Source organism: Miscanthus floridulus, chromosome 12 (genome assembly GCF_019320115.1).
Source record: "Miscanthus floridulus cultivar M001 chromosome 12, ASM1932011v1, whole genome shotgun sequence".
NCBI lineage: Eukaryota > Viridiplantae > Streptophyta > Magnoliopsida > Poales > Poaceae > Miscanthus > Miscanthus floridulus.
This window is the reverse complement of record NC_089591.1, coordinates 17,435,080-17,507,168: the sequence shown is the minus strand read 5'-3', so window position 1 is coordinate 17,507,168 and position 72,089 is coordinate 17,435,080. Positions and strand designations below refer to the sequence as shown.

General features: G+C 41.4%; 1 protein-coding gene and 1 non-coding gene across 2 annotated transcripts; one reads left to right on the top strand and one right to left on the bottom strand.

Moving 5' to 3' along the window:
• Positions 1-30,358: 30,358 nt before the first annotated feature.
• LOC136495591 (uncharacterized) lies at positions 30,359-31,258 on the bottom strand. Its single transcript, XM_066491481.1, has one exon. It carries the CDS (start codon positions 31,256-31,258, stop codon positions 30,359-30,361), a length of 900 nt encoding a protein of 299 aa, XP_066347578.1.
• Positions 31,259-43,925: 12,667 nt separating this feature from the next.
• Positions 43,926-44,035, top strand: LOC136498794 (small nucleolar RNA R71). The gene has a single exon (XR_010769792.1). It is a non-coding gene; the product is annotated as a small nucleolar RNA R71 (small nucleolar RNA).
• The last annotated feature ends 28,054 nt before the right edge of the window (positions 44,036-72,089 follow it).

Genomic DNA, 72,089 nt, shown 5'->3' with positions numbered 1-72,089 from the left:
AGAAAGCGAGAGCATACTTGCAATGTATATATTGTAAAGTCAAACAACGGATCCTAAAGAGAGTTGAATCATACAATCAAATCAAGATGTGCATGTGTGTGAATATATATATGGTGGCTAACCTAATTCTACTTTGCTCCTTGAAAACTTATCTCTCTTTTGAAACTTAGAAAATATTTTTACAAGAAAACATGGGCTATATTATTCATCTCTTTCTCTTTTTTAGGCGGGCATCTGATTACCCATTGTTTTAGATATCTCGGACACTTGTCCATTTTTTCTCAACTTTTTTCAACTATTTTTTTCTTCTTCTATTTTTTATGAATAACTTTTGCATAGCCCATGCCTCTTCTTTGCAACAAAACTTTTGAGAGATAGTAACAAGAACTTGGAGCATTTATTTGGTGGATGAAAAATCTATCAAGCATGTTTTTGGTGTTTACTCCCAGTGTAGGAATAAAACATTTTTGGGTGGATCTAAATGTAATGGACATGTTTTTGTGCCTACCCCCAGTGTAGGAAGTAGTGCATATGTGGGTGGTGTGTACTGTGATCTTGATTTTAAGAGCATGACAAACCTCTCATAAGGGTCAACAAAGCTTGACAAAACTCAATGCAAAAGCAAGCATCATATATATGGAAGATTTCCTAGCCTAAATAACATGTATGGCTCTAGTAGGAATTCAAGCTTTGTCATACTATGAACTCATCATATAGCATTTTTGTGTTTTTCAGAAGATAAATCTCCAGAATTTTAGTGTCACTTGTAACAAATAACAACAACTTCAGACCTTCTTATATCATATCTATCAATTACCTAGACTTAGATCAAGCATATGCTACCCACGAGTTTTCAAGTTCAGTGTAAATCCTTATAGTCAAAACAATCTTATCCAAAACTCGAAGAAAATTCTAGACTGAAAAACTAGGTACTTGAAAGCAATTACAACTAGAGCAACTATTAATCATTTCCATTAGAGATTATGTAGAGAGTCCCTATTTATTTATTTAGCTCTTAAAGAAATTAAAGCAAACCAGACACACTCTTTTTATATTGTTTTCATTTTTAGTTCATGCATTATAACTATATATATTCTATAAAGATAACTTTTTATTTTGTTTTTAGTTATTCATCTATTTTCTAATATATATATATATAAAGCAAACTAAGAATAATAAAAGGAAAAAAATACTTATCTAGATACACGGAGGATGCCTTCTCCCCCAAGATGGTTGTTGTCGTGGTTGCTCAACGAGGTGGCCGAATGTGGAGGTGCTGGAACAGAGCCTCCCAATTTTGATTTTGCTGTTGCTGTTGTTAGTTGGAGGCTGGCCATCTCGTGTCCCATGCTTACCTACCATTGCGTATGATTATGTAAACATACCTTGTATGATAGCATTTGTCTCTTCAATGGTTGCAAGTCTATTATCGAAGCTAGTGGTAGGCTACCTGAGAGTCAATGATACCCTCAGCCAAAGAAAGACATGCGTCCTCCTTGATGCCCACTCGGTTTGCTCTTGAAGATGAGGATTCTTATGGTGGCGCTTCCATTGGTGGAGTTTCCAATGGTGGTGCCACCTTCTTCTATCAAACTCATCTTGATTTTGAGTTTGATATTGGTTTGATAGGTGCTTCCTTTCTTGACTTGTTCCTATTCATTGTTTAGTGTTTCGAAGTCAACCATCAATAGTAGAAACTGGCGACATCTTGTGTGCATCATAATTGCCGGTTCAAAACTTTCACTTGTAGAATTTGGGGGATCAACTCCCCCACACTTTGCTCGAAGTGTGTTCTGCTCATAAAGACAAGGTAGAGATCAAGTGCATGGGCTCTGTTGGTGGGAAAAGACCAATAGAACCAAAACCTTATTTATTATTCTCTAGCCTTAGGCACATTGAATCATGATAAGATTGATGTTGTGTGCATTGTTCATTTATAGCATGGGTGATAAGATCAAGAGGATGAGCATGAATGTAGCATTTTGGACTATGAAAAATAGAATGGAGTTGCTTAACCTATGGAAGGATTGTCATCTTTATATAATGTATCAAACTTTTCATGACTATGACTATCATCTTCCAAAGATAAGATATGCAACATTTTAGCTCATTTGGTTAAGACTAAGATCAAGAAAGTGGTGCTATGAACAAACTTAAGGAATAAGACATGTTGAGTTAATCAGGTTGGATCAAGCAAAGTTGCAACTTGAACATGTTTGTGTCTTCATTTATGTGCATACGAAGATCAAGAGGAAAATGATGACCACTTACCTTAAAATGTTACCTTCATCATTGGAGCGTGATGACACCATATGATGAAGGGTAGATGACTTTCGGTGGTCCTTTCCTGTCCTTGCATCTTGAGTTGTTCATGAGCATCTTGTCTCATATGTTGCACTCCTTTCTCACTCTTCCATCATGCCATCTTTTGTTCTTTCTTGGCATTTTGATTAGACCTTCTGCTCCTCTCATTATTTCTTCTCTACAAGGGATTAGTAGACAACACATACCCAAAGGAGTATACAAATGATTCAAAGTAAGGATAGTGTTGCCATGGAGTTAAAGGTCAATCTATATCCTATGTTTTAAATAATATGCCTTTATTATTCACCACTACTTCAAACTTTCAACAAGGTTTAGGCAAAGATGTGCAAAATTGTTTTGAAGAATACCTCAAACCTTGATTTGTTTCTACGAATGATCTCCTAACATTCCCAATAAAATTTGAATATTTTCCTTGCAAGGGTTAGTGTTGACATTTCTTAGCATAACTCTTTACTAAGTTGTCATCCCTAGCATGATGCCAGAAATGCGTGGTTGGTAATTATTAATGACACTTGTAAACTCAGAGAAAATTATATATGTTAAAGTAAAGTATCCACAAGCGCACAAATAATATACCATTGTAGCATTTCATCCCGGGAGTATACCGAGTATCGTTATTTATATTTTATCCATAGGAGGAGCTATGGGATTGTTGGCAAAGAGATATTGACAAATATATATACTTATGATAAAACCACTCTCATGCTATGGCAGGGGTAAGTCAAATGATAAATAAATGATAAGTATGAAGCATTGATAATAATTTCAGAGATAGAAATAGAAACTCATAAAATGTAGTATGGCTAGGCAGGAGATTCGGTAAGAGCAAAAGATTCCTAAGTCATTCCTTATTTACTAAGTCTTTTGTACACCCAAGTATATACACTCTCATCTATAGCATAATTAACTTTGAATCTATGCATAAGGAAAATTACTAAGGAAGATCAAGAACAGAGCTTGTCTCCCTTCGCAACCGTGTTCTACTTGCTCTACAAATGGTGAGTGGACTATAAAGGACTCAATGGGAGTGTCACATCCACGATCTACCACATGACCTAGAGTGCAGAATGCAATCCACATGTAAACAATATCTAAGCACTGATGCTTACATAATGTCGACCACTTAACCCACGGGCGTCTTGGGCTAAGCGCTTTGTGAACATATGCATAAACTCATTATCAATCACAACTATATCAAGTATATAACTAGAGCAAACTTGGAACATAATAAATAGCAACATGACCTTGAAGTAGCACAAAGTCATAAATAAAGAGATACAATGGCTATACCAGTCTTCAGACGGCAGATCCAGAATCCTGAACAATAACCCTGTTGACACCATTTTTTGCACGTGTCAAAATGATCAGAGTGGGCTAATCGGCAGAGGAAAGTTACTGTGTACGCTGACAGCCGATGAAAATCAGCTTGTAAAGATGGTTGCCGATGAATGGTGGTGATCGATAGAAAGGTTGATTTAGACTCGGGCGTTGCCGATAAGGTTGGAGATGTTATTGTCGATGCCGATGAAGGAAGGCTTGAAGACTACTGCTAATGAAACAGGAAGTATGCTGATGGAAAGGAGGTCGGTGAGATTTCCATCGTAATTGAGACGGGTAGGGAAATAGATAGGAGTTGATTTCCTTTTCTATATTTGTTAGAGTATGATTCATGTAAGAGTCACGTGTTTCCTTAGATATGGACTTGGTGTCCTAGTTGTGTTTGGTTATGTCTCTTTAGATCAGGGTATAAATATAGAGTGAGGGGCAATGTAATAAATATATATCAATCAATATCAAAACCAATTTTTACTACTATTTGCATCTACTTACTTTTCGGCGACTTCGTCAATTTGCATATTTTTCCTTTTTTATGAGTTCTCATTGATTCAATGAGTTGCATAGTTTCAGTGTGACCTTCGGCGATTCTCAAGTTCCGTGTGAGTACCTCTTGGCCGTGACTTCCGGGCGTATCGCTGTTGTCAGGACCAAAGCGCTCGTATCTTCATCCTTGTCGATTAACAGGTCAAATCGACTGGCACGCTTTGGATATCGATTCGGGTATTAGCCCTTTGTGTTTGCAGATCCACTTTTGCATCAACACATCTTTTGACACGCCTAGTGGGACCAATCAATCCGATCAATATGTTCAATTCCGAGATCGATTCGGGGAACATTATCACGGTATCAGAAGATCTTAAGGAAGAGCTGAGGCAGGCTATGGAAAAGGCTGTAGAAGAATATAGGCAGCTTTGTCTGAAATCATTTAGCCTGAACAAGAGTGGACAAGTCATCCAGAAGCAAGATTTGCCATTGCCTCGATAGGTTACCTTTGACTCCAATCCTGGTAAACTTCAAGAGATGGTTAATTCTACAGTAAATCATGCTTTGATTAGTCATTCCAATGTACTGTCCAATACTGTTCATAATGCTGTGGTTCGAACTCTCAAAGAAGGACAAGCGTCACCGCATTACGTTGGGCCTGCCTATCACCAACCAGAGCCGGCATCTGTCAATACTCCATCGGCTCCCTCGGTCGTTGTGGGTACAAAAGTTACTTCTCCTCCAGTGTTGGTAGGCTTACATAATATTCAATCTACACCGATACGATCAGATCCGGTGCTACCAGGAGGACGAGTTCAGCTTAATACAGATCTAGTGGCATCAGCTATGTCAGGCCCTGTGTCTCAGAATAGCCAGATTCCTACTAATTGGTGGGGATATGGTATGCCTCCGGAGTCATCTGCTTTCAATCCTGGGTTACCCCAAGTGTTTGATGCAGTAGGAAAAGCTCCTATATCATCGGCTGTTTCGCCGATGGCTCAAGTGCCTCAATATGCCACAGCAACTACTGTGCAACCAACTCCAGGAGGTTTCCAGATGCCTTTGGTTCAAACACCCGGTTCAAGTCCATCGGCAAGCTTACTGCCGATGCAGCAGAAAGCCCCTGTTATGAGTCAAACTGGGGTTCAGTTCATGCCTCAAGCTGGCTATAATTATCCAACAATGTCAGCAAATTACCAGCCATCGGTAAGTTTTGTACCGATGAGTTCTAATAATGGTTGGTCAGGATAGTTACCTGTTCAACATACAGTTCAGCAAAATCAGCAGGTTACAGGGATTCAACAAGGTCATATGCAAGCTGGTTTCCAGAATCAAGCATCGGCAGCTCAGCCGATGAATCCTTTCCAACAGGATAATGGACCACCAGTAACGGCAAATATGCCGATTGCTGGAGATCGTGGGCCACAAAGATATGTGGAAGGATATCAGTAGGCACCTCCCGTAGAAATTTAGCCAGTCCGTCAGCAGGAGGCTAATGCTTTTTGGGCCGATAAGATAGCAGAGATTATGAAGGATCAGTTCGGAATAAAACCCAAGGTCAATACTTATTCTTATCGGACTCCATACCCTCCTGCATATGATTTAATTCCTCTCCCAAATTGGTACAAGGTACCAGATTTCACTAAATTCTCTGGGCAAGATGATACATCAACAATGGAACATGTCAATCGCTTCATTATTCAATGTGGAGAGGCAGCTAGCAGAGATGAATTAAGAGTTTGATTATTTTCATCATCTTTGTCTGGATCGGCATTTACATGGTTTATTTCATTACCACCAAATTCTATTATTACTTGGGTTGATCTAGAAAAACAATTTCATAAGTATTTCTTTGCTGGAATCCATGAAAAGAAGCTTACCGATTTAGTAAAGTTGAGACAGCGTAATGATGAATCGGTGGAAAGCTTTGTGCAAAGGCTACGAGATGTAAAAAATAAGTGCTACAGTCTGGTGCTGGATGATCGGCAGCTTGCCGATCTGGCTTTCCAAGGGTTATTACCACATCTTAAAGACAGATATGCTTCTCAGGAGTTTGAAAGCCTCAGTCATCTTGTGCAAAGGATCTCTAATCAAGATACTAGGGTTTTTGAGCCTAAAAAGAATTGGAGTAAAAAAGTATCATTTGTTGAAGAAGTAGGAGATTCTGATTCTGATGAAGAACTAGTTATCGGCTTAGCTGAGTGGGTTAAGAATAAAAAGCCGATATCTTGTCCCTTTGGTCAGAAAGAACCAGAAAAGTTTACCTTTGATATCACCAAGGCAGACAAGATATTTGATCTTCTGTTTCAAGAGGGCCAGATTATGCTATCACCTAATCATGTGATCCCATCGGCAGAAGAGTTGAAGAAGATCTTGTACTGCAAATGGCACAATGCAACTTCACATAGTACAAATGAGTGCAAGGTGTTCAGGCAACAGTTACAATCGGCTATTGAATCTAGGAGAATTAAGTTTGGTACTTCCAAGGCCCAGAAGTCGATGAAAATTGATCAACACCCTTTTCCAGCAAATATGTTGGAGGCCAAAGGGAAGACCAAGGTATTGATGTCAGAAGCTGCTGAGAAGAACGCATCAGTAGATCCCTAACATCGGATAACTACCGATGATGCGAAAAGTAAGGGTTTGCTGGGAGAAAGCAGTAGTTCCAAAAACCCTCCTCGACCTGGCATTGTGATTACCCATCTAAGGCAGCAGGAGGATTGGCGTCAGCATAAGGACCGATATCGACAACAGCAAGAAGAGAGACGTCGGGAAGAATGGTATCGGCATAAAAATCATTGGAGGTGCCCATTTTTCATCCATTGCTGGGAAGAAGGTATTAAATTGCCAACTGTTGAAAATTGCCCTGAGTGCAATGGTTATTATGGGGTCAATCGGTCAGAAAGGAGGTTTCAACCTGGCAATCAGGGTTTATTTATCAATGAACCGATCAGAGGCAGAGCATCAGTGTATGATCGGCTGGGGGGCAGACTTAGTGTACATGAAAGGCTTGGTAAATGCGCTGGATATTTTCCAAGGAATCAAGAGGAGCTTGAGGAGATGGCAAACGCAAGAGTTCCCAATGAAGAAATATTCTGCAGGGACCCTAATATACGCCGTGTAGAATCAACTAGGACCTGTTATCAGCCGGTTTGGAAGACCAAGTTTCCTTGATGGTGCCCGGAGGGTCTGACAAAGACACAGAGAAGAAGGATGCAACGTGAGCATTAGGAGGACTTATACCGAGAGGAAAATTCCTCCAATGAGAGGTCCGGTCATCAGCAGTGGTAGGTAAAACACAAAAATAAGGGTCCATCGGCAGATGTTAATATGGTATTCATGTTGCCGATGGAGTTTTTGGCACTATCTGATAATGAGGATGAAGTTGTTCTCTCTGATCAAGTAGCTCAGTTGACACTAGATCCAATGATGGCTGTTTTTGAGAAACCTACTGATGATGAGAGACATCATCTTAAAGCTTTATTTGTGAAAGGCAGAGTTGATGGGCAGCCTGTATCTAAGATACTTATCGACGGAGGGGCTGCGATTAATATTATGCCTTATGTGATGTATCGGAAACTTGGTAAGGGAGATCAAGACTTGACCAAAACCGATATGATGCTGAAGGATTTTGAAGGCAATGTGTCACCGGCTAAAGGGACAGTATGCGTTGAATTGACCATTGGCAGCAAAACCTTGCCGACGACGTTCTTTGTTATTAATGACAAGGGTGCATATAATCTGCTTCTAGGGAGGGATTGGATTCATGCTAATTGTTGTGTTCCTTCTACAATGCATCAATGCCTTGTACAGTGGATTGGGGATAAGATTGAGGTTGTTCCTGGTGATTCTTCTTATATCATCGCATCGGCAGAATCAGATACTTATGAGCGAACTAAATGCATATCAGGAGAAGTGTGGGAAAAAGAGTTCCTTAGAGTTGCTGATTATGAAATTCCACCGATCCAAGCAGTCGGTTCTGAAGAAGAGTTTTAATGGATAGGTTTGCCGATGATGGAAAATTAGGTCAAGGGTTCACATCGGCAGATGATTTAGTAGAAGTAGATATTGGTGATGGCGATAGGCCAAGACCTACTTTTATTAGTGCTAAGTTAGATTCCAAGTGTAAGCAGCAAATGACTGATTTGTTAAAAGAGTATAAAGATTGTTTTGCTTGGGATTATACTGAGATGCCTGGATTAGACCGATCGATAGTTGAACATCGGTTACCTATCAAATCTGGATTTCGGCCACATCAGCAGCCAGCGCGCCGATGCAACCCTAATATACTTCCTGACATTAAGGCCGAAATAACTAAATTAATTGAGGCAAAGTTTATTCGGCAGTGTCGATATGCAGAGTGGATCTCTAATATGGTTCCTGTTTATAAGAAAAATGGAAAACTTTGTGTTTGTATTGATTTCAGGAATCTTAACAAGGCCACACCGATAGATGGCTATCTGATGCCGATTGCTGATTTGTTGATTGATGCTGCAGCCGGACATCAAATTATCAGCTTCATGGATGGTAATGCAGGTTACGATCAAATATTCATGGCTAAAGAAGATATTCCCAAGACTGCTTTCAGATGTCCAGGTCATGTAGGGTTGTTTGAATGGGTAGTCATGACGTTTGGTTTGAATCAAAGAGCTATGAACTTTATTTTTCATGAATACATCGGCACATTAGTGGAGATCTACATTGATGACGTAATGATTAAGTCTGGAGATATCACAAAACATCTAGCCGATTTACGAAAGATATTGGAGTGCACAAGGAAGCATGGATTGAAGATGAATCCTAATAAATGTGCATTTGGTGTATCGGTAGGTCAATTTTTGGGTTTTATGGTGCATCAGCGGGGCATTGAAATTAGTAGGAAGTCTATTGATGCAATTAACAAGGTGGTTGCTCCTGCCAATAAAACTGAATTGCAATCTTTGATCGGTAAGATTAATTTCATTAGAAGATTCATATCTAATCTGTTGGGAAGGATCAAGGCTTTCAGTCCGTTACTTAAATTGAAGGCCGATCGGGAATTTGTATGGGGAGCTAAGCAGCAGTTAGCCCTGGATGAAATTAAGAAATATTTAACAAATCCTCCAGTGCTAGTTCCACCTCAACACGGGAAACCTTTCAGGTTGTATTTGTCAACTGATGATACCGTTATCGGTTCAGCTCTTACTCAAAAATTTGAAGGGAAAGAACGTGTTATTTATTATTTAAGCAGAAGATTAGTGGATGCTGAGACAAGGTATTCGGCCATCGAAAAATTATGTCTATGTTTATACTTTTCTTGTGTCAAATTAAGACATTATTTGTTATCTGCCGAATGTACGGTCATATGCAAAGACGACGTAGTCAGGTATATGCTGTCGATGCCGATATTAAGTGGTAGAATCGGCAAGTGGATTTTAGCATTATCAGAATTTGAACTACGTTACGAATTGACTAAGGCAGTTAAGGGGCAGGTTATGGCTGATTTTGTCACTCAGCATTGTAATACAGTGGACTCTCTGGAGGTTGCTCCTTGGACACTTTTCTTCGATGGGTCCACATGTGGTGAAGGAGCAGGTATCGGCATTGTGTTGATTTCACCTCAAGGAAAGAAGTACGAGTTTTCATTGCCGATTGTTGCTACGTCGACAAACAATCAGGCTGAATACCAAGCCTTGATAAAAGGGTTAGAATTGCTGAAGGAGATACGTGCCGATGCTATTGAAATCTTTGGTGATTCTATGCTAGTTATAAATCAATTGGCTAGGATCTATGAATGCCGAAGTGAAGTTTTAATTTCATATTATGAAAGATGTTTGCAATTGTTGAAAGGGTTTAGAGATTTTCGTCTTGAACATATTTCTCGACTGCATAATGAAGAGGCTAATTGACTAGCTCAGCATGCTTTAGGGTATCAGACTATTCAGGAAGTGCTAACTTCGGCGGTCGATACCAATGACTAGAGAAAGGAGATTGTCGATTATTTAAAGGATCCGTATAAAAAGGTTGAAAGACGTATAAGGTTTCAAGCTACCAAGTATGTGCTCCTCGATGATGAATTATATTATCGAACTATAGATGGAGTTTTACTCAGATGTGTTAGCAGTGATGAATCGAAAAGCTTGATGGGTGAAATTCATGAAGGAGTGTGTGGAGCGCATCAATCGGCTTTCAAGATGAAGTGGATGATCAGAAGGAATGGATATTATTGGCCGACTATTCTTGAAGATTGTTTTAAGTATTTTAAAGGATGTCAGGGGTGTCAAAAGTTTGGTAATATTCAAAGAGCGCCTGCATCGGCTATGAACCCTATAATTAAACCTTGGCCGTTCCGGGGATGGGCTATTCGATCTCATCGGTCAGATTTATCCGCCATCGAGCAAAGGACATAAATTTATTCTGGTTGCTACTGATTATTTCACAAAATGGGTTGAGGCAATTCCTTTAAAAAAGGTGAACGTCGGCTAATATGATCGATTTTGTGAAGGAGCATATTGTTTACCGATTTGGTATTCCTCAAACTATCACTACCGATCAGGGTACTATGTTTACATCGGGAGAATTTGATGAGTTTGCTGTAGGTATGGGAATTAAAGTTTTAAATTCTTCTCCATATTATGCTCAAGCTAATGGTCAGGCTGAGGCTTCTAACAAAGGGATCATCAAACTCATTAAGCGCAAAATTAAAGAAAATCCTAAGAGGTGGCATACAGTATTAAATGAAGCCTTGTGGTCATATCAGGATGTCATGTCATGGTGCAACCAAAGTAACAGCCTTATCAGTTAGTATATGGACACGACGCAGTATTACCTTGGGAAATTAAAATTGGCTCTAGGCGAATACGTTCTCAAAATCAGCTGACAGCCGATGATTATGATACTCTTATGAAGGATGAGTTGGAAGATATGGTGGGTCATCGGTTAAGGGCTCTAGTTAGCATCGAAGAAAATAAGAAAAGAGTAGCTAGATGGTATGACAAGAAGGTGAAGGTAAAGGAGTTTGCCGATGGAGATCTGGTCTGGAAATTGATTTTACCGATTGGGACTAAAAGTTCAAAGTTTGGAAAGTGGTCTCCTAATTGGGAAGGTCCATATCGGATAAATCAGTCTGTTCCTGGTAACGCATATATTCTAGAAACCCTCGAAGGGGTCATGTTTCCCAGAGCATTAAATGGAAAATATTTAAAGAAATATTACCCTAGTATCTGGATGGATGCATAAAAGTATAAGTGCCGATAACAGTCCTATCAGCTAGAATTATACAAGGATGTCAATGTCTCGTAAAGTGCCGATGCAATAGACAAGATTTACAAGTTTAACAAGGATTAGATAGCCAATATCGCACGCAGGCGAATCTGGTCGGCTTCCTTCATTTCTTTGATGTCTTCATCGGCAAGCACCCTCCACAGGCTTGAGTTTTTTCTTCATGGCCAAGGCTTTGCGAGCCTGGGTGTCTCTTTCTTGCTGAAGGGCCTTGATGGCATTGGGTAGCTAGCTTTCTTCTTGTTGAGCATGAGTTAAGGCTTGCCTCGACTTCTTTCAATTCAGCCAATAGAGCCATCTTCTTTGCCGATAAATCTAAGATTTTCTGCTTAAGTTCAGCGCCCGAAGTCTGCAAGTTGCCGATGCCCTTGTGCTTCTCATCGGCAATTTGTTTTAATTGTAGCATCTCTTCTTTGAGTTGAGCCTGAGCTGCTCTATCGGCAATGCGTTGAGCAGCCCATTGATATTGCAGTTGGCGGCTTTCTAAATGGGCTGCTGGGAAGAGTACTTCTTCAACATCGGACAGGGACCTGGCCACGGATTGTTTTGAAAATTGCCTTTGCGAGGTCCGAGTCATCTACCTAGTTGGGCGGTATCCTGCTGTAACAAGTTCAGGAGAGCTTCCAACCCTGGACTTAGTTTCTGCCGATATTGTTCCTAGTGCAAGGGAAGAACTTGTTTCCTCTCCATCATCAGTCAGAAACGTCAATGGTAAAGGAAAATAGGCTGTTTGGGGAGTCTTATTCCTGAGGAAAAGAAAAAGAGGTTAGTTAAGGATAAGTATGAATATTATAAATCGACTAGGTCAATCGGCTTACCTGTTTCAAGGCAATTTCCTATACTTGGCTGGAGGAAGCAGCCTGGAGTATGCCGTGTGGAGAATCGGCTGAGCTTGCCGATGGGATATCCTCTGTGACCTCATCGGTGGTTGGCTCTTGGGGTATGATGACCGATGACATTGGGGCAGATGTGGGGATCGGCATGGACTTCTGTCGTTTTGGCTATGCCTCGGCATCTGTTAAGGCTTTGCGCTTTGCTTGGGCATCAGCAACGGTTGGCTAGGGGGCATCGGCACTTGTTGGTTGTGAAGCTTGGACATCTGGTACGCTTGCCGATGTACCCATTTGTTGCTGCAAAACAAGTGTAAGGTATGATATTTAACAGATAAAATGTGAAATCAAAGGGATACCTCTGAAGGTTTGTCAGAAGTAGTGGTGCTTGATATCAGAGGAATTGCCGATGACGATCCAGCAGCGGCTCTTACACCCTGATGATTAATGTTAATACAGTTTGTGATCGGCATGAGTAGAAATAAATAGGGTTGTTACCTTGAATGCCTTGACCAGGGTTGTAGCAGCAGCCAATGGAGTGGCCCTAGCTGTAGCCAATTTGGACTTGGAGGTGATGGTCTTGGCACGGGTCTTCTGGTGAGTCAAAGCAGCTAAGGTGGGGGCGTTGTAACTGATCGGTGATATCGGGGAGACAGGCCGAAGATCGAAGGGTTTTCCACTTTTGCTCATAGATGGTGCTGGGTTGTTAACCTGTCACGAGAAAATTAGTTACCGATATATGAAAGGAAAAAGCAGAAGGGAGTTAAAAGAAACTTACTGCGTCATCAGGGATGGCGTATTCAGGGTCGATCATGTGCCGATATGTGTGAGCAGATGTTGCAAACAGTTGTTCCCTCCACTCTCGCCACCATTGCTTATATGATTCGGTGATGAAAGATACTGGTGTCTAGATGGATAGATCGACATCTGTAGTATCGGCATCGGGGGAGAGTCGCACTACCCTGCTCCAATCTATTCCACAGGTGATTATTTCTCTGGGTTTGATCACATCGGCAAAACAAAGTTTGATTGGCAGTTGCCCAAAAGCCAATTGACGGGATACTGCCGATGGATTGTAAAACTCATACGTGATATTGGTGTTTTTCCCGCTACCGAATGTGTTTACTGGGATTGCCCTGGGAGTAATGATGGCCATCATGAGTTCATTATCCTGATTCAGAGTGTCATCGGCAAAGTTGAAAAGAAGGGGGAATCTGTTTTCTTCGTCAATATAAGGTACCCAGGCCCTATGATCACAAGAAAGACCATTGTAGAAGCTTTGGAAGAATCTGCCGATCTGGTCTTCATTGGCCTCTGTTCCAGGGAGGACAATTATGGCTTCACCAAAATTGAGGGGTGAGCGTGTTGCCGATTCCTCATCCCCAAGTACATGGTCTTCAGCAATTTCTCGTGGGAATTGTTGGGCAAAGAAGTCCCATTGCAAACGTTTGTGCATATGGGTATTCAGCCACATGTTGATAACCACCACAGGGCCTCCTAAGTTGCCGATGGGTTCGCCAAGCAAAAGTTTCTGAGACACTTGATGAAGAAGATGATAAGTGGAGCTCAGAAGGTATCGGCCAAGAGGGAACCTTACACCATTGGCCAAGAGTTCAGCAGCGGGGAGGAAGGCGTTGGTTGGTCCTACTGATCGACCACAGAAGATAAATTTTTCTAACCACATATTCAAGAATGTGGCATGTTCCCTCTGGTTAACTGTCCCGGTCTTCTGGCATTCTTGAATGTATCCTGTCCAACCGCCGATGTTGCGGGTATTCACCCTATATTCAGATTTTCTGCCATAGATGGAGCCTTCATCGGCAGTTGAAATATCCAAGCCAGTAAGCATGTAGACATCGGCAAGTGTGGGAGTAGGCTGGGCCATGTCCAAACATAAAAGTGTTTGTTGTGTCTGACCAGAAGTAGGCAGCTGCAATCATCATTGACTCATTCTTTTGCATATCGGCAATAGATAGCCTAATGCATTGGTCTAGCTTCCGTTCTGCCCAGTGTACTTGCATCGACCTATTAACCCTCAAGTACCAATCTTTCCACCCTTTGGTGGTTTTGGGCCAAGATCGGAATGTATCTTTCCATAAATTCAGAGAGAAATTTTGGGCTCTAAAGGGGATTCTAGTTAACCTCTGCATTAATCAGATCAGTTGGATCTGGGTTGCCCATTGGTCCTAGGCATTGGACATGCAGGCTGATCGGTTGGAATAACTAATTTGTTGCGCAGTTCCTAAGTTTAGAGGATCCGAAGAACAAAAGAAAAGAAAAATTACCAACTGTATGAACTCGCAAAGACCAGAGGAATCGAGGTAAAAGGTAACGGAAGTGGAACGAACCGCAGGGACGTCGAAGTTGATTGCCATTATCTTGAGGTAGATGGGGGCACGAGCCGGAGACTCGAGGTTGACGCTAGGAGAAGAGTTCTTGTTGGTTGAGGTCGCAGCAGTTGTTCGTCGGAGTCGCCGCCGGAAAGAGAAAATGTCAAAGATTGGAGTCTGAGGGTAGAAGACGAGCGTTCCGGAGAAATCTATTTATAAGCCGCTTGGAGTAGGGGTATTTTGGACTTATCTCTATGCCGCGCGCATGTAGGTCGAGGTGGTTCAGATGGATATGGTAACTGTTCGCACTGATAATCAGGGGATTGTATAGATGAGTTGATGGCAAGTAATCATGACTTGGAAGAGATATCGGTACAGGATATTTTAATTCTGAAAGTGGCGGCATTATTATGTTAGGATCTTGCCGATGGATTATTGTTTTGGTATCTTAACCATAATCAAGGCAAGAGTGGTTGACAATTGTGCGATATTTACTGAGGTGCGTGAATCAGGATTAGATTTGATTAGATTTGATAACAGATCAAGTTTTGGCTTGAAGGATGAGTTACGGTAATTGGGCGAAGGCAAACGTTATCTGGAGTAAATTTCGGAGCATTAATGGTTTTATACTCTGAAATTGGGGGGCATGTGTTGACACCATTTTTTGCACGTGTCAAAATGATCAGAGTGGGCTAATCGGCAGAGGAAAGTTACTGTATACACTGACAGCCGATGAAAATCAGCTTGTAAAGATGGTTGCCGATGAATGGTGGTGATCGATGGAGAGGTTGATTTAGACTCGGGCGTTGCCGATAAGGTTGGAGATGTTATTGTCGATGCCGATGAAGGAAGGCTTGAAGACTACTGCCGATGAAACAGGAAGTATGCCGATGGAAAGGAGGTCGGTGAGATTTCCATCGTAATTGAGACGGGACAGGGAAATAGATAGGAGTTGATTTCCTTTTCTATATTTGTTAGAGTATGATTCATGTAAGAGTCACATGTTTCCTTAGATATGGACTTGGTGTCCTAGTTGTGTTTGGTTATGTCTCTTTAGATCAGGGTATAAATATAGAGTGAGGGGCAATGTAATAAATATATATCAATCAATATCAAAACCAATTTTTACTACTATTTGCATCTACTTACTTTTCGGCGACTTCGTCAATTTGCATATTTTTCCTTTTTTACGAGTTCTCATTGTTTCAACGAGTTGCATAGCTTCAGTGCGACCTTCGGCGATTCTCGAGTTCCGTGTGAGTACCTCTTGGCCGTGACTTCCGGGCATATCGCTGTTGTCAGGACCAAAGTGCTCGTATCTTCATCCTTGTCGATTAACAGGTCAAATCGACTGGCACGCTTTGGATATCGATTCGGGTATTAGCCCTTTGTGTTTGCAGATCCACTTTTGCATCAACAAACCCACACTCTACTTGAACCTTGCTAGCTAACCTATGCTAGAAACTTGAAGAATTGTAGATCTATTCTCTTCTCTCTAGAAACCCTATTTTCTGGTGTGATCTTGACTTATGGCAGCGTGCTCTAGAGGGGGGGACAGGGGCTAGTTATATAGGATGGAGCATCAATCCTAAGTCCTTGGATCAAACCGACTTGAATAAACATCATAGATGCAATCCTTAAGAGGTGGAGAACCGACATAACAATGGGAGGCTAACAGGTGGGACCAAGGGGCGGACCGGCCTAGAGGTGGGACTGGCCGGACCCACCTGTCATCTTCTACAGATCTACTTCGGTGGCATGGCTTCTGGGGTCCTCTGGAACCTTCTGGAGTAGTTTTCGCTATGGTAAACACAATTTGATTTGATGTTTTGGTCCTCCTTGATGGTTTTCTGAATAACTCCTACAAAAAATACAGAATCACCAAAATTTGTGGAAATTGTTAGTTTAAACCCCTAAGTCTTTGTTGGGGATCATATTTATGCCCTTATATATGTTTTATTGATGGTTTATGATGGATGGTAACTACCATTAATAGTTAGTCCACATATACAACCAAAATCTATACAAGTATGTTTTGATTTAATAATTATGTTCGAATAATATTCCGAATCATGTTTACAATAGAACAAGTAAGTTTAAAAGACTAAAGAGATTCATTCAGGTAGAAACAAGAATATGTATGGTGAACCAAAGGAGTATGATTATTTAAATTTTAATTTGTGATTTAGCAGTTTAAGTATGGCATAAAGGTAGAGATAACCAAGACAAATTAGCAACATGTTATGAGATATTTTAAAGAACTCCATCCTCCTGACTTGAATTTTGCAGAGTGCAAAAGCAAGTTTGGATGATAGAACTCTCATATGAATGTGATTCAATGTTGCATCATGTTTGGTTGAACATACCTTATGTATTTATCCTTCCTTTTTTACTTAGATGATTAGTTATAGAACTATTTGAAGGAGGTGCGTCCGATTTAGTTATTGATGAGAGCTCATGGTCCATTGAGCAGGCATTTCCTTACATTAATCTTTGTCATTGCACCATATCTGATGAGGATATGGACAATTGCATGCTCTTCTTCCATCAACCTTTCTTGATTTTAGTTAAATCTTGGTTGACAAGTTGGGGTTTATTGGAGATGCAAACTCAAGTTCATCCTTGGTTGTCTTTGTCCTCTAATGGTGTGGTGGAGAGTTCTTCTTCTTTGTTTGTTAGTGATACGCCAACCATCTTGATAGTCGAGGAAGGAACCTCATTGGAATTTGCATGAAAGCTTCATCTCCGATGACTTAGGGATGTCTTCTCGTACCCATGGTTGTTCATGATTCCACGAGACACCATCGACAGACTGCCACTAATTGATGACATTTTGAAAACACAAGATTGCATGCCATGATGTAGTGGCATCTCGTTGTCTTGGTTCTTGTTGTCAATGTGTGAATCGGTGTCTCCAAAGATGAAGGGAGCAGACGTATTCTGGATAATACAAGGTGGGTTGCATCCTGCTTCTCATCAGCACCCAAGCTTTAGTCTTGGGAAAGTTTAATGCTAGGTTGTCTTTTGATGTTGCTCTTAGTTTGTCGATTTGTTCATCCACTTCCATAGCTGTATGGGTGGTTCAGTAGGTTCATACCAAACCTTGAACAGGCATAGCTTATATTCATTCTTCCTGCAAAATGTTAATGGACACATACCCGAGGGAATACAATGAATTTGAAACATGGGTTGTTGTCCATAACTTATGTAATTTTCCTCTATGCCAATGAAAGGATGGTTTTAGGATTACTTTAGCATAGATTTTGTTTATTAGCAAATTTTATGTGTTTGCTACATTCTACCATGGTTCAAGGAAAAGATAACCTGCAACAAAAGATAATCGAATAAACCTTGATACTCACAGTTCTTCCATCATGAAGAATGAGTTGGGTCTCCTTTGCGCATAGTTACTGGAGTTCATCACATGCCTTGATTCATCTTTGATGTGAATTCATCTCTTGACTTACCCAGATTGAATTTGAGAGTTTTCTACAGGGGTTAGTCCAACAAAATGTCCAGTGTCTACAAAAGCAACTTTTAGTCCAATAATAAAACTAGACTCCATGTCTTTTTTGATTAAGGAATGCATTTTAACCTAAGCACCACGCTTAATTTAAAAGCCAATGGAAGTATGTACAATACTTCCAAACCAAAGCATACTATGGAAGACAAAAGTAACATGAAAGCATTTTAGAGATTTACTCAAATAGAGATGAAAGAGCATGGTCATGGTGACTGATTTTTTTTAAGATAAAGGATGATGAGGACATGACCTCTATACATATGACCATGCTTGGAGAACCATATGGAGACCAAGGAGATCAGTGAGGGTGTCCTAAGCAAGAAGGAGGTCCGAGGCTAATTCGGTTCGAGTCCCCGAGGTGGAGGCCCAAAGCAACTCAAGTTCGAGTCTATCTCGGGTTCTAGGACCAATCTGCCTTAAACTGGTCACCCAGGATGCATCCAGACTCTGTTTTCGACGATCCACATACGGTTGGAAAGCTAATTTGATAAGGAAGCCAACCCAATTGGTCTCATGTCAAAAGCCCTTCGGAATCAACAGGAATCATCGAAACAAGTCAGCATCCAGAATCTGTCAGGGTGCTGTGACACCATCTTTTGGTCCGTTGGACCGTATATCATGTTTGGGCCTATTAGGGGGCGTGTCCAGGGGGAGTGACGCCCAAGACTCTATAAATACCAGCCGTCGCTCTCCTTAGGGTTTGGGTTTTGTTTAGTTCTTGATTTCCTTGTGAAACAGATATCGTTTTGCTGCAACTGTGCCGCCAAGGCCGCTTGCTGTGAACCAGGACCCCAGTTCTTGATCTTGTTCGCCTATGGCGATTAGTCCTTTCGAATAAAGACTTGAACTCTTTCTCATTATCATAAGCCTCATATTTATTTGCAATTTCAGATTGCGTTTATCTTATTCTTGCTTGTGTTCTCGATTCACTTGCAGGAAAGCCTTCTTGGTGAGGTCAATTGCGTTCGCATGGTTGATAACCAAAGGAGCAGTGGTGTAACGGTTGCGGGGGTCCGAATCAGTCTTGGTTCGAAACCTAGATCATGAACGTCAAGTCTCCACCAATTGACGCTATCATACCTTTTGGAAGATTGGGCCTAGTCTACATCAAAGGATGCAGGTGTCTTGGATATATGCGTGGAACTAGACATGTTGTGGATTTGATATGAGAGAATTCGAACTAAACAGAATGGATGCATGGATTATTCTAAGTAAACATGCAGTGGAGTGCAAAATGTTAAAAAGAAAACTACTCATTAAGTTTAAAGTCCATGAGCATGACTATCTCACCTTTCTTGATCATACTTACCATGACTCACATGATGGAACTTGTGAGTAGTGCGGCGTTTGTTTCCATCACTTGAGATGTGATTTCCATTCTTGTGACGTCAACCTTTTTTCTCCAATCTACACATGATTAGATTAATATATATATATATGTCTATACAAACCTATGAGATGGCAGGGTTCCAGTGTTGATGGATCTTTGAATGTTTAGGCACCCTGGGGTTCTTCAATGTTTCTTCTTTTCTTGTGGAAGCTTGCTGGAAGGTCGAAACGACATATGATGTCCTGTCTTATTCCATAATTCAATAGAACAAGGGTAATCCTACCGAAGCTAGTGGTATGTTAATGATCTAAATCTTTACATTAATTGTTTCTCCGGCAACAGCGCCAAAAATGCTTGTTGGTATTTATAAGTGCAAATAGAATATGAAGGATTCCGCAAGCGCATAGAATACCATTGTAGCATTTTACCATGAGTATTCCAGGTATCATTATTTATATTTTACCACAGGGAAACAATGGAGTAAAGATTTATTGGGTAACAAAGGAGTATCTATTAACATAACATAGCTAGAGCAAGGGGTAAAGGTAATGATATGAGTTAAGCATAATGACACTTAGGGGATAGATCACTAATATAATATAAACTAGTTAACTCAGGAGAACAAGGGGTGAGGTAGAAACTTATGATATCCTTATTACAGGATCAAAGTATATATATACCTAACTATAGCTAAGACTAACTCTACTCTTAAGCACTTTGAGATGCCGCTTACACAGTAGAGCATCCATAATAGATAACTCTACTGACGCGACTACAGTCCTATAATTTAAGAACCTATTTAATTCAGCGTGGACTACAACGGATAGACAGGACTGTCACCACCTACTGCTACCACACAACCAGAGAACAGGGTGTACTCACAGACAAAGCATTGTATAAGCACCATGCTTACACGAGGCTTGGCTACTTAGCCCAATCGATAAACTATAGCAGGCTAAGCACTCTATGAACCCGCACACAAAAGTAAAGATAAGCTTAACTAAGCAAGATACATATTAAAAGTAATCATAGCCATGTAGATAAGAATATGATGAATTGATAATAACTCTTACAAGATGTAGAAGTGAAGATATAAGGCTTTGCCAAGCCTCCAAGACTAGATCCGGAACTTGAGCATAAGCTCAACTCGACCCTCACTCCCGAGCTACTAATCTACTACATTAGAAAGTTCTAGACCTATTCCTCCTAGTGTGTCTTGATCCGAATTAGAGGTATGAATTTGGGTTTCAGGATGGCTCTAGCCGAATCGATGCGAAAAAAAACTAGGAGGGGAGCGAGGATACCTTGCTCTCGAAGATCTACGGATCAAATCAAAGTTTCCAAGGTGCAATATGCCGATTCATGAGGTAGGGCGAAGTGGGGAGAGAAAAAACCCGAGAGGGAGGAGAAAGAAGAGGAAGAAGGCTCGGGCAGGAAGGTTGGGGCCGGGGTTAAAACACTAGCTCAGCGCCATAGATCATGGCGCCAAGCTCGGCGCCAAGATCTACGGCGCCGAGCTTGGCGCCAGGGTGACTGGCACCGAGCTTCCTGCCATGTCACCGCCACGTCTGCTTCGAGCCCAAGAGCTCGGACGTGTAAGCTCGGCACCAGCAACGATGGCGCCGAGCTAAGAGTCCAGATTTTAAAATCTTACCTCCAGGGACATATTTGTGATTTTTTTTAAAAAAAAGAGCTAAAACAAATTCGGCTAGAACAACCAAGAGAAAATACTGTAAATCGCTCATCTCACCTGGCTACCGGTGAGGCGGTGACCATGCATGTCCTCCCAAAATATATACGTCCATGCATTATTTTTATTATATTGTTGTTCATGCATTATACCGTTTGATAGGATCGGAGGAGAGGGGATGTCGGATTGGCTCCTTGCATTATATATCCATGTTATGTGGGGGTGGGGGTGTATGTTATTGCATTGGTTAGTTGGATGATTAATATATATATATATATATATATATATATATATATATATTAATCATCCAACTAACCAATGCAATATTTAGAGAGGTCGATATATAATATCTTGAGATATTATTAAGCAAATAATGCAAACGCAACGGGCGGAGGACATATATTTTTTTATATATATTATTATACATAGATATGCTGGTGAGGAAGGCCAGCAGGGCAGCAGCAAGTCAACCCTAGCTAGCTCATCACCTCATAATCTGACGATACATATGGGAACTGAAACGACGGATTAAATAATTTCTCCAACTCAGCAGCCGCATACAGATGCACGTACAGCTAGGTCCTGCATCCGTAACGGTTACTCGAACTGCGCCTTCGATCAACTTGTTGCTTAACTGCTCTGACCATGCATCCATGTATCTTATCTTCAATATATATGCAATCACCGTAGTAGCACATGTGTGTGTATGCATCCCAAGATAACCTAGCGTTGACTTGCCAACCATGCATGCATCCATTTTGATCAGAGACTGCGTGCTAGCTGCAGCCAGTGTGATGGACCACAAAACCATGCATGTACACACACAGGCATCATGCAACTACGTGCCGTCAATCATACCCATCATATATGTATCTTCTATTGTGTTGTGTCCATATATATACATAATATATACATGTCCATGCCCGTGCCTATATAAGGAGCACAGCCCTCCGTCTCCTTGAGCACCCTGAGTCGTCAGCCCTCCTCCAGCTGATTGCATTGCTTGGGCTAGCCCCTCCGGCCTCCAGCTAATACATAGTCTCTCCCTCAGGCCTCAGCTCCTTGGTTTCTCAGCCAGCTGCCTCTCCGGCCGGCCGTCTAGCTGCCAGAGGAAGAGGACACGATGGCCGGCGGTGCCATCGTGAACACGGGCGGGGGCAAGGACTACCCGGGCAAGCTGACCCTCTTCGTCCTGCTCACATGGGTCGTCGCCACCACCGGCGGCCTCATCTTCGGGTACGACATTGGTATCTCATGTGGCGTCACCTCCATGGACCCCCAAGTGTGGACAGGAAAGGACATCCCATAGAATATTATCCACCTTGTGCAGCCTCAAGAATGGGATCAACCGCAGGGGCTGCTATATATAGGGGGTAGCATCAGTTCTGGACCCTTGGATCAAACCAACTTAAAAGGACGGCGTAGATGCAATCTAGGAGGCAGTAGAGAACTAACATTCGAAGGGGAAGCTGACAAGTGGGGCCCACAGGTCGGCCAGCCTAGGGGTGGGGCCGACCGGCCCCTCCTGTCAGTGTCTTGGCTCCATCTTTGGCGGAGAGTCTCCTAGGGTCTTCTAGAATCTTCTGGAGTTATTTTTGTCGCGGATAAATATGATTAAATCTGATCATTGGGTCCAGCTTGCCGGGTTTCTGTATAAATCCTCCTGCAAACATAGATTCACCAAAACTTGTGGAATTTATTAGTTTAAACCCCTATACCGGTGTTGGTGATCCTTTTTATGCATTTATATAAGTTATATTGATGGTTTATGATAAAAGTTAATGACCGTCAACAAAATGCAGCCAAACTTGTAGCCAACGCGTAGCCTAGTCTTGAGGGTGCAACCACACTTTCCGGTGTGCACCCCCATAGGGCGGTGGCAACGCGACCCCAGGCATGGTGCATTGCCACCCCTGCAACGTGCCCAAATCAGCACTACCACCCTTTCATATTTTGGGCATAACTCTTAATTCTGAACTCCGATTTTGATGACCTAGAACTTTTTGGAAAGCTAATGAAATTCTCTACAAGATTAAAGTGATAGTTTTTATATTTGAGATGAAGGGGCACCGCCATGGTCACTGGACTGTCCGGTGCCAGGCACCGCCATATTTTTTCCAAAGAGGGGCGAAAACACGTTTTCGGTGGCGTGGGGGCACCACCACCCCTTGGGCGGTGCACCGACCCCTATGTCTGGTGCCTGGGTCACAATGGCTAGTTTGTGCAATTTGACCATTGGGCACCACCAACCTATGTTCGGTGCATGCACGTTGCTGTCTGGTGACCACGCAGAAATGTGCTCCAAGGCTCCAACGGTTCTATTTGGCTTGGGGGCTATAAATAGAGGTGGAGCTCGGCCTTGAGCTGGTTGCTGGGCACCCTTAAGCCTTGGTGGCTGTTGATACTTCTTATGACTATTGGACAATTCCGCAAACGCACAAAATATATCGATGCATCACTTCACTTGGGAGTATTCCAAGTATCGTATTATTTCCACAGGGAAGCTAAGTTTGGCTAGACAATTAGTAGAGTGAATTCTAAGTGAAAAATGACTATGAACTATCACGTTCTTATACCGGGGATAAACTAGAGTAATAACTAAAGGACTAAAACAAGAATGAAAACTAAATGATGGCGCAGGTAGAGAGAGGTCATAGAGTGACTGCAAGATAAACCAAGTACTATGAGGCAAACAATATATCTAAGTTTAGCAGATCAGGATTCAATAAATACTTCAGAGCATACTTGCGTTGGATTTAACTGAACACGAAGCACAATGAGCCCTAAGATTTAATAACTTATTCTAAAGTAGTGGAATACATAGGATGACAAGGCTGTCGCTGTAACAGAACCGACCAATTTATAAGAGCACAATTACAAAAGCAATCACCTGAGTGATCAAACCGTCATACTTGAACCCATATAAATCCGGTAGTCAACTAAAACCACAAAGGATTTCAAACCAACTTACATACAACCAAGATCATAGTGATTCAACAAAACAAGCCACATGTTACATACATTTCACAAGTAGTTCACAAGTATCTCATACATCGGAGTTCACATAGTTATTACAACTTGAGTTCACAAATAACGGAAGCAAACTAGTTGGAAACCATCACACACACTTAGTTCAAATACAAGCCAGCTCCATAGTCATATCCAGCAAAAGCAAGTCCTTGTTCGAATTCCAGAAGCATGACTCTATTCGAAACACCTATTGCATGCATATGCACCGCATAAGAGTCATGCATGGAAAAGAGATGGAACGAGATGACTAAATGTACAACCATGTAAAGACGGACACATGAATGACATGATGATTTAAGATTAACATTTATTTTACTGAGTAGATGCATATCTCTTCTTGAAAACAAGAACTACACACTCACCAAGTTCTAACAACCTAAGATAAAGTTGTTCATCTTCAGTAAGAGGTCTAGCATTTGCAACTAATAATTTATCTTAATTAGCCTAAGCATCTAAATCATCACATCAACTCAAATAAAGCAATCAAGTTATTGACTGCATTCACAGATTTATGGCTGCAGACAACAGCTGCTAGTTTAACTCATAACTGGAGTTGTACTAACCCAAAAGACATGCAACAAGACAACATGGAAAGATTATGAAATTATCTACAATTCATATTTAATCATCTCAGCATGATTCGCAAGTTAACAAGGCCAAACAGGCACATTTATCAAACCTGGTCTAGAAATTCCAGAAAACTGCAAGTTGTGAAGACCAACTTTGAACAGTCATAACTCATAAGCCATTTGGACAAATGCCATGAAAATTTAACACAGGCTATATAAGTGAGTTATCTACAACTTTGTTATAGACAAGATTCATAGAAAACATTATCTTCACCATGTAATTTGCTTAACTCTAGAATCTGTCCAGAAAGTCACGATAAATAAAGTTTAGGGAAAATAATATTTCACTACATACAAGAATGGTACTTTGAGCACCACCAATGTTACCAACAGTTAACATACATCAAATGAGCACTAGAAAACATAGTAGCCTTTCCTAAATAAATTGTTTTCATGCCTTTATTAATTTATTTAGATAATTAGGTGAAATAATGAACACATTGCAAAAGTGTACAGTAAATTCCACAAAAAATATAGTAGCTTATATATGTACCCAGTAGGTACTGTATAAATTTCGTATCATTTTAACAAGTAGAACATCCTACATAAAAATGAAAAGCCAACAGGGCTTAAAATAGGATAAATAGGAAATCCTATTGAAAAGTGTCAAAGAACAGAATTAATACTTTTCTTAGCTTCATCATAGCACAAGAACATTGTACAAAAAGTTTCATGCTCATTGGATACATATTTTTACCATGAAAAATAGCACAAGAATCAAGCATTTATTTAAGATAAATAGCAAATTCCTATTTCCAGCAAGATCACTGTACAACCAACATTTTTCCTTGGTAGTACATGAGAATACAAGTCCAACAAAATTGGAATCACATTTTTATAATTTTCCTAGCTCAAGTTTTACATTTTACAAGATTGAAACCATTCAAAAAGCATTTATCAAGCTCTATTTTATTCTCCAAGAAAAATACTAGAAATAGTGCATTTCATATTTTTATCAAATACTACACTTCATAAGGAATCCAACAAAATTTGGTTCACTCAATTTGGACATTCCTAGCTCTAGATATCATTTTCCAAAGTTAGCACAAAAATCTGGAAAAGAAATAAACAAAACCTAGAACTACAGTCGCTGACATGCGGGACCCAACAGTCAACGAACCCCACTGGTCAGTCACCCAGAGATAGGGGTGGTGGTTTGACCAGTGCTAGCTACCCAATGGCGAACTCTTCGGTGAAACTGACTCCACCATGATGTTCCTCACTCTCTTCCACGTCGATAGAGCTAGGTGGTTGAGGCAAAGATACACCGAGGATAGCTCATCGCCGGCCATGGTGACACGACGGCGCTGCACAGAGGTGCATCAGCCGTCTTCAGCCACGACTGGGATAGACGAGAGAGGCTATGACATCACAGTGCTGAGGCAAGACTCCCAAGGCTAATCTAGGGTTAGTGGGTGTGCTAGGGAAGCCTGGCCACGGGCATGTTCGCGCGGCAGCGAAACTCACTCCGGGAAGGCTCACATGCCGGTGAGGTCGGAGGGGTAGAGTTAAGGCGAGTTAGGGTTAGAGCATCTATGAGACATGGAGAAGACGATGCGAAGGAAAGGAAGGACATAGGCATGGTGGTTAGCTCAGGCCATGGCGAGCTCAAAGTCCAACGAGGTTCCAGTCGTGGCAGCAGTGAGGGGAATGGCCAATAGGCCCTCACCTTGGCTCGAACGGTGCTGCAAATGGGTCGACAGAGTAGAGTAGAGCAAGGCACATCTACGTGCACGAGCAATTGCACAATGGCTGGCCAGCAGAGGAGCTACGCGGCGGCGGGCTCTCGGCGGCGATGGCAGTGATGCGGCGTGTTGCTTTGCGTGGCTCGAACGAGGTGAATGGACACGAGTGAGGCCAGCAATGTGAAGCATCAGGCGCAGGGCATTGAGGTGTCCATGATGGCCTGACCGGTGGGGCAACACCAGCGTATGGCTTCCACCTAGTGTGCTCGGACTGGCCGTGGTCGGCCATGACGGCCTGGTCATGATGGCCATCAGGCTCAGCGTCGGTCGACTGATAGCGTGCTTTCTCACCCTCCAAACTATAAAACCGTGGTGAGTTAGCACAAATTACATTAATAAGAGTTGGAGATCTATGTGAGGGCTACCAGATTGATTTAGAAATCATCTTCTAATTTGCAAAGGTTTAGAAGTTACATCAACCCAAAGTAGGATACATCAAACTGTGAAACCTAGTTAGACTTAGAAAATTTCCTAAGTTTGAAAAACAACATTGCAATGATTTTTATCATCCAAATTCAAGCATGTTAGGAGCTGAATTCGCCTATAATCCAAAACTAAAAGTTGTTACGCTACCCAAGTACTACAACTTTGTTTTAGGGTGCACATCCATGCAAACAATCTAGGTTATACTTCAACTTAGGTCAAACATCCATCATGGAAATGGTAATTTACATTATAGATATGACTTAGAGACCAAACTAGCCTTAGTCATGAATACCAAAGTTAGTCCTAGTGATATTATAAACATGTTTAGGGCACCCCTAAGGTCCCACAAGCATTTCACATTGGTCCCACACAAATACTTCCTAGGTCAACCAAGCATGTCATCAATTAGGAGCTTAATTAGGTAAAGTGATCCACATGAACATTGTTCCATTAGGCATCCTAAGTGTAGCTAAGGTGTTTTAGTGACCAAACATCACCCACTTGCATTAACCACACATGATCATAAGCATACACATATGGAAAACATAGAATAACAAGGCATGTTTCACATGTTTCAATTGTACGTTTCACCTATAAAAGCTCATATATGAATGTTTGATGCTTATGCTCATGCAAATGCAAGTGCAATTATGCAAGCCTAACACCTAGGGTGTTATAGCCCTCCCCCTTTATAAAAATCTCATCCCAAGATTTGAAAAGCGTACCATTTTGAATAAAAGGTAGCGTATACATCCTTCTAATAATCTTCCCGTTTCCACATTGCATCGCTCTCACTACCCTGATTACTTCACACGACCTTGTAAAACTTGACCACCCAACTCCGGGTTACTCTCTCTTTAGTATCAATAACCCGCATCGGCCTTTCTTCATAGGATAGATCTGATTTCAACTTGATATTTCTAAGTGAAACTCTTTCTTCGGGAATACGGAGACATTTCTTTAATTGAGATACATGAAAAACATTGAAGATAGCTCTCATCTTATAAGGTAACTCTATCTTGTGGGCTACTCTCCCACTCTTCTCTATTATCGGATATGGATCTACATATCTAGGTGCAAGTTTCCTCTTTACTCCAAACTGTTGCACACCTTTTATCAGTGATACTTTCAGATAAACATAATCACCAACTTCAAACTCAATGGGCTTCCTTCTTTTATCCGCATAGCTTTTCTGCCTAGCTTGAGCAGCTTCCATATGTTTCTAGATAGTATGGACTTGTTGTTCAGCCTCCTCGATGAAATCAATACTATAGTATCTCCTTTCTCTGGATTCAACCTAGTTCAAAGGAGTTCTACATTTGCGGCCATACAATGCTTCGAACAGAGCCATCTTGGTACTTTCTTGATAGCTATTATTATAGGAAAATTCAGCCAAGGGTAACCACTTCTCCCATGAACCTTTGGAAGATATGACACAAGCTCTGAACATGTCTTCCAATATTTGATTCACTCGCTTCGTCTGTTCGGAGGTCTATGGATGATAAGCAGAACTTCTAACTAAGTTGGTGCCTAACATCTTGTGCAAATGTTCCCAAAAACAAGCAGTGAACTGAGGTCCTCTGTCAGATACAATGGTTCTATGAACACCATGGAGACATACTATCTGATTAAAATACAACTCAGCATAGTCACTTGGTCGATAGTCGGTTCTAACTGGTGTGAAATGGGCAGACTTGGTTAAACGATCCACTATTACCCATATAGAATTAAAATTCTTTTGAGTAGGGGGAAGTCCAACAATGAAATCCATACTAATTTCTTCCCATTTCCATCCTAGAATAGATAATGGTTGAAGAAGTCCAACATCCTTCAAGTGAATTGCTTTGACTCTACAACAATTGTCACACCTTGCAACATAACCTGTGATTTCTTTCTTCATCTTGGTCCACCAAAAGCGAGGTTTCAAGTCTTGATACATTTTGCTACTTCCTAGGTGAATAGATAACTTGGAGGAGTGAGCTTCACCTAAGATTTGGTTTCTAAGCTCTTTGTCCTTTGACACTACAAGTCTATCCTTAAACCATAGGACACCCTTCTCATCTACTCAGAAGTGTTTTGTTTCTTGCTCCTTCATCTTCCTTTTTATGTGGAACACACCCACATCGGACTTCTGAAGCTCGATAATTTTACTTTCAAGAGAGCAACTGAGAGTAATACTGTGCAACATAGCAGGATGTAACAGATGTGCCAAATGATAATCTCCTTCCAAGAGAGAATTGCAGTGAGACTTTCTACTCAAAGTGTCAGCAACCACATTTGCTTTGCTAGGATGATAATGTACTTCTAAGTTATAATCTTTAATCAACTCTAGCCATCTTCTCTACCTCATGTTCAATTCTGGTTGAGTGAAGATATACTTGAGGCTTTTATGATCAGTATAGATATGACACACGTTATCGAGTAGGTAATGCCTCCAAATCTTCAAAGCATGAACAACCATAGCTAACTCTAGATCATGAGTTGGATAATTGACTTCGTGCTTCCTTAGTTGATGCGAGGCATAAGCAATAACCCGACCTTCCTACATAAGAACACATCCTAAACCGGTACCTAATGCATCATAAAACATATCAAAAGGTTTCTCGATATCAGGTTGTGCCAAGATAGGAGCTGAAGTCAATAAAGTCTGCAAAGTGTGAAAAGTTGTTTCACACTCCGGAGTCCAAACAAACTTCACATCTTTCTGAAGCAACCTGGTTATGGGCTTGGCTATTTTAGAGAAATCCCAGATGAAGCGATGATAATAGCCAGCCAAACCAAGAAAACTCCTAACCTCATGCACTAAAGTTGGTGCTTTCCGATCCAAGACTTCTTGCACCTTAGTTGGATCAACCAAAATTCCTTCATCAGATAACACATGGACCAAGAAGGTACTTTCTTTAGCCAAAACTCACATTTACTGAACTTGGCATAAAGCTTATGCTCTCGTAGTTTGGATAAAACAATTCTCAGATGTCCGGCATGCTCTTCAGCATTCACAAAAAAGATCAAAATGTCATCAATGAAGACAACCACAAATTTGTCCAGTTCTGACATGAATACTAAATTCATCAGATATACGAAGTATGCAGGAGCATTGGTCAAACCAGAAGACATAACAAGATGCTCATACAACCCATATCTGGTGAAGAAAGCAGTTTTAGGTATATCCTCCGGTCTATTTTTTATTTGATGATAGCCAGATCTCAAATAATTTTGGAGAATACCTTTGCCTTAGACAACTAACCAAATAAAATATAATTGCAAGGCAATGGGTACTTGTTCTTGATTGTCACGGCATTGAGTGGACGATAATCCACACACATGCGCAATGACTTGTCCTTCTTCACAAATATAGTGGGACAACTCTAGGGAGATACACTAGGTCAGATAAGACCCTTTTCTAACAGATCTTGTAACTAAACTTTAAGCTCTGCTAACTCATTGGATGGCATCCTATAAGGCCTTCTAGAAATAGGTGCAGTACCCGGCACTAACTCAATCTTGAATTCGATATCTCGATCTGGTGGTAAACTAGGTAGATCATCAGGAAATACATCTGGAAATTCACAAACTACCAGAACGTCCTCAATTCTCGGCGTCTGGATAGCATTGCCAGTGTTGTGGAGGTCCAGATCTCTAGGAAGTGGCACCAGGAAAGCCTCATTGCTGATAGGATCCCTCAACATAACGACCCTAGTGGAAGTATCAATGAGCACTCCATGACCACTCATCCACTTCATCCCCAATATTACATCTATACCTAAACCTGGCAAAACTACTAGATCGGACATATACACTCGTCCCTCTATTTTGATACTCACATCCTGCACTACCTGATTGGTAGAAATATTAGTTCTAGCTGCACTAATGCAATAACTACCAGTGGATAGTGTAATTACCTTCTGATTATACTTTGATGCAAATACTAGACTCATGAATGAATGCGAAGCACTGGAATCAAACAGTACAACTGCAGGGTGTTGATTCACAAGAAACTTACTTGTAGTGACCACCTCGCCTGAGGGTATCCCTGTCATGTTGGTGTAGTTAACATGACCTTGACAAGCACCAGAATTCCCCTGCTTCTGATTATTCTTCTGAGGATAAGGACAACTCTTGGACCAATGACCCATCTTGCCACAATTCCAGTAGGGCCAGTTACTTGGCAGAACAAAAGAATTCCTTGGTCCTATGGTGCCTTTTGGACGAGGAATAGTAAAGGCCTTACGGAACCCAGTCTTGGCCTGATTCTGCTTTTGAGGCGGATGATACTTTGTGGCTACAACAGGTGGACAAAACTGACTCTTGACTGCCATAGGAGCTTTAGCCTAAGATGCAATTTCCTCAAAGGTCCTCTTACGATTCTTGAAAGCTACATAGGCATTATTGTTGTTCTCTTGAGTGAGAGCATCACTCACGAACTCATTGAAAGTAGTACTCTTGTTGCTCCCCAAGGTCTTCATCAGTTTGGGGCAAAGCCCTCTCTTGAAGCTAGCGATTTTCTTTGCTTCTGTATCAACAAATTCTAGGGCATACCTTGCCAGATGATTGAATGCATGAAGATATTCAGTAAGATTCTTGGTGCCTTGTACCAGCTTCATGAACTCAGTGTGCTTCATGGCCATCAAGCCGGGAGGAATATAATGACCCTTGAAAGCATCCTAGAATTGGTTCCAAGTGATCTAAGCATTCTCAGGTAAGGTGGACCTATAATGATGCCATCGTATACCTGCTGGTCCTTGCAACTGATGCAAAGCATACTAAGTCTTCATTTGTTCTATCAGCCTAAGCAAACGAAACTTGTGCTCAAGCATGTTTAGCCACTCTTCGGTCTGGAGCGGCTCTTCAGCTTCTTTGAAAATTGGTGGCTTGGTGTCGTGGAATTCTTTAAAATCACTATATTGATTTGGCTCTGGTCCCTGATGTTGGTTGCGACCCTGTGCTTGATGCTGTGCTAGGGTACGCATGGCATCCCCTAAAGCACGTTGACCTTCAACAAGCATGGCCAACAGATCAGATGATGTGGGCGGTGATGATGGTGGGAGATCCTCATCACCACTACCCCCAACTCTGCCCAAACGTAGATTGCATGACATCTGGAGAAGTGCAATAGTGAGTAATGATGGACGATGTCAGAAACATTACAGATGAATTATAGAATTATGTCAAACTGAACTTATTGGAGAGAATAATTTCATTCAATAAATAGAGGCACAATAATTCATCCTCATAACATTGCCAATATTTTACTCTGCACATTCTCGCGATGCATACGCTTACATGCCAAATTTTTGCCAACATCAAAGCTGGACTTTTATCAATGCTCACATCCACATGGAGCAAACATGAAAGTATCAGAGATTACATCAAAGTCAGTAGCTGAATTTAAGTTACATGTCCTTCTAGAAGAAAGCAAAATATATGAACTAGTGCATCTGTCTTAGTGCTATAGCTAAATTATGCTTCTTCATCGGTGGCAGCATCAATCACTACTTCACCATCTTCATCTTCGATAGGCTCCAGTTCCTCCTCCTCTTCTTCTTCTTCTTCTATAGCTTCAGGCATTGCGATGACTTTGGCATCTATTTCCATGCCATCATCATCAGTGAAGATTACCTGTGGTCCTCCCACCACGGGGTACATTGGAATAGGGTGAGGAATTGGATTGATCTAATTATTGAGATGGTGAACGTCAATCTATAGTTCTTTAATCTAGTGGAGGAGTTCATTCTCTCTTATTTCAGCACAAATTTTAGCCAAGACCCTAGCATTGTTCCTAGTTTGTGCCAGACGGATTGCATCATCCCGCTCACGAGTCAACTGCTTGATCTGATCATGGTTAGCATCTCTTTCCCTAACAACGCTCATAAACTGCTGCCTGCGAGTTTCCAAAGCATCCATAAAACCACCTATCTCATTTTGGGCTGCCCTAAACTCTTTACCATACTTGCGCGTACATTTCTTCCACTTGTGTCGTTCATTCTGTGCCTGCTGAAGTGCTATCAAAACACTAACATAAGTGCTCTGACGATCATAGAACATCTTCAGAACAACCATCATAGCACTCATGGCTGGCCCAAAGCTCTGAACCCGCTCTGTCTCTGACATTACCAAGGGATCATCCTCAAAATCTAGCCAAACTACCTCAGACGGGGCTACTCGAGGAATGGACTCGGCTGGTCCATTGATCAACTCGTCACCAAACTCTTGACAAATATCAACTAACACTTCCAAGAGCCTCTACTTGCTTCCAAGTATAACGAGGCGGCTTAGCGTATCCCACGAAATGTAGCACCCTCCACAAAAGGGTTGGAGTGCCAAACACATGCAGGAATGTGCTGCTCCTGGGTGGGAGTGCTGCTGTGTCCATCTGTAGTAACATTGCAATTTGGGAGTGAGAGGATTATCTTATAGGATAAGAAATATATAACGGGATAATTAAAGATAAGGGAGGAAGTGATGCAAAAATATAATTACATGAGTGAACATGATGCATGCATGTTCCGTACGTCCTCACGAATCTTAGGAAAAATTTAAAATTCTAGCGACATACATGGTGGCATACATACGTTCTCTCAATATACGCATCTAGTCGGTCTACACGTTGCGTTGTTAGTGTACCTGCAGGCAAATTCATTGTAGCCCATCCCCACAAGAGATAAATAAGCACACAATGAAAGCAGTAAACTAAGATACTCTCCATATATACATCCTATATATATAGTTCGGTATCCACAGCTACTCGACAGATATACCCACAACTAAGTACCTTCATATATACATGGGTGTAACATGTATTTATTCTAGTAACCACAACTAACTCTCCCCTAGACTAACAGTTGGATGGTCATGCTCTCACAACTCACACTTACCTGGGCGTAGAGACAATTGATCCATACATTACCACCCAAACGGATGGCATCCATACAATAGCACACCGTATGGACGACGAAATAAAAATGCAAGCAATTACCCCCCCCCCCCCCAAAGTTAGTGCTTAAAAAAGCCACCTAAAAGTCCTTATTTGGGCATAGAGGATATGACCACTGGCACACTTAGGTAAAATTTCAGATTTGAACACACCTATATTAAGTGGCTATAAGTTGTAAAAATTGATTTTTGCAAATAAAAACCTTTGTTTTAAATACACATATGACATGTTTAATGTTGAACCTTGCTCTGATACTAGCTGTAATAGAACTAACCAATTTATAAGAGCTGACCAATTTATAAGAGCACAAGTACAAAAGCAATCACCAGAATGATCAAACCGTCATACTTGAACCCATATAAATCCGATAGTCAACTAAAACCATGAAGGATTTCAAACCAACTTGCATACAACCAAGATCGTAGTGATTCAACATAACAAGCCACATGTTACATACATTTCACAAGTAGTTCGCAAGTATCTCACACATCGGAGTTCACATAGTTATTACAACACGAGTTCACAACTAGCGAAAGCAAAGTAGTTGGAAACCATCACACATACTTAGTTCAAATACAAGCCAGCTCCATAGTCATATCCAACAAAAGCATCATGATAAGATAACATAGAAGATCATGCCCATGATCTAGTCTTCATCACTAGTAGGGTGGAGACAATAGTTGCAGTAGCCATTATAAAGCACGTCATTTGCAACAAGAGGGAATAAACCCTAAGTACAAGAATGTACTTAGCTAGACTTATCCGTCGTAAACCAAAAATAAATGACACCAAGGAGTATGCAAGGCTTTATTCGGTGGATCTCGCTTCACAACCATTTTGCATAAAAGCTTTAATGATACAAGGGCATAATTTAAATTATTAGTTAAGCAGCAAGTTACCAATATTAAACCTGTCATCTAGATTAGCACCTGTACTAGAGCAAGCACTTGATTAGACTCCAAACATTAGTAACCATATTTGGTATAATGTTGTAACATCATCATCATCATTATAATCATCAAGTTCAATTAAGTGTCTCTACGTTGCCGCTACTCAGTCAAGTTCTCACTATCCGGGAGAGACGGCAACTCAAATCGATTCCTACCCAGCTAGGGAATTATTCCTAACACACACCCAAACAATTTGATCAGTGGTCGCCTTGGGTCACCTTTGGTACAACTCAGGAACTAAATTCACGGCTTCGAGCAGCGCCGCACTCTCAGGGAATCCACTCTGCCAGGACATCAATCTGCCCTTTGGACTTATGCCAATGGCTCCCCATACATCCTTACTACCACCAGAGTGCGCACTTTCACTTCTCGGCTTCCAGCCTAAGTTGAGCTACTCGGCTTTGCGGTCGGAACAAGTTATCCGGTCAACTAAGTGATAGGCATGCATTCAACATGACATGAGGACGCATAGTGAATCGGTCCTTAACCAACACAGATGGGGATAGATCCACACCCAAGACCTCCTTACCTTGTTGCTTATCTATCGACATCGCGCTCGATCTCCATTCATTATTAACACATGGTTATTTCCACGATAGCAAATATAGCCAATCATGACCAGATATCATCCTATCTTGCAGGTGATAGGAAATCACCTGACATTACCAGTCTAAGCATGGCTAAGCATTGATTTGCTCTTAGACCTAAATAGGATTCAGGGTACGTTTACTGGACAAGGAATAGATAGATATGCAACAAGTGTTTGCATCCAACTCCTATCACTTAATGCATCAAACATATAAAGATACTTAAAGTAATCATTTTTAAAACATAGGAGACTTAGAATGCTCTGGGGCTTGCCTTTCAGGAAAGAGCATGGTTGGTGATCGGGACACTCAAGAACTTCTTCTTCATTGGCTCCTCCTTTTGGGGCCTGCACCTCCTACTCCTACGGAAGTCCTTGTTTGAATTCCAGAAGCGTGACTCCCTCTGAAACATCTATTGCATGCATATGCACCACATAAGAGTCATGCATGCAAAAGAGATGGAAGGTGATGATGAAATGTACAGCCATGTAAAGACGAACACATGAATGATATGATGATTCAAGATTAACATTGATTTTACTGAGTAGATGCATATCTCTTCTTGAAAGCAAGAACTACACACTCACCAAGCTCTAACAACCAAAGATAAAGTTGTTCATCTTCAGTAAGTGGTCTAGCACCTGCAACTAACAATTTATCTTAATCAGCCTAAGCATCGAAATCATCACATCAACTCATATAAAGCAATCAAGTTATTCACTGCATTCTTAGATTTAGGGCTGTAGATAACAGCTGCTAGTTTAACTCATAACTGGAGTTGTACTGACCCAAAAGATATGTAACAAGATAATTTGGAAAGATTATGAAATTATCTACAATTCATATTTAATCATCCTAGCATGATTCGCAAGTTAACAAGGCTAAACAGGAACATTTATCAAACCTGGTCTAGAAATTCTAGAGAACTACAAGTTCTGAAGACCAACTTTGAACAGTCATAACTCACAAGACGTTTGGCCAAATGCCATGAAAATTTAAAACAAGCTATATAAGTGAGTAATCTACATTTTTGTTATAGACAAGATTCATAGCAAACATCATCTTCACCATGTAATTTGCTTAACTCCAGAATCTATCCAGAAAGTCACTATAAATGAATTTTAGGGAAAATAATATTTCACTACAGACAAGAATGGTACTTTGAGCACTACCAATATTACCAACAGTTAACATACATCAAATGAGCACTAGAAAACATAGTGGCCATTCCTAAATAAATTCTTTTCATGCCTTTATTAATTTATTTAGATAATTAGGTGAAATAATAAACACATAGAAAAGTGTACAGTAAATTCTACAAAAAATACAATAGCTTATAAATGTCCCCAATAGGCTACTGTATAAATTTCATAGCATTTTAACAAGTCAAACATCCTACACAAAAATGACAAGCCAGCATGGCTTAAAATAGCATAAATAGGAAATCCTATTGAAAAGTGTCAAACAACAGAATTAATATTTTTCTTCGCTTCATCATAGCACAAGCACACTACACAAAAAGTTTCATGCTCATTAGATACATATTTTTACCATGAAAAATAGCATAAGAATCAAGCATTTATTTATGATAAATAGCAAACTCCTGTCCAACAAGATCACTGTGCAACCAATATTTTTCCTAGGTAGTACATGACAATACAAGACCAACAAAATTGGAATCGCATTTTTTTATCATTTTCCTAGCTCAAGGTTTACATTTTACAAGATTGAAACCATTTAAAAAGCATTTATAAAGCTCTATTTTATTCTCTAAGAAACATACTAGAAATAGTGCATTTCATATTTTTTTTTCAAATACTACACTTCATGAGGAATCCAACAAAATTTGGTTCACTCAATTTGAACATTCCTAGCTCTAGATATCATTTTCCAAAGTTAGCTAAAATATCTAGAAAAGAAATAAACAAAACCTAGAACTATAGTCGCTGACATGTGGGACCCAACAGTCAGCGGACCCCATGGGTTAGTCACCTAGAGATAGAGGCAGTGGTTTGACTGGCGCTAGCTCGCCGATGGTGAACCCTCCAGCAAAACTGACCCCACCACGATGTTCCTCACTCTCTCCTGCATCGATAGAGGTAGGTGGTTGAGGTGGAGATACACCGAGGATAGGTCATCGCCGGCCATGGCAGCACGGCGGCGCTACGCGGAGGTGTGCCGGTCGTCTTCGACCATGGCTGGAATAGGCGAGAGAGGCTATGGCATCACAGTGCTTAGGCGAGACTCCTAAGGCTAATCTAGGGTTAGTGGTGTGCTAGGGAAGCCTAGCCGTGGGCATGTCCGCTCGGCAGCGAAACTCACTCCGGCGAGGCTCACACGCCGGCGAGGTCGGAGGGGTAGAGGTTAGGCAAGTTAGGGTTAGAGCATCTATGAGACACGGGGATGACGATGCGAAGGAAAGGAAGCACGGAGGCATTGTGGCTCGGACAAGGTGAATGGACGCGAGCGAGGCCAGCAATGTGAAGCATCAGGCGCATGGCATTGAGGTGTCCGCGATGGCCTAACCGGTGGGGGCAATGCCTACCTATGGCTTCCACCTGTCGCACTCGGACCGACAGCGTGCTTTCTTGCCCTCGAAACTCTAAAACCATGGCGACTTAGCACAAATTGCATTAATAAGAGTTGGAGATCTATGTGAGGGCTACCAGATTGATTTAGAAATCATCTTCTAATTCACAAAGGTTTAGAAGTTACATCAACTCAAAGTAGGATACATCAAACTGTGAAACCCTGTTAGACTTAGAAAATTTCCTAAGTTTGAAAAACAACATTGCAATGATTTTTGTGACCCAAATTCAAGCATGTTAGGAGCTGAATTAGCCTATGACACAAAAATAAATATTGTTACACTACTCAAGTACTACAACTTTGTTTTAGGGTGCACATCCATGCAAATAATCTAGGTTATAGTTCAACTTAGGTCAAACATCTATCATGGAAATGGTAATTTACATTATAGATATGACTTAGAGACCAAACTAGCCTTAGTCATGAATACCAAAGTTGATCCTAGTGATATTCTAAACATGTTTAGGGTACCCCTAAGGTCCCATAAGCATTTCACATTGGTCCCACACAAATACTTCCTAGGTCAACCAAGCATGTCATCACTTAGGAGCTTAATTAGGTAAAGTGATCCACATGAACATTGTTCCATTCGGTATCCTAAGTGTAGCTAAGTTGTTTTAGTGACCAAACATCACCCACTTGCATTAACCACACATGATCATAAGCATACGCATATGGAAAACATAGAATAACAAGGCATGTTTCAATTGTAAGTTTCACCTGTAAAAGCTCATATATGAATGTTTGATGCTTATGCTCATGCTCATGCAAATGCAAGTGCAATTATGCAAGCCTAACACCTAGGGTGTTATAGTCACCACATGCCTACTACCACAATCTATTCGGAGAGCTAGCCACAATCCAAGGTAACGTATAGTCTAAGCACCACACATACACTATAAGATACTACTCTAACCTTGCGCTAAGATTAGAGCACCAGCTGGTGACGAAGATCCCATACTATTGGAAACTTACTAACTAAACAATATATGATCAAAAAGCCGCAACACAAATATAACTAAGGACTTAGCTAAGTAAATGCTGGAAATGTAGAAAAGTACTAAAAAGGATATATATATATATATATATATATATATATATATATATATATATATATATATATATATATATATTGCAAATAAAGTATCTTACAAGAGGAATTACAAGAGTTATACCAGAGACTTCCGAAGATTTCTCCTATAGCTCTAAGATCTTCACTCTTCACTCTCACTGTCACTACTGGCCTAATTACTACTTGGGCTCAATTGGACACTAAAACTACTCAAATGGAGATGGATGTCGAGATGGGATGATTACAACTGAGGCAAATGGGGTATTTATAGCCTCGTAGAGTATGGGGGTACTTGTAGGCGACTGGGGAAGGTGGTGGCAGTGCCTTGGCTGTCGAGCGATGGGGGTGGCCATCGGCCGACCATAGCATGCAACGCCATTGCATCCTACTACCTTGGTTGATCCTCCAAGGCAGTTGCCAAGTCCAAGAGGCAGTTGCTTTAGTCGGTGGCCTCCTGAGCACGTGCCAAAGAGGCCCTCAATCCATGTGAGGTGGAGAGATGGCCCTTGGATCAAACCAACGTGAAACCAACACGTGGATGTGATCCCAATTGTGTTTCTTGGAGGATCATGCAGATCAGTGACGTGGACAAGCTAGGTGGCCATCGGCCAACGCGGTGGGCCATCGGCCGACCCCACCTGTCAGCCCCTGGGGGCCCTCTCGTGATGGATTGCCTCTAGGTGTGTCCCACTTGTATATTTTCAACATTTTTCCTGCATACAAATAAAACTCATGTACAAGTGGAATTCCATTAGTTATAAGCCAAATCCCTATGCTCTATGTTGAGTTTTCTTTGAATTGTTTGCATTGTTGATGGCTAGAATATGCATTTAGTGACCATCAACAAGCTCCCCAAGCTTGCCTTTTACTCGTCTCGAGCAAAGACGAAGACTAAGCAAGGGTGGATCAGTAGTTGCTACAATGTTAACTCCTGCATACTCACTCATTAGTGAACTAACCCTTGAATTTGAACATGTCAATATAGAAACTTTTACCATATTACCTTAGTCACCATGGGGCTTATGGCCTTCACCTTGCCAAAGAGTGGAACACAGACCAGCTAGAAAGTGGGTTTGTTCTCCATGCCCCTTTTGCTCGGTCATATCCTCTAGAGGTTTTATGAGTTTTTACAGAGAAAACTCATGCTCTAGTTCCTTCTGTGGCTCACTCAATCTCTCATATGTGGTTGAATTTTCCTCACCAATGGCTTTTGATGTTGCCTTTTTCCCTATCTCTAAAGCTTATGTGGAGTTTATGGGTCAGGGAAAAAGGGGCATACATTGCATAGTATATTATTGCTAAGTCAAACACCCGGATCAAAGGAGCAACAAGTCATAAACTTAGACCAAGAGTGTGTAGGTGTGTTGTATTTGTGGAAATACTCCTCTCATGGCTCTTCCCTTCTCTCTCTTTTTGGAAACATGGCTATCTCCTTTTCTTTTTTTTTTCTCTTTTTTTTCGAAATCAAGAGCACTTGCTCTTCTCTTTCTTTTTTTCTTTTTTTGAGATAACCATGCTCCTTTGGAGATATTTGTTTGCACGGGAAACAAATCTTTGTCATGGAGTAATTTATTTTGGATGGAAAATGAGCATGCTGTTGCGTACTCTCAGTGTAAGAGTAGCATTTTTGGTGGGTGTATGTGCTCTTGGTCATGAGAGTATGACAAGTTTCTCAACTAAAATCAATAGGGCTTGAATAAGCTCAATACTAATGCAAGTAGCACATGATGGTGCTCCTAAAAATCTATCATATTCAGCTCTGGTAGGTGCATTTTTGCCACAGAGGAACTAAGCAAGTTTTTATGTTTTCAAAAGAAATTCTCCAGAGATAAACCTTGCTCATGACAGGGTAGAAACTTACTCCATTCTTTGCTAGATCATGTGATTCCAACACTCAAGTTTAGTTCTAGCACTTGCAACCCACGGGATTCAGATTCATGGTAAAAGCAAAAATATATTAACAGGCCAAATCATCAGTAGTCACTAACAATGGGTAGTGAGAAAGCTAATAGAGCAACTTTTCTTCATGTCCATACAAAAGATTTTTGTTAAGCAGTAGTGAGTGTGTATTTATTCTAAACTTGGAAAGTAAATAAACATTACCATAAAGTGCTAGCATTTATTTATATTACAGGCTAACAATACCATTACTTTTGTTAGATGCAACTAAAATGCTAAAGGAAATATAGATATATAAAAATACGTAGGGGCATAGAATACTTACCTTGGTGGGGGCTCCTCCCCCAAGCTTGCTTTTGTCATGGGATCAACGGTGGTACGTCCATCCCATGCGAAGATAAACATCATCCCAACAGTGGTCATTGTTCTCAGCTAGCGCATGTGTGGCCGCTAGCTCTCCTTCGGTCTCCTGCCGAAACTGCTGAAACTCCTATCTGTGTTCCTAAAAGTCATGACGAAGTTTGTTAGTGTCGAAGCGGATTCCTTCAAGCTAGTGCTGCATGTAGCTGATGTCTCGGTCCCATTCATTAAATCCTGCAGTGGAGTGATGTCCTGCATGAGGAGGCGGGGTACCCCTCAGAGCTAGACAGCTAGGTGTCCTAGCAATCGGTGTAACGGAAGGAGCCACCCACTGACGGGGTGTGCTAGTGGGAGCCTCCTGCCTGTGATGGCTGCAGCTGTGGTCCTCCGTACTGTGGCTGGTCCCATGGGGACACCCTTGGTGGCGTCTACTGCCAGGACGGACCTGCCTGCTGGTGCCAGTGAGATCCTCCTACCACCTGTGAACCAGGTGGAGTGACAGGCCATGCACCCCATTGGGATGTCTGTGGCGCTCCCCACTGGTTCAAAACATTTTGTACGTTCTGCTCAGCTTGGGCCCAAGCGGCAGCTTCCACGGCCGCAGTTTGTGCTCTTGTCATTCTTCTTGCAACCTGTCCTTCACTTGGTCCTGCAACCTGTGCTTCATCTGCAATCCTACGAGCTTGCTCGTCTTCGGTTTCTAGTGGGATGGTTAGCTGATCCACATTATACAACCAATATTCCATGTTGGGCAAAGGAATCTCATTAACATAATCGCGGTATGTCATAATCAAGGAACCATTCTCTGTATCGACTCTCATCATGTGTGCATGAGTAATGTGGTCCACATCGAAAGTATGTCTATTTGTACTTATTTAATTAATTAGAGCAGTGTCTAGCAGGCCTAGGTTCCTGGCAATTCTAGTAATGTGGTCCACATCGAAAGTATGCTTATGCAAGAAATTAGTATGTTGAATGAAAATAATAGGGGTTATTTGCATTACTCACCTCGATTAGGTTCGTCGGATTCCTTTCATGCAGATGCTTCGTGTCGTGGCTTGCTTCTATGAATGACAGAGTCTGTGTTTTCTTCATCATGGATGGTAGTGCCGGCAGGCTCATCATCCACGGACAGGAACTGTTCTTGCTTTGGCTTGAAATAAAAAAATTTCTTCCTGGCCATTAATGTTGAGATTGATTTCTCTAGCTCCAACATCAATATGTGCATTTGCCATGCTCAGAAATGGCCTCCCCAGAATGAGTGGTGTTTTTGTGTCAGCACTTATGTCCAACACCACAAAATCAACAGGGATAAAGCAATTTCTTATTTGGACAGGAATATCTTCTGCTATTCCTGTCGGATATCGAACTGATTGGTCGGCAAGCTGCAAACACATAGTGGTTGGAGATAATGAATTATGATTTAATTTATCATATATTACCTTTGGCATGATGTTGACGCTTGCCCCCAGATCGTAGAGAGCTTGATCGAATTGTTGGGCACCGATCGAGCATGATATTGTAAGATTCCCTAGGTCCTTCTTTTCAGGTAACTGATTAAGTATAGCTGCGCTACCCTCCTCAGTTTACTTCACCACTTCCACGCTCAGCATCGACTTCTTTTTATTGAGAATGTCTTTCAAATATTTTGCATATGTAGGAACCTACATCGCATCAACTAATGGTATATGGATATATAATTTTTGAATTACCTCCACAAATTTTCTGAATTGCTCATCCTCCGTTGCTTTTCTGTTGCACTCTAGAAATGGTAGAACCTCGGTATCATAAAATTCATGAGCAGTTCTTACCTTTTCCTTGGGCACAGCGGGGCTTTCTTCTTTAGCAATTTCTTCTTCTACCACCTTTTTCTTTGTAGAATCAGGATAAGGTGGATCATTAGTGGTCACCGCATTAACTTTTTCATGATCTTGTGAGATTTTGGCAGTTAAGCAAGCTAATTGATTTTCTATCTTTTTATTAAAGTTAAGCTGGTTTTCAAGGCTAAAGAAAGAGTACTAAGTTTAGCATGAATTTCTCCTAAGATTTTATCATGATCAAGCAACTTAATATTTAGTTCTTCATTAACTCTAGCCTGATTAAAGACAATATTTTTAAGAGAAGTATCATCCGAGGAATGAGTCAGAAAACTACCTTGATTGGTGCGTGGATTCCATCTTTTATATAGCTGATGTGGTGGTGAACCGTATCCACCATCGTTGAAGGAGGGATTTGAGGTCTCTTTTGGGGTGGGCATTAGTAGCATGATCCATGCCACCACATACTCCACATGATAGATTTGTTTGTGGCTTTGTTGCATAATATTCTAGAGTGGCACGATCTCTTTTCCAATTTGCTCTTTCTTCTAACTTTTTCCAAAGATATTCCATAGATAAAGCATTAACTTCATAAGTATGAGATATACCTTTGAGGTGTTCATCTGTCCATCCTTGGATGTTGACCATCTTCTCGATCAACTCTTTTGCTTGATCCACCTCCAGGGAGAAGAACGCTCCTCCAGCAGCAGCATCAATGTGTTGACGGGACTCCATCGAGAGTCCGTGGTAGAAGCTTTGGATCAGCAACCAATGCTCCATACCATGGTGAGGACATACTTGAACATATTCTTGCATTCGCTCCCATGCTTCAAGGATGGATTCTTGAACTTGCTGTTGAATGTTAGAAATCTTACTACGAAAAAGATTGGTCTTACCAACGGGGAAGAATTTGACGAGGAAGTCATTTGAACACTTTTCCCAAGTGTCCATGGCTCCCGAGTTGGTGTAGAACCAATGCTTTGCCTTCTCAAGCAATGAAAAGGGGAAAAGTCATAGTCGAATGGCATCTTGTGGAACTCCTTGAATTGAGATTGTGTTGCAAATCTCTAGGAAATTCTGAAGATGGGCATTGGCATCCTCGGAGGGTTTGCCAAGAATAGGGCTCGCTTTCACCATTGTTATTAGTGCTGGTTTGAGCTCAAAGTCTCCCTTCCCGCTAACAACATCAGGACTTGTAGCTATGTTGGAAATAGATGGGGTGGAAAGCTCACTAATGGGTTTAGCAGGTGCTATGGAACTTGTTGGTGCAAAGCTACTTGGATGGGATGATTCGACTAGCAGAGGATCCTATTGGATTTGCTCCATTGGTGGAAGATCGGGACGAATCGGCAGAGGATTTCTATGAGGGGGGTGAGACTAGCTCTAGACCTTCGAAGAATAGCCTAAGGATCATCCTAGAAATCTTTCGGCAAATTGAATCCACCCATACAAGGCTCTAGCTTCAATAGTTATAGCAAGACAAGTATAAACCCAATAAAAGAACGGTGATATGTTTGATAGCAAAAATCACAGAGAATTAAATTAATTAACTATCTAGGCTAATGCTTCTCCGGCAACGGCGCTAGAAATGCTTGTTGATACTTCTTATGATTATTGGACAATTCCGCAAGCACACAGAATAAATCAATGCAACACTTCACTTGGGAGTATTCAAACTATCGTATTATTTCCACAGGGAAGCTAAGTTCGGCTAGACAATTAGTAGAATGAATTCTAAGTGAAAAATGACTATGAACTATCACGTTCTTATACCGGGGATAACTAGAGTAGTAACTAAAGGACTAGAACAAGAACGAAAACTAAATGACGGCGTAGGTAGAGAGGTCACAGAGCGACTGCAAGATAAACCAAGTACTATCTATCAGGCAAACAATATATGTAACTTTAGTAGATCGGGATTCAATAAATACTTCGAAGCGTACTTGCGTTGGATTTAACCGAACACGGAGCACAACGAGCCCTATGATTTAATAACTTGTTCCAACGTGGGGGAATACATAGGATGACAAGGCTATCACCACCTGCCTACCACCACAATGTATCTGGAGAACTAGCCACAATCCAAGGTAACGTATAGTCTAAGCACCACACTTACACTATAATATACTACTCTAACCTCGCACTAAGATTAGAGCACCAGCTAGTGATGAAGATCTCGTATTATTGGAAACTTACTAACTAAACAAGATATGATCGAAAAGCCACAGCGCAACTATAACTAAGGACTTAGCTAAGTAAATGCTCGAAATGTAGAAAAGTAATAAAAAAGAAATATATACATATATTGCAAATAAAGTATCTTACAAGAGGAATTACAAGAGCTATACTAGAGACTTTTGAAGACTTCTCTTATAGCTCCAAGCTCTTCACTGTTCACTCTCCTCTCACTACTAGCCTAATTACTACTTGGACTCAATTGGACACTAAAACAACTCAAATGGAGATGGATGTCGAGATGGTATGATTACAACTAAGGCAAATGGGGGTATTTATAGCCTCCTAGAGTATGAGGGGTACTTGTAAGTGACTGAGGAAGGCGGTGGTGGTGTAACACCCTAGGTGTTAGCCTTGCATAAATTGACTTGCATTGCATCGGCATGAGCATCAAGCATTCATATTTGAGCTCTTACATTTGAAACATGGGATTGAAACATATGAAACATGCTTGATATTTTATGTTTCTTTGTATATATGCATATGAGCATGAGTGAATACATGTAAATGGTTGATGTGAGTCACTAAAACATAATAGCTATACTTAGGATGACTAGTGAAACAATGTTCATGAAGATCATTTTGTATGATCAAGTACTTAAGTGATGCTATGGGTGTTGACCTGGAGAGCTTTATGTGTAACCAATGTATGAAATGATTGTGTGACCTTATAATTAGCTTAAACATGTTTAGAATATCATTATGAACAACTTGGTATTCATGGTTAGGGCTAAAGTGGTCACTAAGTCATAGTTCATGTATAAGTCATCTTGTGAATGTAATGTGTTTGACCAAGTTTGAACCATATGATAGAAACTTTGCATGGATGTGGTCACTAAAGCAAAGTTGTAGTATTTGATAAGGGGAACAACTTTTATGTTTGGGTCATAGACTAGTTTAGCTTCTAACATGCTTGAAATGGACTCACAAAAACCAGCTTTTCATTGTTTTCAACACTTAGCAAATTTCGCTAAGTCATTTACATTGACAGTTTGACAACCTTGATTTTGGGATGATATTGCTTCAAGATTGGTTGAGAATTAGCACATGATTCTTTAAGAGCAATTGGAGCTGGTACATAGGTCTACAAGTTCCATTTAGATTGTTTGCACTATGGAGCTACCGGTTTAGCAGTTTGATCGACTTGTAATCTCGCTGTCAGGCTCGGGTTCAGGCCCTGATCGATGCCGCGCCGCGCTCTGTCATGGCCGACCATGGACAGAGCATGGCCGCTGTGTGGCCACCGTCGGCCAATGCCTAGCCTCGACACCGCGCGTTGGCAGCCCTTATCTACACCGTACCATGCTCCATTTCCACTCACTCCTGTCAGCTCTCTCACTCCCCAGTGCTAGCCTTGCCTCTCGCCGCGGAACCAAGCCACGCCGCCGAGCACAGCATCACCTTCGTCGTCGCCTCGCGTTCGCTCCACCGCACCGCCATCGCCTCCATCTCGCCCATAGCTGCGCCATGTCCACCTCCACCGCCTCGACATATTCGCTGTGTCAATAGAGCTTTGGTGAGGGCGTATTCGCCTTTTTCCCTCTCGCCGGAAATCTCGACCGCCATGGCCACCTCCACGTCAAACTCGCCACCATTTGGCTCACGCGTGCTTTTCTTCTGGTTATTGGTGTTAGGGCTTGGTTAGGATGGGTGTTAGCTCGTGCTATGGTGTTACCAACGTTTGTGGTCTCACCGGCACAGAACACGGCTACCCGCGCCGCCATGCTCTCACCTCCGCGCCACCACGCCATGGCCGAAGCTCGTCGGAGCCTTTCATCGGGCTTGGGAAGTAGAAATAGATTCACTAGGTCACCACGGATCTTGTGTGCTCCTCAGTTGGCTTCGCCATGGCCAGCGCACCGTAGAGCAGCGCCACCATGCTACCATGGCCGACGACGAGCATGCTCCGCCACACCTGCACTGCCACCACCTAGATCAGTAGACGCGTATTGCTCTTTAGAACACGTCGGTCCACTTGTCTTCGCCGGAGGACTCGCCGGCGATGAACTATGGCCGCGCAAGCATTGAGCAACGCCGCTGCCCTATTTTGTTTCACTGACGCATGGGGCCAACTGACAGCGGGTCCCAGTTGTCACTGACTGTACAACAGTAGGATAGTTCATTTATTTCCTGTTTTATGTGCAACTTTGAAAAATGAGAAGTGGAGCTGTAGAGATCCAAATATTGTGAACCAAATTTTGTAGTGTTCTTTAGGAAGTGTAGTATTTATGAGAAATATAATATTAGCTTTTGTAGTAGAGTTTCTGGAAGATTTAAAATGAAACTTGAAATGTGTTTTTAAATGTATGCAAACTTGTTTAATTTATATCTAGAGTTTCTGTGCTCCAAAAATTATGAAATTTATATGGTGAGCTTTTCTTGAGGAGTATAAGCTCTGGTAAAAATTTGAGGGTCAGTGCATTAATAGATTTTTAGTTATAGATTTTCCTTTTATAATTAGGTGATCCTTGTGTGAATTTTTATAATTTTTTTATGAATCCAATACTCATGAAAGTTATTGGAGGTTTTCCTAGTACCATATGGATGCTATGAAAAATATAAGATCTATTGCTTGACACTTTTCACTAGAGTTTCCTATTTATGCTATTTTAAGCCTTTATGCCTTGTCATTTTTGCATAGAATGTTTTACTTGGTAAAATGGCATGGAACTTTTACAGTAGTATATGGATAGCACTATTAAGCCACTGTAATTTTCTGAGAATTTATGATATACATTTAGTATATGTTTATTATTTACCCTAACTATTTAATTAAAATAATAAAGGTATTTAAATAATTAGATTATGATTAAGCATGATGTTTTCTATGGTTCTAATGATGCATAGTAACTGTTGATGTCAATGGCAAGGTTTAGAAGCCATTGATTGTATACAAATAACTAATTATCGCTTTATCATTCAAATACAAGACTGCATGTATAGTTTTGATTATGTGGATGATTTCATATAGATAATGGTCTCTACTGTAAAACTTGTTAATAACAAAGTGGTAGATAACTTACCAATCTACCTTGTGTTAAAGTTTCACAGCCATAGGACTTAGGGTTTTTGAGTTCTAGCTGTTACAAGTTTGCTGTCCGAAAGGTTTACTTTCTGGATAGATTTGATTGAGTGATTTGTTTGCCCTATATAACTCTTGAATCACAGTAAGAGTATTAAAATAAAGTTGTAGATAATTTTATAAGCTTTCCAGAAAGTCCAAGATCACCACTTTTGGATAAGTAGAACTTCAGTTATAAGTAAAACGAGTAGCTGCTGTTTTATGGTACAGTCAATGATTTGTTGAAGTAGTTGATTAAATAATCAAGAAGAGATATGCACATACTCAGTAAAATGTGATGCACTTGTTATTACTTTAACACCATGTTGTTAAGAATACTTACAAGAATCCATTCATCATGTGTCATCATACTATTTTTGTCAGCATGTATGCATTCGCAATATCTTATGCCATATCAGATTGACCGAGGAGATAACGTTGCTAGAGTTCAACGAAGGAGAGGAAGGGGACTAGTAGGAGATTCCTCAAGCCACAGCTCCCGAAGGTGAGGAGCAGACCCTAGAAGAGCTTCTGGAGTGCCCTGACCACCGCCCCACTTCCTTTCTAAAAGGCAAGCCCCAGAGCATTCTAAGTCTCCTAGTATTTTACAAAATATTACTTGAGTCCTTTATGATTGATGCATTAGGTTATAAGAGTTGATTGGAACCACTTGATGCATATGAATTCCTTGTCCAGAATTACTACCTTTAACCCTATGTAGGTCTAGGATTGATATATGCTTAGCCATGCTTAGACCGGTAGAAGCCAGGTGATTTCTGTCACCTGCGAGATATAGGTGGATACCGAATCACGGTTGGCTATATTTGCTATCGTGGAAAAGAACCATGGGGTAATGTAAATCGAGGCCAGACGGAGTCTATGGTAGGTTGACTCATGTGATTTCTGTCTGTGTCGATTAAGGACCTGTACCATTGTTGGACCATTTGACAAGATTGAACGCATGCCTATCACTTAGCTGGCTGGATAACTCGTTCCGACCATGAAGCCGAGTAGCTCAACTCAGGCAGGGCCTCGCTCTGTAAGAGTGCGCACTCTAGATGGTAGTAAGGATGTGTGGGGAGCCAGACTGAGCCCAAGGGCAGGCTGGGCCTGAACGTCCTGGCATTTGGTGTCCCTGATTGTGTGGCTCTAGGGCGAACCTATGAAATGTGTACTTGAGTTGTACCAAAGGTGACCTAAGGCTACCGTGGCTGGTAGACTCGGGTTTGTGTTAGGAATAAATTCCCAGCTGGTTGAAATATATTCGAATCGCCGTCTCTCCCGGATAGTGAGACACTTGGCTAGCTCCAACCTCATAGTAACTGTATTACGGAACATGATGGTTCGGATAAACATGGAATTACAATACCTGCTGTGGTTACTATTGCATGCTCTTAAAATGATACACCACAGGTTTGGCATAGGATAGTTGCTAATGTAGAGATGGATAGTCATAATTAAGTTAATAACAGAATTATAATGGTATAACTGAGTAACCGCTTTTTATGCAAAATGTTGTCAAGCTATCTCTACTTATACGGCCTTGCATAATCCTTGGAGTCATTTTATTTCTGGTTTATGACGGGTAAGTCTAGCTGAGTACCTTCTTGTACTTAGGGTTTTATTTCCCATTGTTGTAGATGGCACTGTGTATCATGGTTATTGCAAGAGTTGCTTCTATCCCGCTGTGGATGAGGAGTAAGCCTTGGGTAGGCTTCTTTATTGATCCTTCTACATGCTTTTGTGGACTGTGATCGTATGTTGGCACTGTATTAAACTATGTTGGCAAATGCTACTTTCAAACTTAATTTGCTTCCACTTTTATCTATCAAACTTGGTTTGTAATAACTTTGTTTCATACTCTGATGATGGAAATGTATCTATGAACTTTATGTAATATGTGACATGTATGTTGAATCATGTACGATCTTGGTTGTTGTGAATCGTTTATCGAGACCCGTCGTGGTACTCGATGGATTACTGGGTTTATATGGGTTCAAGTATGACCGCATGACCGCTTGCGGGCTGCCATTGTACTTGTACTCTTATAAATTGGTCAGTTCTATGACAGCTGGTGCCTTGGCCATCGGCCGACCATAGGATGAACCACCATTGCATCCTATGGCCTTGGTTGATCCTCCAAGGCAGTTGCTAAGTCCTAGAGGCAGTTGCTTTAGTCGGTGGCCTCCTGAGCACATGCCAAAGAGCCCCTCAATCCATGTGAGGTGGAGAGATGGCCATTGGATCAAACCGACGTGAAACCAATGTGTGGATGTGCTCCAAATTGTGTTTCTTGGTGGATCACGTGGATCAATGATGTGGACAAGCCAGGTAGCCATCGGCCAACATGGTGGGCCGTCAGCCAACCCCACCTGTCTTCCCCTAGGGGCCCTCTCATGGTGGATTGCCTCTAGGTGTGTCCCACTTGTATATTTTCAACATTTTTCCTACATACAAATAAAACTCATGTACAAGTGGAATTCCATTAGTTATAAGCAAAATCCCTATGCTCTATGTTCATTTTTCCTTGAATTATTTGCAATGTTGATGGCTAGAATACACATTTAGTGACCATCAACAATGGCTTGTGTAGGTGTGCTTGGGAACCCTCTAACTCACTTACACTTGATAGTGATCATCTGATTCAGTATGAGAGTGATTCTAGTGCATTGCATTATGAGATTGCATGAAGTGGCACTAGGTGATCGAGTTGCAAGCCAGTGGTGCTTGTTACTCTTGGAGGTTGCCACCTCCTAGACGGCTTGGTGGTGGTCTCCGTCGAAGCACGCAAAGAAGATTGTGTGGAGGTCTGAAGAAGTAACTATGAGGGGTGTTGTGCTCACCCCACGGAAGCCACAAAGAGCTACTCTAGTTGAGCGTGTCATTGAGCTACCCTCACTTGGTCTATGGGGTTCTTGCAGTGCCCAATGTGTGGGCTTGGTGTGGTGCCAATTAGCTACCAAACCACCAAGTGAATGGTCGACACAATGGGGACTAGCGTGTTGGCAAGCACATGAACCTTAGGATAAAAAATCATCGTGTCATCTTTGTCTTCCTGTTGGTTTGCATCCCCTTTACCCATGCTTGTATTTACTCCTATATACATTGTGCTTGTGTAGTTGCTCTTGTAATTAGTTAGCTTGTGTAGCTTACTAGTTACATTCTTGCTTGTGTAGCGTAGAAGTAGCTCCCTTGTGTGTCTACTTTAGTTTGAGCAACCTTGTTAGTCCCATTACTTAGTTTGTGTAGCTAAGTAATTTGCGCTCTCTAATTTGGCTCGTGTAGCCTTGTTATTGAGCATTACTAGTGAGCTTAGGAGCTTTGTGGTTTTTCTTACTAGATTGTGTAGGAGCTCCCCCGGTTTCTTGAGTACTAGTGGCATAGGTTTGTGTGACCTTATTCCTAGAATAGGATAGGTGAGCTCTAGCTAGCCTGGCACCTTAGTTGCTTGTTTATAATCTTTTTAAGGTGCTTGATAACTTATATATAGGGTGTAGTCTTGGCAAGACAGATATATTTAATTATGTATTTGTTTCGGTTAGCTGGTGCAATTAATTTTAGAAAGGACTATTCACCCCCTCTAGTCCACCATCTCCACCCTACACCCAGAGGCATGGGAACGCTTTCATGACTACATATCAGAATGCCATCATCATGGGATGGGGAATTGGCTACTCATGCAGACTTTCTACCATAGGTTGACTAACAACACTCGTAGAATATGGACGCTATTGTTGGAGGGTCATTCTTATCACTCACAATCCCACAAGCAACAGCTCTCGTTGAGAAGATGGCCTCCATCCAAGGATGGTCTGAAGAATGCCTTCAACCCCACAAGAGACGTGGAGGTATGCATCAACTCAAGGAGGTAGACTATGCTGTCAGCTAAGATGGATCTACTGATGAAAATGCTTGAAGACCGAGACAATGAGAAGCAAGATATCATGTACATTCATGACTCTCGCATGACAGGTGAACAATGTGGAAACACTAGGCATTCAGGGAACAACTGTCCTTAAATCCAAGAGGATGTGAACTTCATCAACAACAACAATTATTGTCCTCAACAGAATCAAGGATGGAATTAGCAACAAAGGCCTAATTACCAAGGTAACTATCAAGGTAATAATTTCAATAATCAGCTGTTTACATTTCTTAGCGCAATCACCAAGTATGAAGGTTTCAAGTCCATTCTTGTTAACGGCGCTAGAAATGCCTGTTGGTATTTCTTAACACCATCACTAAGATTGAGTAAACCTTAGCGACGCCGCCAAGAAACACCAACTACAATAGTTCTTAACGATTACAGAAATATCCGTAGGCGCACTAATCTATCATTGTAGCATTTCACTCAAAAGCATTCAGGGTATCGTTATTTATATTTTCCTAAAGGAGGGCTAGGTATAAGAGTCTAGCATGGCATGTGATCAAGATTACATACTTGCATAGTGAACCAATAGTTCATGATAGGGGTACAAACGGTATTTCAAGGATAGTGGACACACATCTAGGCCAACCTCAAGGATAAAAGGAAAACAAAGAATAAAAAAATGTTGTTGATGGTTGTTAATGTCAATTATAAACCATTAATATATCCTACATATACACTTAATTCCATTACCAAACAGAGGTATAGGGTTTTAAACTAATGAATTCCACAAGTTTTGGTGAATATTTGGACGTATGAAGATTTATCCAGAAAATAGCTCCTAGGACCACTGTCATACACTCTAAATAGGAAAACTGACATCAACAAGTGATTCAACTGGTGAAACCTGCGAAAGTCGACTCAAGATAGAGCCCAGGACCCACCACCCGAAGGGGAGGCCCACCTACCATAGTAGCAGGCCGACTAGCCCAGTGGTGAGGTTGACCGGCCCATTACATAGGCCCCTCACCCTCCGCCGCTATTGGTGGTCACTAACGGCAACATTTGACTACCGATTATAGTCCATTAACTCGAGAGATAAACAATCTTTTGACACATATGCCTTTACTATTGACCTAGTTCCACTTGTATTGGAGAAAACATGTTTCGTAGGTCAAATATTCAAATACAATTGGAAAACTAAGCAAAAGGCGCAATTCAAGAAACGTAATGTAGAAATGTGTAAGAGAGGCCCACCTACGCAACTTACCTGGCTAGAACACCAATTTAGGAGAGGCCTAGGCCTTGCCACTAGCCTACTAGGAAAAGGCGGTGGCTAGGCGAGCCAGTTAGGTTGTGGCCACACCCTCGGTGCGCTCGCACTCCAGGCCCTGTGGCCCGGGCCCATCCGCCTACGGCGGTTGCATGATGCCATACTAAGGCGGTTCTATCCTGTTTCCTATTTTTCCCATGCCAAACCATCCTCACTCTACTATATAAGATGAGGAGGAGCTCACCTTCACAACACACCAACATTTGGAGCCTCTACCTCACTACTCATCTCTTGTACTCTTTTAGTTGTAGTAGTAGTATTGTGAGCAAGGCAAGAGCTACTTGGAGAGCTTGTCTCCATGGAAGAGAAGCAACACATGGTATGAATATAAAGAGTTCTTCCATAGTCATGCTCTCATATCATTTATATAGTAGTGCATATGAACTAGAGTATAGTTGTCTTATTATAATCATGATATATGAACTAGCATATAGTTTGTGTGTCATGATCTTAACATGTTCAACCTCATGCTTAATCATTAATATGATTTGTATGAGTAGAAGTAGAGCTAGGGTTGGGGTGACGGTTTGTCGTTCCTTCGGGTTTGCCCATATTCTTGCTTGTTGATCCATAGGGTCAGTGTCCTGAAGAGATATGGGTAGTTTCCATGTACATGGGCGTGGTGCTCAGGTACATGGGAACCTTCGGATATGGTGGTACCTATGTTTGAGAGGTAGGTGGTAGGTGGTGACAGCCTTGTCTGTCCCTTATAATCCCCTATGTCCGGGTATTGTGTAGGTGTTTTAAAGTCTCTCACGCTTGCTAGCAGACCAGTGCTCGAAGATCTCCCCGTCGATCTCACGCTTAGTTCTAACTCTAGTCATGTAACTTGTATGATCATTAACTATTCTTTGCACGACTATATTAAAACATGTCAGTTCCGTATAGGAACATTCTTTTATTCTTTGTTTTCCTTTTATCCTTGAGGTTGGCCTAGATGTGTGTCCACTATACTTGATATACCATTTTTACCCCTTTCATGTACTATGGTTCACTATGCAAGTATGTAATCATGTTCATGCTTATGCTAGACTTTTATACCTTGCCCTACTTTAGGAAAATATAAATAACTATACCTTGAATACTTTTGGGGTGAAATGCTACAATGATAGATCCATGCGCTTGTGGATATTCTCTGTAATCATTAAGAACTATTATAGTTGGTGTTTCTTGGTGGTGTTGCTAAGATTAACTCAATTTTAGTAATGGTGTTAAGAAATACCAAGAGGCATTTCTGGTGCCGTTGTCGGTGATGGACTTAAAATCTCCTCAATTGGTGATTCCGTAAAGAAATGCCAATAAGCATTTCTGGCACCGTTGCCGAGGAGGGCATAGGTTAAAGAATCTAGTAGGACATGTGAAAGAATCTAGTATGACCCCAACCTCCTCCAAAACATAGGGTGGGATTACTTTCCATCTTTTTAAGAAAGAATACTATCTTACATGGAGAAATATCAGCTCTCACATAGGCTTTAATACAAGATGCTCAATTGACTTGGATCATGCTCTTAGAGGTTTTAATCGTCATTAATTTTGGAGAATGATTTCTAGTCAAAACATAGTTGGCAAGTTTCAACCTCAAAATATGAATATTCATCATCCTGCTTTGAGGTTCATGCATAGTTGGATTGCCATGACTTTGTTTGCTCGGGAAGACATAAGATTTGTTTATCATGCCGAATTGCAAATTCTCTATGCTATGCTTAAAAAGATTAAAATTGCTCCTGTGAAAGAAATGTTTAGACATTGGTTAGAAACTTTCAAGGCTTCTACATCTATCTCTTGCACATCCCTTGTGACTCCTATTGCCACTAATATTGGTGCATTGGATGGACAAGATGTGACATACATCTCTACTCCACACATTGATATTGATGAGGACTACTTGATGCAAGGGCACCATTTGAAATATGATGATGTAGGGAACCTTGTATTTTTCTTTCTAGGATATACAAATGAGATCCCACTCCCTAACCCAAGATTCTCTTTGTATAAATCCCCATCACTCATCTTCACTCTTGTTGAACAAGAGGAAGCGCACATGAGTTCTGTTTCTCGTAGGGGAACAAGGAGCAGGGCTAGAGATGAAGCTGGCAGCTCTCAATAGCCACCACCAACACTGACACTACTTGTGCCTCAGGCGTTCCATATGGAGTGGTTCTCGGCCATGCAGACTCCTGGGTTCACCCCTGGGTATCAGCCAGGCTGGCAACACACCCCACAACCACATGAGGCCGGTGGATCGGCATGGCATGAGGCCGATGACACGACATGGGCGCATCACTCGTCTGACTTCGAGGTTCTACCACCACCCATCCATCCACGACAGTTTACTTCAGACCATCGAGAGTTGGATGGCATTAATACTCACCTCGGAGGATTGGAAATCCACACAAGTGAAATTCAAAATACATTTAACACTCATGTGCAGGATATGAGACAGTGGCACCTACAACAGCAGCAACAGTTCGTAGACATCAACACACTGCTGAGACAACAACATGAAGCATAGGCAGCCTACTAATGGTCCATGGGAATACAATCCCTGGACCATAGGCCTCGAGCTAGCTTGGGGGAGGACCCCCGCAGAGGTACCTTGTATCTTTTAATTCCTGCATATTTTTCTACATTTCTTATTTATTAGCATATAAAAAATAAAAAAAATCAAAAATACCAAAAAATTAAAATATGATAAAAATACCAAAAATATTTATTCCACTCTCATATGTGTTTTAAGGAATGTTTAGTTTCTACTATATTGAAATGATGAATAGTTGCTCTATCTATAATTCATCTATGCCTAGGATTATAACTTAGTATCCCCCAATATTTAAGTTTGTTGGCTAAAAATGTCTCATTCTAAAAACTTGAAAACTTGTGGGATGCAAATGCATGCTCCTTTTCTAAGATTGTTGTGAGTTATGATACGGTACAAATATAATTTACTATGACTTTGTTCTAAGAGAAACTTGACATCTAGAGATTTTACTTTCAAAAATGCTAAAATGCAAAGTTCCTCAATGATTATGAACACCTACCAAGGCCATATAACATGATTCAAAATTCAAACCTTAGTCATATGCTACTTATTTGATCATTGAGCTTTGTCAAATTGGTGTGACCCTTGTTGAGATTCTCATCATGTACCCATGATCAAGACACACAAACACCCACAAATAAAACTGCTAACTCTTACACTGAGAGTTACGCAAAAACATGCTTTTTTCGTCCACCAAAATATTACTCCATTCACAGTATCATGTCTCTCTCTCAAAAATATTCATATGCCAAAATAAAAATTATGGGCTATGCTAAAAAAGAAAGAAAAGAAAAATGTCCATGCCAAAAGGCATGAGAGAAAAAATGCATGCCAAAGAGCATGAAGAAAAAAATAAAAAGAAGAAATAAAGAAATAAAGATAGACCATACTTTCAAATAAAAAGGCATTCATCAAAAAGAGAGATTCATTATTCAAAGGAGAATAAAAAATATTTAGAATTAGGAAGTTATAAAAATTCCACACACTTGCACGTCTTGATCAAAGTGTATGACTTGCACCTCCTTAAGGTCCGGTCTTTGACTTAGCAAAATATGTGATGCAAGTATGCCCCATTTTCATACCTACCTGAAGGGACCGTGACTCCTAAGAGAGGGGGTGAATTAGGCAACTTAAAAATCTAACTTCTGAAGCTATGGCCTCTTTTTCTAACCCTAGCAAAACATATGCAAAAGATAAGCTATCTAAATATGCAACTATGGTTTTGCTAGTGTGTTGCTATCTCTACCGCAAAAAGTAGTAATACAATTAATGTAAATGCGGAAGCTAAAGAGCAAGGTAGAGATATGCAAACTCCTGTCGACGACTCTGGTATTTTTACCAAGGTATCGTGAAGCGCTCAAGCTTCCCCCTAGTCCTCGTTGGAGCCCCTCGCAAGGAATCCCTCGCAAGGGCCAAGCTCCCGGTTAGGTAACCCCGTGGATAGACTCGGGCCTTCCCCACATGCAAGTGGGTCTCCGATGTGCCTCTCGGCAAGCCTCTCCTGGATGCTCCCCGCCGTCTTCGCTATCAAGCTTCCGGCCAAAACGCCACGGGCCTTGTTCCCTCCGGTACACGGTGGCGGCCACACCACAAACGCGGTTGGTGTGATCTCGCAAGACTTCAAGCCCCTCCGATGTACAACACTTGTGCTCGCAAGCACGGGATGGCAAGAGGTATGCAAACCTCACTAAACACTAGGCAAACACCTAGTGCAAGCGCATAAGCGGTGGTCTAATCAACCTAAGCACTTCGCAAAGCACTTATGCTAATCACCTAATAAAACACTAAGCACTATGCATGTGGAGATCACTAAAATAGTGTATCAACACCCTTGGTATGTTTCCTTAGTTCCACACCACTCAAATGGCCGGTTGGGGTTTTATTTATAAGCCCTAGTGAGAAAGTAGTCGTTGGGGTCAAGTTCCCGCGAAACTGCTACTAACCGAATGCTGAATTGTCCTGACCGGACGCGTCCGATCGTCCCGACCGTTGAGCCAGCAATATACTGATCGGACGCTGGCCAGCGTCCGATCGCCTACCACCGGACGCATCCAGTCACAGATTTGCCGCTCTAGAACCTTACTGTAATCGATCAGATGCTGCTGTCCTGTGTCCGGTCGGTTGCCACCAGCATCTGGTCCAGCGTCCGATCTAGCTTCCGGTCGCCTATCTGCCGAGCCACTTGCCCAGTGTCCGGTCGCAGCGTCCGGTTGCTTATCCAGCGTTCGGTCCTGCATCCGGTCACCACAGTGAGCTCATTTCTTCGCGATCTTTCATACGGCTTGGTTCCAATCTTTATGCTTGGACTTTGCTTGATCTTTGGGTCTTCTCTTGTGCTCCTAAGGTCTTGCTTGAGGTGTTGATCATCAAATCATCACGTTGCCATCGTCCAAGTTACATCTTGCACCCTATTGAACTACAAAACAAACACTTGCAAATTCATTAGTCCAATTTGGTTGTGTTGGTCATCAAACACCAAAATCCAAAGTAAATAGGCCAAGGGTCCATTTTCCTTACAATCTCCCCCTTTTTGGTGATTGATGCCAACACGACCAAAGCAAGCAAATAATGAGAATTTGGAAGATAAAAAACTACCTACTTGCTAGGATGCAATGCAAAGGGCAAGGTTATATGATACTAATTGATAGATACCAATTGAAACTTTACTTAAAAGCTTGTCTTGCCCTTGCAAATGTCCCCATGTGATATTATGGATTTAAATCCTAGCTTTCTAAAAAAAATCTCCCATTACTTAGACTAATCCATAATTCACTTTCCTCCCTTTCCTTGGACCAATACCACTTGTAGACATCAACTTGATGCTTGCCTTTGGTCCTTCAAATTCTCCCCCTTTGGCATCAAACACCAAAAAGGAAGACATTAGTAGCACAAGGGAGGGTCAAATTTCATGATCCTTTGTGTATAGTGTGAAATGGATCACAAAATTTGACTCTCACAGTATATAGACTATGCTCCCCCTGGATGTATGCATACATATGGTAGAAAGCAAAGCATATGCATAAATATCAATTTATTGTACAAGAGAGTTTAATCTATATAATGCATGGAGAAAGCTTATAAAAATGAAATGAAATCAACATGATTATGCCAATTGAAGAATGATGCTTAACTCCGGGGACTCCAATTTCCTTACAATGAGACTATTACACATGTGATAGGTTTGAAAAATTGATACCATTTGAAAAAGTGTTAGTCTCAAAGCATCCAAGTTGTAGAATAAGCTCCCCCTAAATTTGTGCACACAAGTGTTGAATACTTGTAAAATTTGTGCACATTGATTTAAAGTATCAAAATACCACTTGAAAGATGGTATTTTGGAGAGATTATCTACAATTTGGACTTTGGCACATATTAGATAAAAAATGTAAAATAAGCTATGTGCCATGCTCCTAAACAATTTTAAACCATGTAGGCTTGCTCCAAGGGTTGATGAGGAAACTGAGCAAACCTACCATATGATATACCTATTGAATGCATGACAAAAGATTTAAGCATGTAAATGCAAACATAGGCATGAAAGATAACTAGATGCTTTTAAGAGTATATCAATTGAAAAACAATACCAATTGAAATGAATACTAATTGAAAGTAATGGCATCTAGTTACCTAACATGGGAAGGGGAATTTGGGTCCATAGTATTCACTAACCCACTTGGCAATGACTTTGACCATCATGATGCACCCCATGAAATGCACCCATACTTTGTCAAGTCTCCAAATTCCCCGATGTCCGACGGTCTTCTCACTTCCCTTTCGGGATCCAAACCTTCTTGGTGCTCTTCATGTTGGAAATGATTTCCTTTGGCACCCAAAAGCGTTTGACCCCATTGTTGGCTTGCTTGTTCACCTTGATGGCCATCACCTTGTCATTTTTCTTCTTCTTCAAGAGATAAGGTGTGGAGGCCTTCTTGTCCACCTTGTTGGTGTAGGTCTTAGAGAGCTTGCTTGTTTGCTTTTTCTCCTTCTTTGCTCCTCCCCCATTCTTCACCTTGCACTCATAGGACTTGTGACCTTCCTTGTGGCACACGTAACAAACCATGGTTTGTCCTTCATCAAGCTTCTTCACTCCCTTGACGGTGTTATCTTGATGAAGTTGGGTTTGCTTCGCCTTGCCTTTCACTTGAGTCAAGTCCTTGGTGAGGTGAACTACTTCTTGCTTAAGTTGCTCATTCTCCTTTGCAACCTCTTGTGTGCATGTATCTACAGTAACTTTCTCAACACAAACTTGGTTGCACAAAGTTGAGTCTAAACATAAATCATTACAAGAAATAGAGGCATCCTTTTTAGACATGTTAAAGATAGAGCTTTTCTTTTTAGATGCCTTGGTGGGGTTTGTGCTAACGGCTTCAAGATTAGCAACTTTATTAGTTAGCTCATCACAAAGTTTGCACATGGTTTCCATTTTTGCAAGCAAACTATTATATGCTTCTTGTGAGCTAGCTAACTTATCTTTTAATTTTTTATTTTTCTTTAAAAGTTGCTCATCATTGACTGTGCATGCATTAGTTGTTGCACTAGTCTCAAGTTTCTCAATTTTAGTAGATAGTTCAACATTGAGATTAGCAAAGTTCTCATATTGTTCAAGCAAGGTTTTGTATGCTTTTTGTGAACTATCTAGCTTTTCTTTTAAACTTTTGAGCTTCTTTTGTTGACTAGTGCAAGCTTTAGCAAATTTAAGATTTTCTTGCACAAGTTCATGATAAAAAGGCATATCATCATCACTATCACTCTCACTAGAGGAAGAGCTTTCATTACCTTGTGCCATAAGGCACACACGAGAAGAGCTTGATGATGATTGCTTGCGGCCTTGCCTCTTGTGATGGGGTTTTTCTTCACTTGAAGAATCATCGCATGATCTTATTGATGTGAGGGCTTGGTTCTTGCATGCCTTCTTCTTTGTCTTGGGTGTGGGCTTGTTTGGACAAACTTCCACAAAGTGCCCCAACTCGCCGCATCCATAGCATCCTCTCTTTCTTTGCTCTTTTCTTTGATTTGTAAAAATGAAATCTTGAATTTGGATGGGCACACCCTTGACATTGAGCCTTTGGATCATCTTCTCCACCTTGTTGATCACTTTGATTGATTCTTCATCAAGATCAGAGGTGGAGGAGGAAGATTGATCATCATTACTTGATTCTTGTTCATCATCATCATCATCCTCATCTTCTTCTTCACTTGAGGAGCTTGAGCTTGAGCTTGACTCAACTTTCTTGCCCTTCATCTTTTTCTTCTCGCTACAAGCGAGAGCTTTGCCTTTGCTTGATGAAGATGCTTCTCCTTGACCCATCTTATGTGACATTTCAAATGCCACTAGCTTGCCAATGATAATGCCCGGGGTCATGGTGCTCAAGTTCTCCATGTTGTGAATGATGGTGATGATGCTTGCATATTTCTTTTGTGGTAGAACGGAGATGATCTTCCTCACGATGTCCACATCATCTAGCTTTAATAATCCTATTGAATGGAGCTCATTGATAATTAGATTCAATCGAGAATACATATCACAAACAAGCTCATCATCATTCATAGCAAAGGAATCATAATTTTGCTTAGCTAGACAATGTTTTTGCTCATGGACATTACTTGTGCCGTCATGGAGCTCTTGGAGTTTTAACCAAATTTCATGTGCCGTATTTAAGGTGAACACTTGGTTAAACACATCCATGCTAAAAGATTCAAACAAGCAATTCTTAGCTCTAGCATTGAAATGTATTTCTTTTTCATCACTCTTTGTGGGCTTTTTGGGATTCTTAATGGGTTTCATCCCATCATGAGTGACTCTCCATACACCTAAATCAACCACCTCAAGGTGGCAAGCCATTCTTGCTTTATAGTAAAGGAAGTTAGTGCCATCAAATTGTGGAGGCCTAGCGGTATCCATCCCAACCACTCTACAATAGCGTCGGCTCAACGACGGTTAAGTTAAAGGTCCAAATATGAGCCAACCAGCTCTAATACCAATTGAAGGGACCAGGACGCCTAAGAGGGGGGGGGGGGGGGCGGTGAATTAGGCAACTTAAAAATCTAACTTCTGAAGCTATGGCCTCTTTTTCTAACCCTAGCAAAACCTATGCAAAAGATAAGCTATCTAAATGTGCAACTATAGTTTTGCTAGTGTGTTGCTATCTCTACCACAAAAAGTAGTAATACAATTAATGTAAATGCGGAAGCTAAAGAGCAAGGCAGAGATATGCAAACTCCTATCGATGACTCCGGTATTTTTACTGAGGTATCAAGAAGCGCGCAAGCTTCCCCCTAGTCCTTGTTGGAGCCCCTCGCAAGGAATCCCTCGCAAGGGCCAAGCTCCCGGTCGGGTAACTCTGTGGATAGCCTCGGGCCTTTCCCATGGGCAAGTGGGTCTCCGATGTGCCTCTCAGCAAGCCTCTCCCGGATGCTCCCCGCCGTCTTCACTATCAAGCTTCTGGCCGAAACGCCGCATGCCTTGTTCCCTCCGGTACACGGTGGTGGCCACACCACAAATGCGGTTGGTGTGATCTCGCAAGACTTCAAGCCCCTCCAATGTACAACACTTGTGCTCGCAAGCATGGGGTGACAAGAGGTATGCAAACCTCACTAAACACTAGGCAAACACCTAGTGCAAGCGCATAAGCGGTGGTCTAATCAACCTAAGCACTTCGCAAAGCACTTATGCTAATCACCTAATAAAACACTAAGCACTATGCATGTGGAGATCACTAAAACGGTGTGTCAACACCCTTGGTATGTTTCCTCAGTTCCACACCACTCAAATGGCCGATTGGGGGTTGTATTTATAAGCCCCAGTGAGAAAGTAGCCGTTGGGGTCGAGTTCCCGCGAAACTGCTCCTGACCGGATGCTAAATCGTCCTGACCAGACGTGTCTGGTCGTCCCAACCATTGAGCCGGCAATATACTGATCGAACGCTGGCCAGCGTCCGATCGCCTGCCACAGGACGCATCTGGTCATAGATTTGCTGCTCTGGAACCTTACTGTAATCGATCAGACACTACTGTCCTGCATCCGGTCGGTTGCCACCAGTGTCTGGTCGCTTGTCTGCCAAGCCACTTGCCCAGCGTCCGATCACAGCATCCGGTTGCTTATCTAGCGTCCGGTCCTGCATCCGGTCACCACAGTGAGCTCATTTCTTTGTGATCTTTGATACGGCTTGGTTCCAATCTTCATGCTTGGACTTTGCTTGATCTTTGGGTCTTCTCTTGTGCTCCTAAGGTCTTGCTTGAGGTGTTGATCATTGGATCATCACATCACCTTCATCCAAGTTATGTCTTGCACCCTATTGAACTACAAAACAAACACTTGCAAATTCATTAGTCCAATTTGGTTGTGTTGGTCATCAAACACCAAAATCCAAAGTAAATGGGCCAAGGATCCATTTTCCTTACACTACCCAAAACTCCACTCAAAAGCCTTAGTGGTAGGATATGAAAAAGAAGGCAAAATATCAAATGCCTTGGTGAGGTTTCATACACATTGAGCGATTGAGAGAATCATTTGAGGAGCTTACATTTCATTGCAAAAATTCATAAAACCTCTGGATAGATGGTTAATCAAGGAATAAATGATTAGTGATTCTATTATAACCGTTCTATCTTGCAACCGCCCAAGAACTTAGAAAAGCTATACGCCCCATAGGGATCAAGATAAAGGGTGGATAAAAATGCCAACTTATTTGAATTACTCAAGAATACTTTGTTATAGGCATGACACTTGTGAATTGTATCGGCATAGTAGCAACTCTTGATCGACAACCAAGTACTTAGCTATTTGCTCGGGACGAGCAAAGGTTAAGCTTAGGGGATTTGTTGGCGGTCACTAATGACAACATTTGACCACCAATTGTAGTCCAAAATAGGATAGATAAATAATCTTTTGACACATATGCCTTTACTATTGACCTAGTTCCACTTGTATTGGAGAAAATATGTTTTGCTGGTCAAATATTCAAATACAAGTGGAAAACCAAGCAAAAGGCACAATTCGAGAAGCGTAATGCAGAAATGTGCAAGAGAAATGAATAGAGAGGCCCACCTATGCAACGTATCTAGGCAGAACACCAACGTAGGAGAGGTCTAGGCCCAGCCACTAGCCCACCTAGCAAAGGTGGTGGCCAGGCGAGCCAGCCAGGGTGCGCCTGCACCCTAGGTGCGCCCACACCCCAGGCGGCAGGGCTTGGGTCCATCCTCGTATGGTGGTTGCATGCTGCCATGCTGAGGCAGTTTTGTCCTATTTCCTATGTTTCCCATGCCAAACCATCCTCACTCCACTATATAAGAAGGAGGAGGAGCTCACTTTCACAACACACCAACATTTGGAGCCTCTACCTGACTACTCATCTCTTGTACTCTTTTAGTTGTAGTAGTAGTATTGTGAGCAAGGCAAGAGCTACTTGGAGAGCTTGTCTCCTTGGAAGAAAAGCAACACTTGGTATGAATATAAAGAGTTCTTCCATAGTCATGCTCTCATATCATTTATATAGTAGTGCATATGAACTAGAGTATAGTTGTCTTGTTATAATCATGATATATGAAATAGCATATAGTTTGTGTGTCATGATCTTAACATGTTCAACTTCATGCTTCATCATTCATATGATTTGTATGAGTAGAAGTAGAGCTAGGGTTGGGGTGACGGTTCGTCATTCCTTTGGGGTTGCCCATATTCTTGCTTGTCGATCCATAGGGTCGGAGTCCCGGGGGGATATTGATAGTTTCCTTGTACACAGGCATGGTCTTTGGGTATACGGGAACCTTCAGATATGACAGTATCTCACGGTTGAGGGGTAGGCAGTAGGTGGTGATAGCCCTGTCCATCCCTTGTAATCCCCCACGTCCAAGTATTGTGTAGGAGTTTTAAAGTCTCTCGCGCTTGCTGGTAGACTAGTGCTCAAAGGTCTCCCCGTCCATCTCACACTTAGTTCTAACTCTAGTCATATATCTTCTATGATCATTAACTGTTCTTTGCATGGCTATATTAGAACATGCTGGCTCCGCATAGGAACATTCTTTTATTCTTTGTTTTCCTTTTATCCTTCAGGTTGGCTCATATATGTGTCCACTATCCTTGATATACCGTTTTTACCCCTGCCATGTACTATGGTTCACTATGTAAGTATGTAATCATGTTCATGCTCATGCTAGACTCTTATACCTAGCTCTCCTTTGGGAAAATATAAATAATGATACCTTGAATACTTCTAGGTGAAATGCCACAACGATAGATCCATGCGCTTGCGGATATTCTCTGTAATCATTAAGAACTATCGTAGTTGGTGTTTCATGGTGGCGTTGCTAAGATTAACTCAATCTTAGTAATGGTGTTAAGAAATACCAACAGGCATTTTTGGCGCCATTGCCGGTGATGGACTTAAAACCTCCTCATTTGGTGATTGCGCTAAGAAATGCCAACAGTCACCTTGTATGCCTTCCTAAGATCTAGACCCTTGATTTTAAGGCAGTTTTAGGTTGTTTTATCCAACGATGATCGAGGGAGTTGATGCGGATTGATGATGTGGTGATTCCGTGCCCCTACTCCACCTCAATTCCTTACCCCCTACTCCACCTCGGCTTATATAAGCGCGCCTAGACCCCCTCCAGAAGGCACATATATACACACCCTATGCTCTAGAGCTTCACTATTTCATACCCTAATTGTAGTAGTGTCCCTCTAGATGATTCTCATCTAGTTGAATTATAAAAAATAGGGAGAGAGGAGAGGAGAGAGATTTGAGGAGAAGGCGGATCTATCGGATTCTTCTTAACTTTGTACCTCTATGGATCTGATTCATCTTTGAGTTACATCTAGGTTCTTCTATTGGTAATTCTAAGTTCTCTATTTAATTAAATTTAGTCCTTACTATGTTTTATTTATGGGAACTCCACTTGCATTGAGTGCTCTAGTCTTAAGATTTGGATTAGAGTAGTAACCATTAGCGTAGACATGGTGTCTAGGCTAGTGTTTACCTGAGTTTGTGTCCAATCTCACGGTTAGTTGTGGTCAGCCTAGAGATGACAGCTCTGTCAAGCTGTTGCAATGAACCACGTTTGGATTGGTGTTTCATAGAGCTTAGGCAGCCTTTCTCTTACTACTTTTTTCTCACCTCCTTCGAGAGTTGGAAAGGTACCGTTGCTCCAAAGTAAGTAAAGTATAATAAGCTTGATCATTAGTTTTCTAGTTTAAGCCTAGAAAACCCCTCTCTACCCACAAAAACACGTTTCTATCTTTACCTTTAGACGACTTTGATTCTAGCTAGTACACTTCACGTTCCTCGTGGAAATAGATACTCTGGAATACTCCCAAATGAAAGCTACATCGGTATCCATGCGCTTGCGGATTTTTCTGTGTGCATTAACAAATACCAACAAGCTTTCTAGCGCCGTTGCCGGGGAACGGTAACTATGCTAGTTTTGAACCAAGTTCATCCATATATCCCTTTACCTTTTTCAACCACCCCTACCGTATGGATTCCACACCTATCATTCAATTTTGGGCTCCAAAGGGTGAATTATTAGAGCCTCCACCATCTTTGCACCCCATTCTTACTTACGGCTATGAGCTTCATCCTACTTTCATAGCCATGGTTCAGGAGCAATCCTTCTCTGGCATAGAAGACAAAAATTCTTATACCTACCTTTGTGAATTTGAACAATTGTGTTCTTGCTTGACTATTGGTGGCATGACACAAGAGATCATTAAATGAGAAATGTTTATGTTCTCCCTTTTGGGTAGAGCAAAACAATGGTATGCTCATACTATAGGAGGATGTCGGCACAAAAAAGTGTCAATCATGTCAGGCACACGAGCAAGCCGGAAGGGTCTGCTCGATGGAGCTGGAGATCCGCCTGGCTTTAATGCAGGGATGGTTGATCCTGCATACTCCTCCCAAGACGTGCCAGTCAATTTGACCCTGCAATTGACAAGGAGAGAAAGTTTATCAGTAATTTAAGGTGGAACATGTTGGTCTATGCCCAGACAGTTCCAAGAGTGCCGCTTCAGGAGTAGCCATACGGTAAGAGCAACTGAATAGCTGATCCACACAGAAATCGGCTGTTACGGATAGTAAAGCTTATGAGTAGCGATTAATTTCATATTGACAGGTACAGTACACGTATATGTAAATAAGATCATTAGCTAGACAGATATTGCTAGTGTAAACCATTAAGCCGATGAATCTAATCAAGAAAAGATATAGCACATGAACGAATCAACTATCTAATACGAACGAATCTACAAATGCTCTGAATCTAACATGTTACCATGAATAGTGAGGTTCGACCGGATTGATGGCAGGTATAATGATAGTAAAAACTAAAACTGAAGAATCCAAAAACACATCCATACTTCGATAGGCTTTTCGAAAGACATACTATACGTGAAGGCTCGGATGAATCAGCTAAAATAGCCGATTCAGGTGAAAATGACTACGGTGTGTGAAAAAATCGACTATTTCACATGAACAAACCTATGGACTCCTCAGACTCAACCCGCTATCCCTAATAGTGGGGTTCGACCAGATCGATGCAGCCGTGAAAAAGATAACGAGTCAAACCCTTATAGCACATAGATCTACTCATGCTTAATGGAATCATGTAAACATGCCGTAGGCGTTAATGCATAGGCGATCGACTATTTAGCCGATGCTGGCATAGCAAATAGCTAAGGTCACACCTAACTTGGAACATATCTACTAACTAGCATCCTTGCCATCAGTGGGGATCGACCAAATCGTTATAGCCATAATGGTGAACCATAAACTAGATTTAACTAGCCAGCAGACCACTCCAAAATTATGCATGCCTTAACACATACTATGCATGATCAAGATTGAAGTAAAACAACCAATGAAACATAAACCGTTGTTCAAGGTAGATAATATCATGTTGTAACAAATGAATGATGGATCTAAAGGATATGATGCCGATCTAATTCGATCTCAACTTGGCAATTTGATGTTGTTGTAAACTAATAACAATGAAAACATCAGCAAGATCGGTAACTTAATGAATCTACCCAAAGGCGCCACCCTTAGATAGAGCCGATAACTTGACCTTAATCTAGTTCGAGCAGTGGTGGTCGACTAGATCGATGTAGCCATACTTGAACTAGATAAGAGTCGATAACTAGCTTACACCAGAGTCGTAGTGGAGGTCGACCAGATTGATGCAGCCATACGAATAGAAGTATAAGCCATGACAGTACTTACAAACAAGCCGGAGGTCAGCCGAACCATTGCAGCCCTGCTCGCTAAAGAACTCACTGAGATCTACTCTACTCCTACTCCTAAGGGGTGGCTGGAGCCGAAAAAGTAAGTAACTTATATTTGATTGATTGTGTGTCCTTTACAATAGCCAGGGTCCAATATTTATACCCAGAACCTACACATGAATCCTACTTAAGCATGACCTATTACAATCTTTGGCATAAGAGAAAACATTCCTAATTTGAGATAACTTGGACCCTAATCTTTCCCTTTTTATAATGTCCAACATGTTTTTCTGACGCCAACCGTAGCTTTTATCGTTTTCTGCTGGCGTTACCTGAAGAGAGCCAATTCCAGTACTGCATTCAAATCAGCTGATACCGACCTTTATGCAATCAATTCCTTGATGACATGATCTTGGGAGCTTTCAAGTTCCTATAATTCTTCTTCCCAAATTTTGGTGTAAACACATGTCCCCCAATTTTGGGATAAAAGTAATTTTATTCCAAAATTATCATGCCTGTACCCCGATAGGTCCATGGTCACGGGTGGAGAATCTTGATTTGGGGTCTACGATTTGTCACCGTCTTTGCCAGCTTATGAGCCCATGCTTCAAAACATTATGGGAGCATCATTGCTTCATGGGCGCTTGGATCCATCCTTCAGGCTGACTATAAAATGTTTATCCGACTCCGGCGGGAGCAATTCAACAACTCAGTTATGTTTCTCTTCTACCCGCTTTCTCGAGTGCCTCTGGCTCTGCTGGACCCTCCATGGTCTCAGTCCTTGCTATGAGGATCTTGAGTGGTAAGAAGAATTCTTGTGCATAGGGTGATTGTATCACTCATCTTAGTGCCTTGTCGAGCAAGAGGATCAGCTAATGCGGTTAGAAGAATTCTTGTGATATCACCTGAGTGTTCTCTCCATGCTCATAGAGCTATTCTAGTGTTTGCAAGGGCTAAAATGTGTGGACACCTTCCCACTGTTCGCTCCATCAAATGCCCATCAGGAAGGCCACAGACTTCTTTCCCATAGTTTCCCAGACACCGAAAAATCGGTAGGTCATCTTTTAAGTAGGTGGCCTTTCCCCTTCTTCTGATGCAGTTTCATCAATGGGTCGATGTGACTTAGTTCATGATGACCTTTGGCCTTATGGGGATCTAGAATCCCTTCAATCCAAAGAAGCCTTGGTGGGTTGATCGCTGGTTAATGTAAACCTTTCGTATCTATCCCATGATATTTTGTGATTATGGGAAACAATAAGTCCAAATCTATTATCTCCTCATTATTCGTCCCTAGAATTTTCAAAGTGTTGATCCATTTCCATATCTGACTTCAATTCCATAACCCCGGCAAAATCTATCTTCTCACCTTCCCAGGCTATATATATGGGCCATGGCTGTGGATAAAAAACATCCTACTTTGTCTCAAACCTTTCTTGTCTTTAGTGCAGTTTCTGTTTTCCCATAGGTTTGAGATCATGGAGAACAGCAAGAGGTCTATTGAGGAGGCCCTTAATGGAGCTACATCATCATGCTAGTGCCTTTGTCACTAGGAGGGTGCAACTTGTGATGCCCCCACTGCCTTGGGGCATAGGGCCAACTCCATTCAGCCTTTGGGGTTCTCTTCATCAACAGCTCACTGCCAGCTCCCCTGCTATCCGAGGAGATGGATCAATAACAATGATTTGCTTGCCTCCATTGATTGGGCTGGCCAGAATCTCGCTGACTGCCTCTCCCTCACAGAATTGTCTCTGGCCATGGTTCGGTGTCGATTGCCTCCCGAGGTTGATTCGGTGTTGGATAGGTTGGCTGAGGTCAAGGCCATAATCATGGGTGAGATGTCTACCATAACTTTCTGTCTCTTCTTAATTTTATCTTCAAGATCCTGATTATCCCCCCTTTGAATCTTTTAGATCTATCAGCTCAGCTAAAAAGTCTCCAATCAGCTGCAGAGTACACGGTGGGATTTGTCAATGCCAGAGGCACTGTCCGAGTGGTTCGCTTGTATGACATCCCAAACCATGTCAGGGAGGTTGCTCTACATGGCGTTCATCATGGTGCTGCCATGGCATTGGTGGCTATGCAAGCCAGTTCTGGCCACGAGCTTCGGCTTCTTCCCCATGGTTTTCTAGCCATGGCACACCCTAGGGATCATGAGCACTTGGTTGAGGATTTCTCCAATGCTGCCAATGCTGTAGCCCTTACTTCCCAAGCCGATGATATAGTAACCAAAGTGTTTTCTGGCCTATAGTTTGTAATAGGTGATATTAGCAAACCATTTCTTTGTCTTGAGTGATTTTCTTTTGCTTCATACTTCATATTCCATGCATCACTCTATCCGTGTTTGCTTTGCTCTTATAGGTGATACATATCATACCGGCTTCTACCCCTTCGGGTTTATTTTTGTACTAGAGGCGATATCCTCCTGGTATCGGCTATTAGAGCTGACGACCGAACAAATCGATTATCAAGTATTAATCCAAACACTAGGATAGTATCTCTTTAGATATTTCCCATTGATTGCTCTGTCAAATTCTTCATCTCCTTTTAGTGTTTCTAAAATATAAGCGTTGTCAGGTGCACAACATTTAATCCGATAAGGTCCTTCCCAATTAGGTGACCATTTGCCGAACATGCTGTCTTTTGACCTGATTAGCAATTTCACTTTCCAGACCAAGTCTCCTTTAGAAAATTGCTTGCTCTTGACCATTTTATTGTAATATTTTGCAACCCTTAGTTTATTAGCTTCAATATTCTCAAGAGCATGTAGCCAATGGGAACTCAAGTCCTCTAAGTTGCCTATCATAAGATTCTTGTAGACTTCGGCTGATAAATCATTTTGCAACATAACACGCCTCGATCTAGTCTGAACTTCCCAAGGAAGGACTGCATTATGGCCATATGCAAGTTCATAAGGTGATGTTTTAATCGATCCATGATAGGCCATCCTATATGCCCATAGTGCCTCATTAAGCATTGAATGTCACTTCCTTGGTTGCTCCTCAATCTTTTCTTGACCAGCTTAATCATAATCTGATTGGATGCCCTGCCTAGCCATTAGCTTGAGCATAGTAAGGAGAAGAATTTAGTAGCTTGATTCCCGTACTGGCAGCAAAATCTCCGAACTCTTCTAATGTGTACATTGTCCCTTGATCGGTAGTGATAGTTTGAGGAATCCCAAAATGATACACAATATGCTCCTTGACAAAACAACCATGTTCTTTGAGGTTACCATCTTCAAAGGAATTGCCTCAATTGACTAAGTGAAGTAATCTATTGCTACCAATATGGACTTATGTCCTTTGCTTGAGGGTGGAAAATGTGGCCAATTAAATCAATTCCCCAACCTCAAAATGGCCATGGTTTGATTATTGGATTTATGGCCGATGTAGGCAATTTCTAGACATTACCAAAACATTGTTAGTCCTAACACCCCTTGTAATATTCAAAATAGTCTTCCAATATTGTTGGCCAGAAATATCCAGTTCTATGAATAATCCATTTCATCTTATAAGCCAATTGATGAGCTCCACATATCCCTTCATGCACCTCACCCATCAACACCTTAGCTTCCTCTTGATTTAAGAATTTGAGCAATACCCTATCGACTGCTTTATAATATAGCTGATCATCTAATAAAACATACTTAGTCGATTTATACCTTAGCTTTCTAGTAACTTTCTGTGATG

Coding starts and splice junctions, on each gene's coding strand:
- LOC136495591 (XM_066491481.1), bottom strand. CDS start 31,258: ATGGCAGTCAAGAGTCAGTTTTGTCCACCTGTTGTAGCCACAAAGTAT.